General features: G+C 49.5%; 3 protein-coding genes across 6 annotated transcripts in view; all 3 read right to left on the bottom strand.

Annotated features, from left to right (window-relative positions):
* Positions 1 to 13,289, bottom strand: part of ZNF783 (zinc finger protein 783) — a 16,282-nt gene extending 2,993 nt beyond the window's left edge. Inside the window, exons 1-5 of one of the 2 annotated variants that reach the window (XM_075558784.1) lie at positions 13,147 to 13,289; positions 11,102 to 11,500; positions 10,886 to 11,012; positions 10,605 to 10,727; positions 2,054 to 2,146 (exon numbers count right to left, since the gene is read on the bottom strand). In XM_075558784.1, the coding sequence (XP_075414899.1) occupies positions 2,054 to 2,146; positions 10,605 to 10,727; positions 10,886 to 11,012; positions 11,102 to 11,500; positions 13,147 to 13,170 (766 nt within the window). In that variant the 5' untranslated portion in view covers positions 13,171 to 13,289. The remainder of the gene's footprint in view (positions 1 to 2,053; positions 2,147 to 10,604; positions 10,728 to 10,885; positions 11,013 to 11,101; positions 11,501 to 13,146) is intronic. The other variant, XM_075558785.1, reaches the window with a different exon arrangement.
* Positions 13,290 to 18,223: 4,934 nt separating this feature from the next.
* ZNF212 (zinc finger protein 212) lies at positions 18,224 to 34,323 on the bottom strand. 3 transcript variants are annotated; one of them, XM_075558781.1, is made up of 5 exons: positions 34,223 to 34,323; positions 21,702 to 22,091; positions 21,496 to 21,622; positions 19,797 to 19,886; positions 18,224 to 19,375 (listed from the first exon to the last, which is right to left on the bottom strand). In XM_075558781.1, the coding sequence occupies exons 1-5, from the start codon at positions 34,244 to 34,246 to the stop codon at positions 18,525 to 18,527; spliced, it is 1,482 nt and encodes a 493-aa protein (XP_075414896.1). In that variant the 5' UTR covers positions 34,247 to 34,323; the 3' UTR covers positions 18,224 to 18,524. The 3 variants fall into 3 exon arrangements, with proteins under 3 accessions (XP_075414896.1, XP_075414897.1, XP_075414898.1); XM_075558782.1 differs by having other exon boundaries at positions 18,224 to 19,372; XM_075558783.1 differs by having other exon boundaries at positions 21,496 to 21,577.
* A 2,223-nt stretch (positions 34,324 to 36,546) lies between these two features.
* Positions 36,547 to 65,512, bottom strand: ZNF282 (zinc finger protein 282). The gene is made up of 8 exons (XM_075558776.1): positions 65,292 to 65,512; positions 62,827 to 63,246; positions 55,541 to 55,667; positions 54,985 to 55,104; positions 45,629 to 45,748; positions 43,475 to 43,588; positions 41,768 to 41,881; positions 36,547 to 38,353 (listed from the first exon to the last, which is right to left on the bottom strand). Exons 1-8 carry the CDS (start codon positions 65,454 to 65,456, stop codon positions 37,581 to 37,583), a joined length of 1,953 nt encoding a protein of 650 aa, XP_075414891.1. The 5' UTR covers positions 65,457 to 65,512; the 3' UTR covers positions 36,547 to 37,580.
* Between the last annotated feature and the right edge of the window lie 5,159 nt (positions 65,513 to 70,671).

Below are 70,671 nucleotides of genomic sequence, written 5' to 3'. Positions count from 1 at the left end.
CCCACTACTCCTACTCCTGAGCCACTGACACAGTCAGTGTCCAGCCGTCTCGTCCAGGACCTTCCTCGTTCATCGCCCCTCCACTGTACCAAATGCAACGTGTTTCTCCAGGGTCAGTCCCTTATGACATATCCAATGTATGTAAGACAAAGTCTTGCCATCTTTGCCCCTAACGAGCATCTGGCCTTGCTTTGTCCAATCCATACTGGGTCCTGTCAGCAGTCCAGGATACTGTCAACATCCTTCTCCAGCACAATTCAAATGCACGGATTCTTCCACACTCTTAATATTCTATGTCATACTTTCACATACATAATGCAATGGAGAAAATCATGGCTTGGGTCAGGTGACTTAGTCCTCAAAGTAACATCCTTGCTCTTCTAATGTGCAACAGACTTACCTAATAATGCAATGTGTTTTGATCTCTTGGCTGCTGCTTCCATAAACATTGATTGTGGATACAAATTACGACTAAATTCTTGACAATTTCAACCTTTTTTCCCCCATTTAACATGATGTTACCTATTGGTCCAGTTGTGAGGATTTTGGTCTTCCTGACACTGAGTTGTAACTCATGCCGAAGCCTGCTGTCCTTGATCTTCATCAGCAAGCAAGGTTGTGTTATCTGCAGATTGCAGGTTAATAAGGCCCCTGATACTGAAGCCCCATTCTTATAATCCAGCTTCTCTGACGATTTGCTCAGCATGCAGCTTGGACAAGTCTGGTAAGAGGGTACAACCCTGACACACACCTTCCCTCAGTTTAAACCATATATTTACTCCCTAATTCTGTTCACATAACTGCCTTCTAATCCATACACAAGTTCCAAATGAACACAATGAAGTGTTCTGGAATTCCCATTCTTCTCAAGGTTATCCACGATGTACTACATCCACACAGTCGAATGCCTTTGCATAGTCAATGAAACATAAACAAATTATGTTTCTGGTGTTCTCTGCTTAGAGCCAAGATCCACCTGACATCAGCAAAGACATTCCTTGTTCCACATCCTCTTCTGAATTCGGCCTGAACTTTTGGCAGCTCCCTGTCGATGTGCTGCTGCAACTGCTGGGGGATGACCTTCAGCAACACTGTACCTGCATGTGATATAACCAGGACTGTTATACAGTTCCACCATTCTGCTGGGTCACCGTTCTCTGGGATGGTCAGTTGGCCAATTCGTTGTCTTCCAAATTTCCTGGCATAGACCAGTGAGTGCTTCCAGTACTTCATTAGCTTGTTGAAACATTTCACTGGTGTTCCATCAATCCCTGCAGCCTAGTTTCTGACTAATGCTTTTAGTGCAGCTTAAACTTCTTGCGTCAGCACCATTGGTTCTTGCTCTTCTTACGCTAACCCCTGAAAGGGTGGCATGTCGACTAAACCCTTCTGTGTAGTCTGCCCATCTTCTTGATGCTTCTGCGTCAAGATTCTAACTTACGGCTTGAGTTTTTTGAGTTGTTTCAGATATGCTGCAAGCTCTTCCCATCAGTGTCCTTACATATTTACTTATACTAGTTGGCTTTGTCTCCCGAGCTGCTGAAAGATTCTCTATTCAGCTCCTTAATGGCATTCTTTCTGCCCTTTGCTTTAGCCACCCTCTGGGTAGGTGCACTTTTTGTGAAAGGGTGGAGAAGAACTGCCTTCAAGTTACAGAGTCAGCCTTCAGAAAGAGGACATTTCCCAAGGAACCACATCGCAGGACCCTGCCAAGCGTGTTACCATGGAGGGCGTGACCCAGGCTAGCCCTGTGAGCTGTGGTACAATGCTGGGGTGTGACCCATGCCAGGAGTGTCAATGTGCCATGCGGGGGACTTTTGCAAAGCCTGTGAGCCGTGCCAGATGTGTGACCCATGTTGCCTTCATGTATTGTGGCAATCCTCCCAGCTGAGGTCAGCATGAGGCCCTGGGTGGGCCTGAGGAGCACAGGGTGCAAGAGCCCTACCCTCCCATGGAGCCAGCAGACACTGAGCCCCAGCTCTCACTGGCCCCTTGCTATCTCAGACCGGATGACCTGCACCTCCAACTGCAACCGCCGGCAGCCCTCACTCACCGATACCAGGTTCAGGTGGTGCGTCTCGAGCTTCCAAGGCCTCTGATGCTCCCGTCTCTTCCTGGGCAGGATTGGTGGGGCCAGGAAGGAGTCCTGGGGAGATAGACCGGGGACACTGAGGACCACCTGGAGGGATGCCTGGGATTCCCACCAGGCAATCCTCTGGGGTCATGGAGTCTGGGGCCCTGGCCCAAGCACAAGGTGACAGGTTCATTAGACCACAGTGATGGGGTCCTGGCCTGAAGCCTTGTACCTTAGGAGTTCCAGCAGGCAGGGTCTCCTGGCTCAGAACTGCAGGGCCCTTGTCCGACCCAGCGGGCAGGTCGTGACCAGCAGTTCTGAGCGGGCCCCAGGATGTCCATGTCCTAAAAAAGCACCCTGGGTCAAAAGAAGAACAATCGTCCAGAGAGTCAGATGTGCCAACAGCTCTTTCACACGTGAAAAGAGTCAGCCACACTCAGAGTAGAAGGGTACTGGCGACACATCCCTGCTGCAGTTCTACATGACCTGGGCCAACAGAGGCCCCACTCGCCCACAGCAGTGGCGGAAGCAAGGCTGTGACTGTGCTCATGACCACCGCATAGCCCTCTGCACAGGATGCTGTAATCTCCTGCAAGATTTCAGCCTCCTGCCTACTTACCTGCCGACTACACAGGCTGGCACAACATACAGTGACTTGTGTGCAACCTGCCAGTGCAGTGCTGGAGCAGCAGCAACAGCCTGGGAGGAACGCCAATGGCCAGCAGTAGGGACTGGCTAGATGTCTGGCACCCCATGCCCTGGAACACTCAGCGCGAAGTAGGCCTTCTTCCCAACTCAGCACACCACCCCACACTGGGTCAGGTGGGACAAGGGTGTGTGTGCAAACAGACCCAGTGTTTACTTAGGTTGAAAACAAACCCACCACCTCAGAAAGAACAACAAAAATTCATAAAAATGGCTGTCTGAAGCGGGCAAGCCCTGGTGCGTCATGGTTACACACCGGGCTGCTCACCACCTGGCAGTTTGAACCAGCAGCCGCTCTACAGAAGAAAGACAGGCTTTCCACTCCATCGGGGTACTGTCCCGGACACTCAAAGGGGCAGCTCTACCCTGTCCTACAGGATGGCTGTGGTCCACGCTGACTCGACAGCAGTTGAGTTTTGAGAGGAAAAAGAGTCAAGGATGGAAATGAAACACCTGACAAAATATGTGAACATATTCAACCATTCAAATCAGAAAAAGAGTTTTTTTAAAGATTTAAAAATACACTGAAGCAAACCAACTTCCTCACACCAGGTTGGTGGTGATGGTCCCCTCTGTGACTTTACCAGGCATCACTCTGGGCAGGTACTGAGCAAAGTAATAGCTCAGGGGAGTCACACACAGGAAGACATGTGCCTAACGTCAGTCTCCGGCAGAAGGCAGGCGCAGAACCACAGAGAGATTTCAGGACCATGGTGGCACTGGCCGTCCAAAACCCCAATCCTCCCACGCGAGCAACAAAGAAAGCAGCCAGGAGAGCGAGCCAACGCTGCCAAGAGCCCCAAGAAAGTTGGTGAAGGTCGGGAGCAGTCAGATCACATCCTCAACAGTTGTCTTAGAACTTTCTAATCTGTTTATGTTATGGGCTCCTGCAGGGACTTTTCCCTCTTTTTGTCTTATTCTTTTGAATGGCCTATCATTGCTAGTCTTTTAAAAAATTTTCTTTCTTAAATTTTAAAATCATTTTATTGGGGCTATTACAGTTCTTATCACAATCCATCCATCCATCCATTGTGTCAAACACATTTATACATTTGTTGCCATCATCATCCTCAAAACATTTGCCTTCTACTTGAGCCCTTGATATCAGTGTGTTACCAGTCCTTTTCATCCCGTGTTATTTTCGATCAGTCCTGGACTTCAGAAAACCATAACCACGTGTTAGCTTTCTCAGTTTCAAAAGCATTTGTTCCTGCAAGAAACTCATACGTGGGGACATCCCTTGCCCACTGCTTCCTCCTCGCCCTGTGAGTGCTCCCAGTCAGGACAGACCCAGGCTCCAGCCCTTCCTGCCTCCTGCTCTCGCCAGCACTCATGCACCGGTCAGTCCAGGGCAAGGGCAGTCCCCTGGCGCCTGGGAGCAGAACTCTGCGTTAACCACCTGATTGCCAGGAGGGAGTAAAGTAGGACACCGGATAGAGCGATTTTCTGAAGCTGGAAGATTTGGTAACTAAAATGAAAAATTCATCTAAAGAACAGATTTGAGCTGGCAGATGACAGAACCGGTGAACTAGAAGACACCGTTATCAGAAGTACTGAGTCTGAAGGGCTGCGGGAGCGAGGTCAACACTATGCAGAGTGGTGAAGAAACAAGATGATGCCCTGCTGTCGTAACCAACAGCCACCTGAGGTCTTAAAGGCTTGTCTCAAAGCAAGCAGCCATCAAAGTGAGGTATCAGCGGAACTCATGTGCCTGTGTGACACAGGGGTCCTTAGCACTAAACCAAGGATGGAGAGGGGAATTGTACTCAGAGTTTAAATTCTGAGCACTTGTTTTGCAAAATCATATTCCATTTGCAGAATCCTCATGGGGATGCAGCCTCCATTGAAATCTTTGAATCATTAACCAGGGAAGTGAGCAGCCTTGCCTTCAGACAGAGTGCATCAGAAGTTAATTAATGTATCTATGGGTAGGTTAAATGTTAACATCTTGTCATTTAAAATGTTTTCCCTCTGGGTTCTTAAAGGCTTGAAGGTGAACAAGCGGCCATCTAGCTCAGAAGCAACAAAGCCCACATGGAAGAAGCACACCAGCCTGTGCGATCACGAGGTGCCAAAGGGATCAGGCATAAAGCATCATCCAAAAAAAAAAAAATACCATAGTGAATGAAAGGGGAAGTGCAGAGTGGAGACCCAAAGCCCATTTGTCGGCTACTGGAGATCCCCTCACAGAGGGGTCTAGGGGAGGAGATGAGTCAGTCAGGGTGCGACGTAGCACCGATGAACAATACAGCTTTCCCCCAGATCCTGGATGCTTCCTCCCCCCAACTATCATGATCCGAATTCTACCTTGCAGGACTGGATAGAGCAGAGGTTGTACACTGGTGCATATAGAAGCTGGAGGCACAGGGAATCCAGGGTGGATGATACCTTCAGGACCAGGGATGTGAGGGGCGATATTGGGAGAGTAGAGGGTGAGTGGGTTGGAAAGAGGGAACTGATTACAAGGATCTACATGTGACCTCCTCCCTGGGGGACGGCCAACAGAGAAGGGGGTGAAGGGAGATGCCGGATAGGACAAGATATGACCAAATAATAATCTATAAATTAAAAAGGGCTCATGAGGGAGGGGGGAGCAGGGAGGGAGAGGGAAAAAAAGAGGACCTGATGTAAAGGGCTTAAGTGGAAAGCAAATGCTTTGAAAATGATGAGGGCAAAGAATGTTCAGATGTGCTTTATACAATTGATGTATGTATATGTATGGATTGTGATAAGAATTGTATGAGCCCCTAATAAAATGTTTTTTTAAAAATTAAAACAAAAAATAAATAAATAAAATGCTTTCCCATTTTAAATCTATTCTAGTTTTATGTGTTTCTTTTGGATTGAGGCTTTTTTTGTGTTTGGTTATTGTTAGTCTGGAGTTTTTTGTTTTTGGTTTTTAATGATCTTCTTTATATGAAACCCAGGATAGGTAAATCTCTAGAGATAGCAACTACATTAGGTTTCTTAGGGTTCTAGCAGGGGGTGCTGGAGGGAACTAACAAGCATGAGCGTATGAAAGTGAAGACAATGTTTTCAGATCGACTGTGCACTGCTCTCCTTAGCACCCACCAAGCACTGCATTGTGCGGCCAGTGAATTCAATGTCCATACAACTGCTTAAGAAACACCCGCAAGCAAACTAGCAAATGTGTCTTAGGAATTTGAGAAGAACAGAAAAAAATATTTGAAAAACTAATGGCAGAAAACTTTCTACAGCTGACAAAGGACATAAACCTAAAAATCCAAGCAGCTTAATAATCTCCAGTAGGAAAAACCCCAAATGATCCACACCAGCACACAGTAAAACCAAGTTTCTGAAAACCAGACAGGAAATCTTGAAAGGCGCAGAGAAGCACACTGTCACACACAGATGATCTTCGCTAAGATCAGGGCCAATTCCCGCTCAAGACCTTGGAATCCAACAGGCAGTGGAACCAATGTGTCAAAAGGGCTCAAAATAAGAACTATTATGTGCTTGATGCAATTGATGTATGGATTGTTATAAGAACTATAAGAGCCCCCAATACAATTTTTTTTAATTTTTGGAAAAAAGAAAAAAATATCAACCAAAATACTACATCTGATAACAAAACTGCTTCCATGTTTCTTATGACCCCACAAGGAGCCAGGCGTTCTTACACGTTAGTTAGTTACCTAGCAGTTAGCTCTTATAAGAGCTAACGCTGCTTATTGCACATGGGTGAACTCCATTGGACAGCCTGAGCAAGCTGTCACCAAATCCAACCCCGTCCCAATCGGGGATGTGATCTGCTTGGCTGGCTCCTTGCCAGGGCAGGGTCGTGGGTGTATTCTTTCATCCACACAGGAATTGTAACATAATCAAGCCATAGAGCCGTGTCCTGACTGTCCTGGCTGACGTTTCTCAAACACACTGTTACTGCACCATCTGTCAGTCACCTTGTCTGCCTCTGGTAACACTGCCTGGAATCTTAGCTTCACATGGTGAAGACTCAAAAATGCCACAGACAACAAGCCAGAAAAGTCAAACTAGGATGGAACATGATCAAAAACTTCCGTTGAGATAAAAAAGCGGCCACCTAGCTCAGAAGCAACAAAGCCCACATGGAAGAAGCATACCAGCCTGTGTGACCACGAGGTGTCGAAGGGATCAGGTATCAGGCACCAAAGGGGGGAAAATCATTATCATTGTAAATGAGGGTGAGTGAAGAGTGCAGACCCAAAGCCCATCTGTAGGCAACGGGGCACCCCCTTACTGAAGGAGGAGACGAGCCAGTCAGGTTGCAGGGTAGCAACGATGAAACATACAACTTTCCTCTAGTTCTTAAAATTCTTCCTCCTCCCCCACTATCATGACCCCAATGCTACCTTACAAATCTGGCTAGACCAGAGGATGTACACTGGTACAGATAGAAACACACGGAATTCCCAGGACAGATGATCCCTTCAGGACTGGCGCTGAGAGTGGCAATACCGGGAGGGTGGAGTGAAGGTGGGTTCAAAAGGGGGAACCAATTACAAGGATCTACATATAACCTCCTCCCTGGAGGATGGACAACAGAAAAGTGGGTGAAAGGGGACGTTGGATAGTCTAAGATATGACAAAATAATAATTTATAAGTTATCAAGGGTTCATGAGGGAGGTGGGAGTGGGGAGAGAGGGGAAAAATAAGGAGCTGATATTAAGGGCTCAAGTAGAAAATAAATGGTTTGAGAATGATGAGGGAAACAATTGTACAAATGTGCTCGACACAATGGAGGGATGTATGGATTGTGTTAAGAATTGTATGAGCCCCCAATAAAATGATTTTTAAAAATAATAAAATGCACTTCAACACCCCCCAAAAAAAGCCTCCTTTGAAGATCTTGATCAAAAAGGGTTAAGGGAAACACAAATGAAGTCGTACGGTTGACAAGATGGCAGCTGCTGTAGACTGTGCCCCTAGCTGAGTTTCCCAGGGAATCGAGCCGCCCTTGCCGTCCACCGAGTCCACCGAGACTCAGAGCGCTCCCACTCTCCCTGACCGATGAAATCCTTCCAGCACCTCCATAGCAAACTGTACAATCGAATCACACACCTGCTGCTTTCACGTCCACATTTTGTCAATGAGAAGCCATTCACTGCTGATACCTGGTGGGGTACCTATCCACTCTCCATTGGGCTAACCCAATTTGCAACTCTTCTGCCAGAATAAATTCATCGAATACATTAAAGAACACTATCTAGCAGATTTCCCTCAAGGATGACAATCTTCCCAGATAGGCAAATGCGGAATGTGGGTTCCAACTAGACCTGCCTATTAAATCAATGCGATAGGGAGCCCTGTGGACAGAAAGCTCTGCACAGAAAGCAGTGCTTCCACCAAAGGCCCTTTCAGAGGAGGCACAAGGAAGAGTTCCAAGGTCTCTTGGTTTGCAGTTCCCATTGTGATGTCCAACAGGCTTTCTAAGGGCAAATGCTTGGTTACTGAGCAAGACACAGGCACTTGTAGAATAATGTAACAGGAGATAACCACATAAATGAGAGAAGGAAGGAGCGGGATAGGAAGCTTTCGTCTTTGTTGTTACCTACTCACTGCCACTATGTCCAATTAACTCATAATTAGAATTTTGAGAGGATATTATATGGTGAAATAATTGCAGTGTGTATGATTCTTATAATTAGTGTAATAATAAAATGCGTTATAGAGAGGAACAGTATATAATGGAAGGGTCAATTAATCAAGACCCAGCCATTTGTGCATTCATCGCTGTGGGAACACAAAATGAGGCTGCAGCTGTGAAAGGGGTGGTGGTGCCTCGGCCCTGGCGTCCCACTCCTGGACACCAGCCGGAAGGACGGGGTGGCTGAGAGTCGGACACCAGCCAAGGTCAGAAACCAGCTCAATGCCCAGCAGTGGGCCAAAGGATAAACAAAACGTGGCCTACACGAACAGGGGACCCACACAAAGCCCTGCTGCAAGCTACGCTGTGGGTGAAGTTTGAAGACGTTACGCTGAGGGAAACGTCCGTCAGAACAGGACAAGTGCTGGATGACCCCGCTGAAGTGTTGAAAACAAGAAAAGGCAAAGGCATTTGTGGATACCAGGGGTGGGAGGGAAACGAAAGGGAGGGCCAAAGCAGCACACTAGGGAGAGGGTTGCATAGCGGACTGTTCTAACTGCTGTCAGCATGCTGTGCATCTGTGAAAGGCTGGACTGGCAAGTCGGATGGACTGAACACAGCAACACAAAGAGCAGCTGCTGCGGTTGCTATGTCCAAGCAAACACCTCACAGAATTTGGTTCCTTGGTTTGGAGGCTCAAGGGCATGGCTGCATGGGGCAACCTCTGAAAAGGTTATTTGATTGGTCCACACAGAATACACAGCCACAGGTCCACGCTAGGGCACAGATGAACCTTTAAGTCAGACACAGCATACGATGGGGTGTCTAGCAGACAGGTGTACTCAGACACAGTGTGTCAGCGGCTACCTGGGTGGGGCAAAGGGTAATAGGCATGGGGTTCAAAGATGAAAACATTTAGAAACAGACAGTTGTGCTGGTTGTACAACATGGTGAATACAATGAATGCCACTGAATTCTATACTTAAAACTGGTTAAAATGACAAACGTTATACATATTTTGCTCCATTATATATTTTTAACATCTTTAAATGACCTTTGGACAACTTGAAGGGGCTCCCTAAAGCTAAAGCTAAATATGCTTCAGCTAAAGATGGAACAACCTTGGGATGGAAGGCAAGCACCCCAGGGGAGTAACCCACAGAAAATACCCAACAGCTTGTGTGAGCTCAAAATGACACTCAAAAACAAAACCAAACCCCATGTTCCTGGTCACCTCTGTGGCTGTTAAAGCACCAACTCATCATTCTGAAACTGACACAGGGAAAGGATGAGGCATCCACCTGCCTTTTCTGTAGCCTGTGCTTCTGGGTAACAAAAGAATTGGTCGGAGACATTACTGCTTCTATAATAATCCCAGCTACTGAGATGGAAAGAGTGAAGGAATCTACAACCCATAACAAAACAACGAATCTAGGCAACAACCACAACAGCAGTTAAATATCATGCTGTTGGAAGAAGCAGGTAGGAACGTTTAAATATGAGGATGTGGCCTACAAGACGTGGGCCCACCACATACGCCCAGGGTCACAAGGAAGACAGCCAGGCTCTTGCTTGGAGCCTCCCTCAGTGACAGGGCAAGGGGGCACCTAAGAGATAACTAAACCTGCACCCAAATAAGCCTACAGAGCTACCTGCCAGTATAGAGGGCACAGACAAATGCAGCACCGACACCCCATGCAGAAAGTGGGTCACTGGTGCATTGTGGGAAAATCGCAGTAGCTTCCATTCCATTTTTCCAAGAACTTTTTGAAGCCCCTCTTACACCATCAATGGGTTATTTGCACGGCGAGCTGTTAAAGAGAGGTGGGACTTGGTAAAGAGACTTACGGGAGGTACAAATAACTACTGGGCATCAGTTTGTCAGAACCAGGATCCTCAGAGAGAATACTTCTGAGACGTGTGAGAAGTGAGATGGTCACAGTCGAATCTGGTGGTGGGTCCGTGGAAGAGTTCACTGCGGTATGCTCTCAATTTCATGGATTTTCTACTATGATGGCCTTACTAACCCACAGCCACCACGTGAGGTCAGGCCACTGGAAGGTGTAGGACCATAACCACCCTGACTGGGGTGGCCTTGGTCAGGGCTGGGCCCACTGCTGACTAAGGGCCAGGCTCCCTCCCTCCCTGCCAGGATGGTCAGAGGAACACAAGGAAACCCAGGGGGGCTGGGCCCCCACCCCGTGAGCTCCTGCTCTCTGCCCACCTGCTGCCACACTCACCTGCTCCCGGCGTCCGTGGGCAGATCACTGCCTTCTCCTTCTCCCAGCCCTGCTGGTCCTCCGCACAGGGCTCCTCTCCCCTCTCTATCCGGGTGAGGATGTCAGGCTTGGAGAGCGCATAGTCTGCACAGGACGAGGGACAAGCAGGGTCAGGACCTGACAGACACCTGCCCCCTGCTGCCCACAGAGATGCAGAGAGCCCGAGTCACCAAAGTCAGGGAAAGAAGAGGCTGCCGAGGACAAGCTGTGGACAGGGGCCTGAGGCCCAGAGCCCATCTCACCCAGGGAGACCAGGGTCTCGTAGTTGCCCCTCATCACGTGCTTGTAGAGCTCCTTCTGCCACTCGTCCAGTTTGCCCCACTCCTGCTCAGAGAAATACACGGCCACGTCATCGAAGGTCACGGGCACCTGGAACCACAAGTGCCACCGTGCTCACACACACACTTAAGAGCTCACCGCCCAGCCCCTGCCCTGCCCGGGATGCCCCCCGAGCTGACCTTAGGCACCTCTCCCTTGCTGCCCGGGGGCAGCCGCAGGATCCAGAAGTTCCTGTTCTTGAGCAGGTTCTCCATGTTCTCCAGCCGCCGCTGCAGTAGCCCGTACTCCTGCTGCAGCGTGCCCAGCAGGGCCCACTTGCCCTCCAGCTGGTTCCCGAGCTCCATGGCCGTCTTCTCGCATTCGGCCAGCTTTTTCTCGGCCGTCCCCATGCGGCCCTCCAGGGTCAGCAAGCGGGCCAGGCAGGAATCCACCTTCTTCTCCACAGCCTGGATGGCAGCCACCACGGTCCACAGTGTGATCTCAGTGGAATACAGGTAGGACTCTTTTTCAGCAGCCGGCGGGGGCCTCAGAGGTGACGAGGGTCTGAGTGCCCCTGTCTGCTTGTCCCTGTCTGGAGCCTGTTCACAAAAACAGATTAAATTCTATTACAACTAAACAACTGAAAAGTCACCTCTCCTAAAGGAACATCAGAAGGCACCTTGGGGGTCTGGGGCCCGCAAGCAGAGCGGGGGTGGAAGGGAAGGGTGGGCACCTGCCAGGAGACCAGCCTCAGAGAGAGGACCCACAGGAACATACGGTCCAAGAGTCTCAGACCAGAACCTTGCCTCCTGTTCGTCTGTCTTGGGCATGAGACAGGGTGGGCGCAGTGCACAGCTGGTGGGCTTTCCCTCCTCCTCCACCCTCACTCGCACCCTAGTCATCGGGGTGCCTGCATGGCAGGGTAGGGGCAGCGGCAGACCTTTGTTGGAATTCTTGCTTTCTGTGGGGAGACCCAGGTCTGAGTCCTGGCCAATGCCCCTCCCAGGGCAGAGATGTGTGAGTTGTTACTGCGCAGCTGAACAGGTTTCAATGGAGCCACCACCTAAGTTGGCCTAGAAGGGTAAACCTTGCCATCTCCATCCCAAAGCTGGCCAGGCTTGGCGGTCAGGCAGCATTGCATTCGGCCAGCGTGGGCCGTTGTGTAAGTGGTAGGCTGGCAGCAGCTAGCGGCACCCAGCAGGCCGGCAGGGATGAAGTGAGTGGACCCTCAAAGGCACGGGGAGCAGTGGCTGGGGCAGCTACGGTGACAGTGACGATGGTGCTGGCGGCATTAAGCAAAGACGCAGCAGGGGACAGGGTGGGTGCCCTGGTAGAGCAGTGGGGTTATTGCTGGGCTGCAACAGGCAGATCGTGCTTTGAACCCACTTGCTGCTCTCAAGGGGCGAGATGGTACAGTCCTTGAAGCAGAGTTGTTCTCTACCCTACAGGGTGGCTGTGGGCCTAGATCCAGGGCAGTGGGTGGGTCTGGGGTCTCCTCCTCTTTCATTCCAGAGGCCCAGGGCCTTGGAACAGAGTAAACCCAAACTTCTCCTCACAGAGGAAATCCCCCCCACCTTTACCACACGGCCCCCAGGGGTTTCCGGGCTGCCCCTCCATGCCGCCCCAGAGGCCTGTCCATCCACATCTCACACAGCCCCGCCAGCTTCTGTTCACTCTGTGCGCAGGCGGGGCTGTCTGTCTGTCTGCGGGTCCGTGTTTCCCTGTCCCCATATCGTCCACAGGTGTCCTCCGCTTCTAAAGGTCAGGGGCACAAGTATTTGCCTCACAAATGAACGAGTAGGAACCCATCATAGCCCCCACCTATTCGGAGAGCAAAAAGCCTAGAACAAGTCCGGCGTGAGGAGACAGACAGACAGGACAGGCGGCCAGACGGCTCACGGAGTGGAGGGCAAGTCTGTGCCGTTTGGGGGCTCCCCACCTCCTCTCCCCGACACCCCGACCCAGGAGGAGGCTCCCGAGAGGCTGGGGCCGATGGCGCCTGACGGGGGCCGGTCTGTGAACCCCCCCGAGCCCGTGCAGACCGTACACCTCCCCTCGCCAGGTGTTTTCCGGGGCTCGGATGGCCGGGGAGCCCTCGAGGCCGCCTGCAGGCCGTCCCGTCCGCCCTCGGCGCCGCGCCGCTGGACCGCCAGCCCGGGCTGGAGCTGGAGGGTCGGGGCTGGGGTCTGGCCGGGCGGACGGGCAAGAGGACGGCCCGACGGGGGCGGCACAGGCCGGCGCTTACCGGCACAGGCGCGGCGTCGGCCATAGCTGAGCGACCGGAGCGCGGGGACCGGCGACTCGGCGAGCGGGCGGGCAAACAAGCAGCAGGATCAGCCGGCCGGCGCAAACTGCGTCCGGGCCACGTGCCCCGGCCTTTTAACAGGAGCCGCGCCTGCGCACAGCGCCCCCTGCAGTCCGAGAGCCCGCGCCTAGGCCCACCGCGGGCCTAGCTCCCCGGGCGCCGACGGGGCCGGGGCCGGGGCCGGGGCCGGGGCCGGGGCCGCGCCGCCCGCCTCCCCGCCGGACTCAGCCCCCGGCCCTGCTCCCCGGCGCCGACTCGGGCCGCGGCCGTGCCCGCGCCGCCCGCCCACCGGACTCAGCCCCCGGCCCTGCTCCCCGGGCGCCGACTCGGGCCGCGGCCGTGCCCGCGCCGCCCGCCTCCCCACCGGACTCAGCCCCCGGCCCTGCTCCCCGAGCGCCCACGGGGCCCGTGCCCGCGCCGCCCGCCCACCGGACTCAGTCCCGGGCCCTGCTCCCCGGGCGCCGACTCGGGCCGCGGCCGTGCCCGCGCCGCCCGCCCACCGGACTCAGTCCCGGGCCCTGCTCCCCGAGCGCCCACGGGGCCCGTGCCCGCGCCGCCCGCCCACCGGACTCAGCCCCCGGCCCTGCTCCCCGGGCGCCGACTCGGGCCGCGGCCGTGCTGCTCGCCCGCAGGGCCCAGCCGGCCCAGGCCAACCTCCGGGCCGCGCTCCCCGGACTCGGGCCGCGCCGCCTGCCCGCCTAGGCCAGCCCGGGGACGCGCTACCCAGACTCCGGCCTGCGCCGCCCGCCCGGCCCCGGCCTAGACCCGCGGCCGCGCCCTTCAGACTCAGTGCGGCGTGGACCTGCGGCCCCTGCCCCGAAGCCCTCGTCCCTCCTAGCCCGCACCACGGCGCGGCCCAGACCCGGAACCGCACCCCCTACCCTGTCCCGGGACCCTTGGTGGGCCCACCCTTCCCGGCCTCCGTGCGGCCCGGGGAGTCACCGGAGCCCAGCACCTGCCCTTTGCCGCGGTTATTCCGCGGAGCCCGGCCTGGCCGCGACCTCCCGGGGGGCTGGGACCGAGGGAAGGAAGGAGGCCGCGGACAAGGGCCTTTGTGGGGATCCAGCGCCCAACTCGCTGTGGAGGCGCCTCTGACGACCCCACAGGGGCTGCTGGTCTGGGGCGAGATGACTGATACCCTGTGCCCAATAACCTAAACGTTCCCAAACTTCCAGTTTTCCAGAAATTGAAAGACCTCAAGAAAAATTGTTTTCAAACATCCAATTCGGGTTGGGGAGGGGGTGGTTGTCTCTTAGCCCTGGCCACACCCAGGCTCCTCACCTGCTCCTCCCCCAGTGCAGACCCTGAGGACCCAGGGGAGCCAAGGCCTGAAGCACAAGAGTTCATTTTGTCCCTCTGCCTTTCCATTTGCCAAAATAGTGAGTTCTAGCAAGTGTGCCGCAAACAGGGTAAGAAGTGGACACTCCAAACGGTGCCCTGCGAGGCTTGGGGGCCGGGTTAGGGAGTGTTACTTCAGGTAGTAAGTCGGTTCCCCATGTGGCACTGTTTACTGTGGAAGTCTTTGAAGTGGCCCAACTTAGACACTATTTGCAGATGTGTACTGTGCCCCTGGCGGCTGAGGGGCTGTAGGCGGTACTGCCAGGTACAGGCCAGCAGGAGAGCAATGCAGGCAGAATAGCTCCCCAGTTTCAGCTCCCAGACTCCCACGACTTCCCATTCTGACTATAAACAAAAACCTTCATGACATGGTGCTGAGGCCTGAGCATACCTGGTGGCACAACAGTCTTGTGACAGGCTCATTTGGGGATCAGAGCTCCAAGACCTGAATGCCCCCAGGTAAGCTGGGGGTCCAGACCCTGCTGAATCAGGGCTCCTGGGACTCTGCTGCAGCAGGTGAGGTGCTCGGAGGCAGAAGGCCACAAAATGTTACCCTTGGGGGTCCAGGTATTGGGGTGCTCTTGTCCTCTGTCACATGGTTCTCACAGGAGACAGAAGCAACCCAGCATTTGTGCTGGCCATACCTCCCATCCAGGGGAGGGATCCTGATGAGGTGGTGGGTGGGCACCAAACTGCAGGGGCAGTAGGAGCCCAACCTGGCCTTTCTACCTGGAGCCACTCCATCTCATAAAACATAGAGCCCCCACCCTGTGAATGTCCAGTGCACTTGTCTATTTGACAGATGGCAGGTGAGTCTGTGGCTAGGGTGAGCAAGGTGGGCTACCCTCCTGTGGCCCGGACTTGGGAGCCCAGCTGGCTGCCCTGCAGCTAAACCCTGTTTCTTTGGTTCCCTCAGAAACATAACCCATCTCCCCAGCCCACTTCCACAAATCAGGCCTTATTTCACTCCTACTAGGTGAATATTCCCCGAACACAGCTGGAACCAGGTCACTCTATGCTTAGGACCCTTCAACCAGCCATCCTCCTTCACCTGACCTCGTCCTCCTTGCTGTCCCTGCTTGTCCCTTTTCAGAACCGCCCTCTGGCATACTAAATGTCCTTCCTGTGCTTAACTTCTCCCACTTTGGCCGGCTCCCTCATTTAGGATGTCCTTGCCCTCGTTAAGGTCATCCAGTTCAGAAGGCCCCTCTCACACATCTCCCCTGAAGTCGTCCTAACAGCCTGCATTGTAAACCACCCTCGGAATTCCTACCACCTTAGCCTTACTAGGCATGGAGCCTTCAAGTGTCAGCTTCTCAGGATGGGTCCTCTCTGTCCACGAATTCCTCCTTGGGGCTTGTGCACAATGGGTCCTGGGCACTGGACAGACCAGGCAGGGAGCACTGCTCCGTCATGGGGAGATGCTGAAGAATGGAACCAACCTGGGCAAAGACCTGGTTTGTCCGCTGATGTGACTCAGGTATATGAGTCTGCAGAAGGCTCTCAATGACCGTGGAAGCCCAAAATACATTTTCTGGGTCCCCACATGGATTAAGCCTCCAGAGAATCCCCTCTGACCATAGTCCAATTATGTTGAATAGCCTTGTTCTCGGAGAGCATTGTAAGGTTGATTATGGCAGATGTAGTTAGATTAAAATGCAGTGTCTCATCATTTGATCTTCCTTTAGTTGTTTAGAGGAAACACAGGTAGATGAAACTTCTGGTGGATCCCCTGACAGAGACCAGGGATGTGAAGGGCCTTGCTTTCATGCAAAGAGCATTGTAAGTGGATTGTTGCAGATGCCGTTAGGTTAAAATATAACACCTTATAATTTGACCTTTTTAGCCCACCCATTTTCCGTGGGGTTTTTCCCCCCGCCCTTTTTCCCTATTAAGGCTTTTCTCTGCTTTGTTATTGGTGTTAGTTTGTTCTTTGAGGCTTTTAATTTTGTTTTTTGAATGTTTTTCTGTATATGAAATCCAGAATAGATAAATCTATATAGACAGTAATTGAATTAATGGTTCCTTGGGAGTATGGTAGAGGAGGTTGGGGTGAATGGGGAACATTTCATAACAAAGAGGACAAGAAAGAGGAAAATGCTCTAAAATTAATTGTGGTGATGACTATACATCTCTTCTTGACTCGACTGAACTATTGAATTGTATCAATGTGGATTATATGCCAACACAACTTTCAAAAATAGAAGACAAAGAATAAAAAAGGGTGGGCACCCAACAAGTGCCAATGTCTTTGTTGAAATTCCGAGTCACTGCGGGGAGATGAGGCACACGAGGCTGGTACACTGGGCCTGGGCCCTGAGCAGCAGGTAGAGGAAGATGTCTGGCTGAGGGCCACAACTGTGGAGAGGGCAGTCAGGTGGCACTGAACGTCTGAGGGCACTGCCCCATCTCTGCTTGAAGACAGTCACTGGCAACAAAAGGCGAGTAGTTACAATGGGGGCGCCTAGGGCTGGCTGGAATGAGTGAGAATGACTGCACTGTGGACCAGGAGGGAGAGCAGGGCAAGGCAAATGGAGTCAGGTGAGCTTGCCATTTAACCCCTCCCTCCCTTCACAGCAGCTTCCCATGCACAGGGCACCCGCAGCCCCCTCTGTGGCAAGGCGCCCAGAGATCCTGCTGAGGGGCAGGCTGGGCTGGAGCCAAGGTGGCCCCACTAGCAGTCTTGGGAGCTCCAGGTGGGGAAAGGACTTGGACCTGAGCTAGATCTTGAGTGCTCTGCATGGCCGTCCCTCCATCAAGCCGAGTGCCTGTGGTCAGGAGTGCAGACTCCAGGTCCAACTCACTGCTCCCTCCAGCACCTCATGTGAACCTAACACCGACCTGCTCCCTGCAGGTGACCCCTCAGGACAGTGGACCTGCCCCTTTACAGTGCCGATTCCCATAGAGCCCCTACCACCCCCAGCACACACACCAGTGTATTCTGATCCCGTGACCTCTAGGGCAGAGCTTCCCCCTGGGTTTCTGGGACCCTGAGAGGTCAGCCCCACATCCCAATGGGCTTGGTGGCTTCAAACCACTGACCTTGCTGTTTGCAGCTCACTCGCAGTGTCACCTCGCATGCAAACACTTCACAGCAGTCCAGCTGTTCCCCCAAAATCCTGTCCTGCCACCAGGGCCGTTCAGTGTGGCTGGTGACTCCGGACCATGCTCCACTGCTTGCTTCCCACGAGGCCGACCAGGGTCATCACCAAGCGAGCCAATCCTTTTCATCCTGCAGCCTGGCCTGCTCTCCCACCACAATCAATATCTCACCTCAGTATTGCCTCCCCACCCCACCCCACCCGAGCAGCTTCTGGCACCTCAGCCTGTGGTTGGTGCATGCCCCCATGTGCTGGAGCTGCCTGCTGGGTGTGTGTAAAGCTGTTCTGTCCCTGTGCTTCTTTGCACCTCACCAGCTTCTCAGGTCCCCGCCAACAAAGCAGGCATGTGCCTGCAGGCTGCTGGGCCCTTCACAAAACATGGCGGGTGGGGTTTTCCATCTTGGAGCAGACTCTCAGCAGCAGGGGCAGGCACACCAGCTGCCTCCTCTCGACCACAGGAAGCGTGCCACGTGCCTCCAAGACTGAGGGCTCCAGGAGTGCCCTGTCCCCACCTGGAAGGGAGGCCCAGGGCCCAGCCCCGCATGCCCACAAGAACACTCAACAACTCACCACTTAAACACAGTGTGAGCTGATGATTTTTAATAACAAACTGGTTCCAAGAAGGGTGCGTGTTCGCCGAGTCCTTTGCAAATGGCAGAGTCGGCCAGAGAGAGGCACCGAGGAGCTGTGTGGCTAGGCCTCCAGCTCAGGCCCACTCTGTGCCCGGCGTGGCCTCAGGAGCCGCTGGGTGGCCTGGGCATGGTTAGGAGTCAGAAAGTCCCTGGAGACCCCACCTGGCTGTCCAGCCATGAGCAGCGGCTATGCGGGGCACCGTCCCTCACCCGCCCCCGCCTCGCCCCACAGGCGGGGGGCGGCCCCCTATGGCAGGCCTTTAGGCCTGCTGGGTTCCATGGCAGGCGCAGCCTGCTTGCGCAGGTGGGTCTTCTGGTGCTGCAGGAGGTGCTGCTTCTGCACGAAGCTCTTGTCACACTCGGGGCAGCTGTAGGGCCGCTCACCCGTGTGGATGCGCTGGTGACGCACCAGGTCCGACGGGTGGCTGAAGCTCTTGCCGCAGTAACCGCAGAGGAGGGCGCTCCGACTCTTCCTCCACGGGATGTGGCCGGGCAGGGCAACCAGGCTGTTGGGCGAGAACCTCTCCCGGGTGGGGTGGGCAGCCCCAGGCCCCTCCTGCCGGTGGCAGCGCTGGTGGGTGGCCAGGCTCACCTTGCAACTGAAGCTCTGCAGGCACAGGCTACACTGGTGCCGCCGGGCCTTTGTGGCCTGCGGCTTGAGTCGAGGCCTGGGCCGCTGGCTCTCCTCGGGCTCCTGAGTGGGGGGAGACGCCCGGACTGGGTGGGTCCGCTGGTGCGAGGCCAGCTGCTTCCTGCTGCGGAAGCTGAGCCCACACTCAGAACACCAGTAGGGACTGGCAGGGTCCTTCTGCAGCTGCACATCCTGATCCAATGGTGCCTGCCGACGGGACGCCGACTTGCGACGACCACCCAGAGTCCTGCCGCTGCTGGCATCTCCCCTGCCCTGGGAGGGGTCCTCTGGGTCCAGGCCCCCAGGGTACGATTCCACAAAGGCAGAGCTGCCTTGGCCATCCCAGAGGGCTGCCTGCCCGGGGCTCAGGGGGGCCTGCTCTTCATCAGCACCTAGGAACTCGCCAGGAAGATCCTCCAAGCCCTGATGCTGGTACTGGACCTCCTGTTTGATCATGATCCCATCTGCTGCCAGGGAGAGACCAGAAGAGACTGTCAAAGTGCACCCCCGTGGCAGCAAAGATGAGCAGATACCTGGGCCCTGCTGGGTTGAGGCCATCCATCTGGCTCAGGCACAGCCGGTGAACACATAGTCCTTGCAGGACACCACACACCCGACAGCACTGACTGCTCCAGAAGAACCACTGCACCAAGGACCATGGTGGAACGCTTGCAAGGAACGGAGCTTTGGTCTCGATGCAGTTTCCCATCTGCCACCCAGGCCACATCACCCTGGGGACCCAACCTGACAGCCCTGCTCCCCAGGCCCCAGGAGGTGGTGAAGCATCCAGAACAAGGAAATGCCAGGGAAGGGGCCCAACAGTGCCTCCAAGCATAGCAGGTGGAGCGTGGAGGGCAGGGGCGAGCCCCACAGTCTGGAGCCACTCACCTGGAAGGGCGCCAACAGGCCCTTCCTCCTCCAAGCCAGCCAGCATCTCTGCACCCAGCTCTGCCTCTCCCTCAGGTGGGCCTAGCACCTCTGGGTGGAAACAGCAGAACTAGGGTCAGTGCCAGAGAGCAAGGATCAAAACACACACACACACACGAGCAGCTGGTGCTTCACCCTTGGTTCCCTGGAGTTTGTCACAATTAGACAAGAATGGTCAGTTCCAATGACCTGGACAGTCAGCACCCTCTGCCTCTGCATTCATGGTTGCCTGCCCACCTGCCCAGCCCCTGACCCTCTGCCAGTACCGCTGTGCGCATGCCCAGCACTCCCCCTACCTACCACACAGGTGCCCAGCTGCATCCAAGCACATGGGCACCTTCACTCCAGAGAGCAGACCCTGAGAAGCCCAGTGCATGTAGCCGCCAGGCACTGGCCTTCGAGTTCTCCTTCCACACACCTCGGTGTTTATTAAAGATGTTGTCTCCAAGTACCACACACTCACAGGGTGACAGTTACTACCTTACTATTCCAGCTAAATGCAGAGAAATGACTGCTTAGCCTGTCTGCCTCATGCCAGGCTCACACACAGTTCCTGGCCAAGAGCAGGTCAGAGGCCTGCGCCCATACATGTGACAGCTTATGCCTGTGAGCCATGCTGAGGGCTCTGCGGTCCAGAGGAGAGCGCCCTGCTGACCTCCTGCTGTGGTAGTCAGTAATGATGCCTGGGGGTGTTCCCCTTAAGCACCCGAATCACTGCTTTGGCCTGGTTCTTTGGAGAAAAACACCCCAGGTTGTTTTTGCTTGTGTCTAAGCAGGGAGGTGACTGACATCTCTCTAAATGGCTGGCTGACTCACATCACACTGCAACAGCTTGGCCAATGCACTCAACAGATTATGACTTGAAAACCTACCCAACAGGAATGAAAGATGTGTGGCCCACCCAGGGGATTGATTGGTTCATGGTCCTGTTGGGAGAGCAGTGCCTTGAATTGATCATGGGTGTGCTGAAGAAAGCAGCCACACCAGAGGTGTTTAGAGGCAACAAGAGTGAAGCGAGGAGAGACCCCGAGATGGAGACCCGGAAGAACTTGGAGTAGAGTGGTCTGAAGCCAGGGCTCCCTGGAGGGAACCTCTTAAGACAGATGTAACAAGGACAAAGTCAAAGTGAGGACCTGGAAGCAGCCCAGTGACAGAGAACTGATGGCAAGAGTCCCAGAAGGGGGCCTAGCTATGCACCGATCCTGACAGCATAGCGGTCACTAGGGCCAATGGGACAGCACCATGAGCGCTGGCCTGGCTGGAAGGTGCCCTGCATTACAGAAGGAAGGACAGTCTCATCACTTCAGAGAGGTCTGCCAGACCCTGTCCATGTGCTTCTGGATCTGGAACCTGGTACTTTCAAGTCGATCCTGATCTCAAGTTGTAGCCTGTCTGTGGATTCTGTGTGGTCATCGCAACAAACTAGTGAACACAACAGAAAAGCAGAGTGTCCTGGAGCGGTAGCGCCTTGTCTGGACTGCACCTGCACCTCCAACTCAGAGAAACCAGCTTTGGGCTGACCCGATTCTTGCCACTCAAGAATCTAGACGCTTCGTTACACTAATACAAGACATAACCACCATGGACACTACCCTGGAGATGCAGGAGATTGCTCTTAGCCGCGCGTGGCAGGCTGCGTGAGGGAGGAAGTCACACTTACTCAAAGAGACCAGAGTCTCGTAGTTGCTCTTCATCACATTTCTGTAAAGCTCCCTCTGCCAGTCCTCCAGGTTCTCCCACTCCTGCTCGGACAGACAGACGCTGTCATCCTCAAACGATCTGGATGCCTGAAACCATAGCCTTTGAGAGAAAGGACAGGAAGAGCGGGTCTCCCTACTGGCCTCCCTTTCACCCCCCCGCGCTGACCTTGGGCACCTCGCCCTTGCTGCCCGGGGGCAGCCGTAGGATCCAGAAGTTCCTGTTACGCAGCAGGTTCTCCATGTTCTCCAGCCGCCGCTGCAGTAGCCCGTACTCCTGCAGCAGCGTGCCCAGCACGGCCCACTTGCCCTCCAGCTGGTTCCCGAGCTCCACGGCTGTCTTCTCACAGTCGGCCAGCTTCCTCTCAGCCGTCCCTGTGCGCCCCTCCAGGCTCTGCAGCCGGGCATCTTGGGATTCCATTTTCTTCTCCACGGCCTGGATGGCAGCCACCAGGGTCCAGAGCGAGATCTCCGTGGTCTGCAGAAAGGAGCCTTTGTCTGCCGCTGGTGGGGGGAGTTCGGAAGAGCTTAAAGGTATGGAGCGACGCTTTCTCTTGTGCTGTGAAGACAGTTAGCATTAGCCTGACAAGGTCATTTCCAAACGCCAAATGACACCGTATGTCAGCAGTGCTCAAAGCTACAAACCCCTAGTTGTGGGTTTTTGGGTCCTTTTTGATAAGGACTACCTTTAAATACCTTCTTTTACTCCATTTTATCATTCTGCTGAAACTAAATGCCTTCTCTGTGCAGGCTCTGGAGAACAGACAGCTGTCAAACAGTGCCATCCAGAGATACTCACAAATCAAACTCATTGTCATCCAGTGGATGCCGACGTGGCCCTACATTAAAGAGCAGAACTACCTCTATGGGTCTCCGAGGCTGTACATCTTCATGAGAGCAGATAGTCTCAGCTTTCTCCCAAGAGCAGATGGTGGTTTTCAACTGCTGACCTTGTGATTAGCAGCCCACCATGCAGCCACACCACAGGGCGCTTAACCCACATAAGAACTAAGTCCATAAGTCTGGGCTCCCACTTAATTCTCTCCCCAATCCAAGAACAGGTAGTTCTTCAAACATGGCCCTACAATAACCCACCCAAGGGGAGGGTATTGTTTATATCTCCACAGGAGAGGGTGAAAGAGACCAGGCTTCAACCCAATGCGCCAAGATGTGAATACAACATACTGGCATGTACCAGGGAACCAAGAGGGAGGTCTGCGGGGATGGCCGAAATCCCAGGTATGTGGACACCACCTCCCCTTCAGAAGAATGTACTTCAGAGGCAGCACTGGGGCTACAGCTTGGGGAAAGGGGCTTGTCTGATTACAGCACACGGGAGAAACGAAAAGTGATGATGGAAAGGGAGGGGAGGGCATCCTGGCCCACCAAGCCCCAAGGACGAAATTCCTGCTCGGAGCAGACAACGCACAGAGAGGACCATAGGGCCAGCCCCACTACGAGACACAACGTCCCACACTAAACCATAGCAATGTGGGGACAACAATGGAAACACAGGGTGGGAAATGTACAGTCTGACTCCCTCGTGCTGGGGCAAAACACTAAGGGCATGCAACAGTAGCAGCAAGGGGAGCAAAGTGAAATCCCTGGGAGAATACCAAAAATGGACTTCAGAGGCAGAGTGTGTCACCCCATCAGACTCAATTGGAAAACACTTGTAAAGGCCAACAAACAGACCTTCAACTATTTATAGGCTTTTCCATTTTTGTCAGTGGCTTTCTGTTTCTGTTGATGTTTTGTTGGTCTTGACTTCCTTTGTTGTTTAATTTGGCTTTGCCTGGTTTTTGCACTTATTAATGTATCTGCAAGTTTATTAAATAAGATAGCCGAGATAAATGATTTGGAGATGAAAAGAACGGATAATGGTTCCGGGGAGATACGGGAGAAGGGGAGATGGGAGAAAGGAAAGGAAAAGGGGGTAGGGGAGTGGAACCAACCCAGGGACAGGGGAACAACAAGTGAGCTAAAATCAATGGGAGAGAAGGGTGTAGGATGCCTAGCGAGGCTTAATCAAGAGCAATGTAGCAGCGAGGAATTACTAAACCCGAATGAAGGCCAAACGTGATGGTGGGGCAAGAGGAAAGTAAAAAGAAATAGAAGAAATAACCAAGAGACAAAGGACATTTATAGAGGCCTAAATACAGGCATGTAAAAATGTATACATATATATAAAATGAGGGGAACAGAACTACATACTCATATCTATATATTAAGAATTAAGGTTGCAGATGGACATTGGGTCTTGACTCAAATACTCCCTTAACACAAGAACACTTATTCTAAAAATTCAGCATTCTGTGATGCTCGCCTTCCCGACACAATCGCTGAAGATAAAATGGGTACATCAGCAAATGTGAAGAAAGCTGACAGTGCCCGGCTATCAAAAGAGATAGCATCTGAGGTCTTAAAGGCTTGAAGATAAACAAGCGGCCATCTAGCTGAGAAGCAACAAAGTCCACATGGAAGAAGCACACCAGCCTGTGTGATCATGAGGTATGTGTGATCATGAGGTATCGATGGGATCAGGATCAGGCATCTAAGACCCAGAACAAAATCATACCCAAGTGAATGGGCGTGGTGGTGGCATGGATGGACACCCAATGCCCATCTGTAGACAATTGGACATCCCCTCACAGAGGAGTCACAGGGAAGAGATGAACCAGTCAGGGTGTATGTAGTATAACACCAATGAAAACACACAACTTTCCTCTAGTTCTTTGGTGCTTCCTTCACCCCACTATCATGACCTCAATTCTACCTTACAAATTGGATTAGACCCAAGCATGCACACCGCTACAGGTAAGAGCCCACAACACAGGGAATCTAGGATAGATAAACTGCTCAGGGCTAACAATGAGAGTAGAGACACCAGGAGGATTAGAGGAGGGTGAGAGGACAAAGGGGGAATCGATCGCAAGGACCAACTTATAACCCCCACCCAGAGGGACGAACAACGGATAAGTGGATGAGGGGTGGCAGAGGGCTATGTAAGATATGGCAATAATAATCTATAACTTATCAAGGGTTTGGGAGGAAGGGTGGGTAAGGGAGGGAAGGGGAAGAAATGGGGAGCTGATATCATGGGCTCAAATGGGAAGAGAATGCTTTGAAAATGATGATGGCAACATATGTGCAGATTTGCTTGACACACTGGATGAATGTATGGATTGTGGTAAGAGATGTAAGAGCCCCCAATAAAAGTATTTAATTAAAAAAAAAAGTACTTGGCTCTGCTCCATACTCACCTACATGAAGAGATCACTGAAGATAAGGGTGCAACAGCAATGCATGGTGAATAAAGCAGATGGTGCACGGCTATCAAGTGGAATAGTGTCTGGAGTCTTAAAACCTTGTATTCAAACAAGCAGCCATTGAGTGAGGTGTCAACTAAGTCCATCACAAAATCCAAATATGATGAAGAGGAACATTTCAGAGCTTAAATTATGAACACCCAAGAGGGCAGTGAAAGCCAAAAACCCATCTGCAGATTAAGCCTCTAACATATCTCCTCTGGCCACAGGCAAGGGACTCAAACAACTTTACAATCAGACAGATTGTTGTAAACTTAGTTAAGGTGGATCAAACTACAGTGTAATATAGTTGTATCAATTGACCGTCCTCTTGACCCAATCTGAATTTACTATAGGCTTAAATATTTCTCACTTGCTCCACAATAAAAATTTCTTCTCTGGCTTTTTAATATTACTGGTGGTCTTTTCTCTTTATTTTTTATCTTCATATTATTATTTTTTCTTCTTTCTGTCTTTTGATGTTTCTGTGAGGTTTCTCAGTTTATGAAGCTCAGAACAAGTGGGCGTAGTTGTACAGATAGAGACAATAACTGATGCAATGGTTTGCCAGAAATGGGGTGTGGTGAGGATGAAGAGGATCAGGGAGTAAATAATGAAGGTGGATGGGATAAGGAGCACTAGAACTAACTGGGATGATGTACATACAACTCTTTTTAAAAGCTACTTAACCATGGGAGTGTATGCTATGTGAATTTTACATCAATGGAGCTATTTTTAAAAATATCTCATTCATAAAAAATACTTTAGTCCATAAACCTATGTTCTTCACCTTTAGAATTCTGACAAAAATGATGTATATAATGTTCTATTATGCTTTTCACAGCATCATTTTATGAATACTTTGCCAGTAATGTTTGCTATTAGGACTATTTCTAATTTTGTACTGTGATAATGTAACCTGCGTCCACAGTCATACCAGACTTGAAAACTGATGTCCCCCTGCTGTAAGCCTTTCTTTCCATGGCACCCCACAGTGAAGACAACATGCCCTGGCAGGGCCCCAGGGCCACACAATTGGTGGTGGATGGCTGAAAACCATGGTCATCAGAGCTGCTGCAGCTCCTCCTCCCACCATGGAAGTTAGATGAGGCCGTCTGATGCTGCCTCGGCACATTCATACAGTCTGCGTTGTGAGTGGGATTTGTTGCAATGACTCCAGACACACAGAAGCATGGACTTCACAAAAGAATGAAGGGGCATGGGCAGGGAAGATGATGCACCTGTGAGGAAGGTGAGATGGTATGCTGCAGCTGCAGGGAGAACAGCCACATCTGGGGTGGCTTCAAGCAAACAAGACAAGTGACTGACAGACTGACTTTCTCTTCCAGGATCCACCTAGCCAGAGGCCTGAGGCCACATGGAGTAAAGTTGTGGAGAAATGACATTAGAATGTTTTAAAAGGGTTATTAAAATGTACGGTGAATATTAAATGGTTCTCCTGGTGATAAACAACTGAATGTATTATTATAAAAAACCCAGAAGTATGCTGGAAATGAACACTGGTAATTAAAGATAGCAAAAAACATACCTCTGCCTTCAGCCAATACATTAATGGCTAAATGGGGAAAGGGAAACACAGGTTGCAGGTGTGAATGAAACAGTTCTATGTATCTTCCCCAGAATCTTTCCAGTTAGGAAATTCTAATTTGAAAGAACCTACTCAAAACTGCTGAGAAAACAAGAGATTTGCATTTGATGGAAGGACTTGCATGATTTTGTTTGTTTTGTTTTAATTTCAAGCCAGTGGTTGACCTCTGAGTGCACTGAGACAGGAAAAGTCAGTGGCCTCAAAAGAACTTCCATCTAGGACTGGAAGTTAAAGACGGCCACCAAGTAGAAAGCCTGGTAAGCTAACTTATGGTGACCACTTGGGTCCATTTGATGTGTTCAAGTGGGAGAGATGGCTATATTGTTTGCCACTGATACCCACTGGGCTAGTCCACTGAGGCTACAGATGAAAAGGACTGGCTCGTCTGAAAGGCAGGGGTAACACCTAGTTGACAATAACCCTACCAAAGAAAAGAAACAAGTTTGGTACCTGCTGTAGATTGCTGACATCTGATGGCCGGCTCTGGACTGGACTTTGCTTATCTTTGCAGATGCTCAGAGTTCTAACTAGAAGAAAAGATTATGCTCTTCTCAAGAGCCCTTCTTTGACAGAGATGGACAATTTAGACACTGGCTACCTAAAATGGCATGAGATACAGTCAAGAAGTGTCTGGCTTACACACTGCATGGTGTGTTTACACTCAAAATGAGAGCGGTCAAGGGAGGATCTGCACTGAGTACTCTGCTCTCTTCCTGTGGAAGAGAAGGTGGGAGAAGGTGTTGATAGGACTGTATGATTCCACTGTAAGGGTGATTGTGAACAGAGCTAACAAAGACAGTACTTTGTGATTAGTAAAACTCAGTCATTGTAAAAGCTGCAACTGTGAAAGTAGAGAGTATAGAGTCCGAACAAGATCCTTCAAAGGTTTTGCTATGCTGATGCCTAGGGAAGCTCAAAGAAAGAGAAAATCTTCTCTCAGGTAAAGTTTACTACCTTTCTACTGAAGTTCCTTATCTGTAATCCTTACCCTCATCTGAAGCTGAGATGATGTTTGGAGAACCTGATCCGATCAGATGGATTCCTGCAGCAGACCTGAACGGCTGGTACCTGAGCAACCTCACCCCTAGAACTTTGTCCTACTGAAGGACTAGTTGTTCATGATTGTTTTACTGGTTAAGTGATAGGGAGGGAAATTTTATATTCTAGGTATAAAACAGAAATACAGGTATAATACATTCTCAGAAACTCACAAGGCAATTCCAACCTGTCCTATAGGGCCACTATGAATTGGCTTCGACTCTATGACAGGGAGAAAAAAAGCAGGGGCGGCTTGCAATGAGTGGATCACATCACCATTGTAGAGTAACTTGCACAAAATGATTTGGTAGGTCTATGAAAATGAGGTGATTATGGACCACCAAAGGAACTGAATGGCTTGCTAATAATGTAAATAAGGTGAAGGGCAGCATTGAAGCAACGTGGCAATAAAAATAGGGTGTCTGGAATTCTAATTAGGGACTGGCCACTTTTGTCAAGTACTAGGCTTAGACTGAGACATCCTGGAGGCAGGCAGAGAAGACCTGATCACTACCAAGATGAGACAGGAACAGAACGTGTCCTTTGGTCCCTGTCGTGAGAATTCCTTGGACCCAGGAGACAGAGCAAACTAACACTGGAGACAGTGGGAGATGTACAGAAGCAGCAGCAGAAAAATGGTGGCAGTAAAACCAAAAGACTGAGGCAAGACAGTGCAGTAGACTTCCTGGGCCAAAGAACAAGGCAGTTACAGTGGGTATGTTGATCCAGGAAGGGAGGTGAGCATCTCCAGGGAGAAGACTGTTCACTGGCAGAATAGGGTGCCCCCCGGCACTAATTGGCAGAGCTAAAAGAGCTTTTCAACATTTGTCCAAGCAGGGCAGAAGCTGAACCAAAGGCCAAGAGAAAAAAGAGAGGCTTGCCTGTGGACACAAAGGAGACTTTGTCCTGACCAAAGAAGTGTAACCTGTGACATTCCCAATCCTGAATTGTAAGCTGTTAATTACTAGTAAGCCACATGAGTATAGGTATGATCTGTGAACTCTATGTGACCACTGCAACACATTATCAAGCCCAGCAGAGAAGTAGAGTGTGCCACTAAGTCAATACGACAGTACAGCAACTCTGTGGGGGCAGATCAGAACTCTCCTACACAGCAGCTGATGGGTTCAAACCACTTAACAGGCAAGCACCTAACAAATGTGTCACCAGACTGCTGGAAAGGGGACCATGGATGAATCCCTAAAGCATGACACCAAATCACCCACCGCCATCAAGCCGATTCCAACCCACAGCGATGCTACATAGGTATTCTGAGACTGCAAACAGGGGACAGTAGCCACATCTTTCTCGTCCAGCAGAGTGGCTGGTGCATTTGAATTACAGACCTCGGTGCTGGCAGCCCAATGCCTGCCCTAACCCACAGTGCCACCAGCATTATGCCACGTGAAGAAACAGGCGCAAAAAGCTACTTACTGTTCCATTTACATAATATTTTGGAGAAGGCAAAACTCTGAGGTCGGTTGTTGCATGAGGAGACAGATTACAAGAGGACACTAGGATCATAGAAATATTCTACCTCTTGGCAATGTTGGCAGCGGCACCTCTGTCAAAACTCACTGAACTATTTTGTGAAGAGCAAATTTTCCTCTGTGTACATTGTATCTTAACACATCTGATTTAGGCTGAATGTCTAATCTTCAATAGAGGAATAGTTTAAATATTAGCTATCATGAAATATGCCTATGTGCAAAAACTAATGGAAAGTATTTGTAAACAAGATACGAAATAGCAAAATAACCCCCAAATAAACCAGGTTCTGAATAACGAATAACATATGGAAGTAAAAATGCTGATGGTGAATAAATAAATGAGGAGACAACCACAGTAGCAGTCACGAGTGCTAGTGCAACCACGCCCCACACGAGTTCAGAAATGCCACTCAGTCTGCCGCCGCTCTACTCATCATGGAAAGCCCACTCACTTCTGAGCTCATAGTCTTTCGGAAACCACCTTTACTCCATCTGTATCTTGTAATTTATTCATTTATTCTTATAAACCACACAGCTATGTTTCCTCCATTCTGATAATTTTTGCCTTTCAACTTGAATATATAGACATTTAATTTATTGTAATTAATCTATATTGATATGTTTTGCTATGTATCCTATCCTTTTAATCTTTTGTATGACTTTTTTTTCTTACTCTAGTTTCTTCCCATCTGATTTGAAGTTTTGTTTTGTTTTTAATTTGGAAGTTATTATACAGCTGAATTCTCAATTTTCAGCAATTATTCTAGAAATTATAGCACACTTATTAACTCTAATGTTCCTATTTTTTCTCAAACATGAGGACCTTAGAAACACTTTCTGATCATCTCCTCCTGACATTTATATCAGTGGTATCACATATTTCAATTATGCCTTGCCTTTCATCCCATATTACTATTTCATTCAGTCCGTGTGTGTTGAAATTTACCCATTATCATGTATCATCTTATTTTCTTACATTTTCAGGCCTTTCATTTGAGACGGTGTTCCTTTTACCTTAAGTAGTTTCTTTAAAAGATTCTCTAGAGAGTATGTTAGTAGCAAACTGTGTTCATTCATCTAAAATGTCTTCATCTTACCTTGTAGGAAAGCACTGCATTTGTCTTTATAAAGGTTTATACTACAGTGTAGGATTCCATCGACCATTTCTGGAGCAACCATTTCAGTGGCGTTGGTTACATCGTTAAAGCATGAACATGCTCATGTTTTCCCCATGGTTTTCCATTTTCATTAACCTTGTCTCCTTGCCCCTTACATGCTCACCTTTGTTTCAATTAATTGTTGACCATTTGATCTCATATGGATGATTTTTTTTAAAGCAGCTTGGTGCTTACAGGTAGTGTTTTTTTGTTTTTTTTTTGGTTTCTTTTCAATGTGCTACTTAGCTGCAAGGTGACCAGAAGGGTTGGTCATTATCAACCAGGTCAGTAAGTAGGTCTGGGGTTAGGAATCTGAGGTTCTAGGCCATACTTTTCTCTCATTCAATGTGTCTATTGTGGGCTAGATTATAAATGGTGACTAGTGGAAGCCCTGGACAAGATGGACTGGCATCGTGGACTCAAGCTTAACACCTGTGAGATGGTGCAGGACTGAGCAGTGGTTCCTTCTGTTGTACTTAGGGCCACTACGGATTTGGAACCAACTGAAGAGCACCTAACAGTGGTAGCCAGGCACTACCTAGCTCTTCTGGTCTCAGGATAGATACAGTGGCTTGTGTAGATGATTGATTTGTCCTGGAAACTCCTTTTTGGGGTTTCTTTCCCTATTGCGCTGGACAAGTAGAGACTAAGAATTGTATCTTAGATAGCTGTTCACAAAACTTAAGATCTCAGATGAGACTCCTCACCATACTACAATATGTAACTTTATGAACTATATTATGTCTAATGACTGCAATGTCCCACAAGATGATGGCCCTGATCCTTTAAATCCAGAAATTAAATTCCACAAGGCATTTAGTTATACCTAAAAAGTATACCACACCAGTCTGTGTGATCATGAGGTGGTCCATGGGATCAGGTATCAGGCTTCAAAGACCCAGAACAAAAAAATCATACCAATGAGGGGAGAGGGGCACAGAATGGAGATCCAAAGCCCCTCTGTAGACAGTTGGACATCCCCTTACAGAAGAGTCACAGAGAAGAGTCAGTCAAGGTGCAGTATAGCACCCATGAAACATACAACTTTCCTCTAGTTCTAATTCTTCCTTGTCTGCCCCCGACTCTCATGACCCCAATTCTACCTTACAAATCTGGCTAGACCAGAGCATGTACACCGGTACACATAAGAGCTGGAAACACAGGGAATCCAGGACAGATAAACTCCTCAGAACCAATAATGAGAGTACCAATACCAGGAGGGTAAAGCAGGAGGGTAAAGGGAAGGTGGGGCGGGGGAAATGGGGGAACTGATCACAATGATGTACATATAAACCCCTCCCAGGGGGACGGACAACAGAATAGTGGGTGAAGGGAGACATGGGTCAGTGTAAGACAATGAAAAAATAATTTATAAATTATCAAGGGTTCATGAGGAAAGGTGGGGGAGGGAAAAAAAGGAGGAGCTGATACCAAGGGCTCAAGTAGAAAGAAAATATTTTTTAAATGATGGCAACATTATGTAAAAATGTGCTTAACACAATGGTTGTTATGTATGGATTTTTATAAGAGCTGTATGAGCCCCCAATAAAATGATTTAAAAAATAAAAAGCATACCAGTCGTTTTAAAAAGCATTTTGATGTGGATAAAATCTGGGATTACAAAAATTACCCTTCAGTTTACTGCTGATACTATTGCTGTCTTGTCTTCCACCATGACTGATAGTCTGCCCCTTAGTTGTACATGTTGTGGTTCATGTGAAGGTTATAGTGTTGATCTAGTTGCTTTTGAATGATTTCTGCATTCCATTTTGTACATTCAATATTATGCATCTAAGTGATTTATTTTTATATAATCTGACTGCGATCCACTAGCCTTCATTCTTCGTACTGATATTTTGACTTTATAGTTTCTCAAATATGGCTCCCAGTGCATTCTGCACGTGTTCATGTGTGTACACACAAGTATGTGAATTCTGATTAAAGTGTTAAGACTTTCTCATTCTACCTTCTCTCTCTTTCCATGTTTTCCATCTTTTTTCCTTTTCACTCTGTGCTGGGCAATTTCTTCCACTCCCACCATCAAGCTATCTCTACAGCATTCTACTGTGTTAAACAGAGCTTTCTATTGGTTAATTAATGATGCTTTTCAACCTAAGAAGTTCTAGATTGTTGTTCTAATATGTAACTATGTTAAATTGCATAGTCTCTTGGTCTTTATTCATATTTCCTATGCTTTCTTTTAACCTTTAAATGTACTAAACATACTTATTTCAGAGTCTGACTGGTAATTCTAATACTTGGCATTTTTGAGGGTGTAAGTTTATCAACCATTCTTTTCCTTGCTTCTTTAGTAACTTTTAATTGTGGACTCAATGTGCATCAGAACGTTCCAAGAATTATTTGAATGTTGTTAAATGTTGATTCCTCTGGAAAAACTCCATGTTCCTTTCTACTAGACTGTTGGGAATACCTTCAATTCTTGGCTTGAGGTTTCTTGACTTAAGGTTACAAAACTGTATGCGTCACCATGAATTATCAAATGGCCTTGAGTTGTCAAAGGGGGGCCCACCATCTGCCCTGTGTCTCTCAACCCCAGTCTGGCACTACTCTCTCAGCAGTCACCTCAGTCGAGCTTTTCATTTCACCCGGACATAGAAGGCTTTCCCCTAAAGTCTCAATTTGATGGTGTTGAGGTAGGGCCTCTACATCTTTGAATCTGAGTTTTGGCTACTATGTTCCAGGTTCCTTGAGGGCATAAACCAGGGGGCCAGTTCACTGTCCCTCAGACCCGTTGGAGAGCTGGACTATAGTTTAAAAAAAAAAAAACTATGAACAAATTCCTATGCACACTGAACATATCTATTTTGAAAGAAAAAAAAACAAATGAGGCAAAAACACCTGGCGGGCTGGATAAATGTCCTCAGCGGGCTGTAGTTTGAAGACACCTGGTAAGCAATGCTCCACCAAATGCCCTCAAATCTGGCTGCAGAAAGCTGCTTCTCTCTTAAGTGTTCCCTCTTCATTTTTGGATTCCAAGTATTTTTTTACTCATGTACATTCTTAAGTACTTTATTTATTTGTGTTAGAACCAGCATTTTTAGTTGGGCTAAGGCACCCAGTTGTCCACACTATCAAACGATAGCTAAAGAATCTTCAACTTACAAGAGGGACAATAAAGTAGTGAAAGCAAGGTTTGGGATGTGGGGTGGGTCTTTATGGCTTCCCCTCGACAAAGGCAGTGTAAGATATGTTACATGTTGGTGACTGTAATAATCAGTCATGAGCAATCTATGTACGCTGTAACTTGTCTTCCTATCCTCTCTTTAGCACTAATTTGTGAGTAAAAGCCAGGTCTATGAACCAGGTGAGCTTAACGGGTTCACATGAGGTCAATGCTGCAAACACTCTCGTCCTGTCTTCCTAACTCAACCTCCCTAAAATCACGGTGTTCTATAAACGCTGATCCTTGCCCTCCTACTTCTCACCCATTTCCTACAAGAATCAAAAACTGCACTCTCTTCTAGTCAAATGACACGCCAAGATTACCTCGGCTCTGAATTCTCACAAAGTTCTGACATGAGTTTTAAAGTGTTCCTGAAAGGAAAAAGTGTTGCATTTAAAACCCACTAAATTGTATCTGCCTTTCCCAGAGAAAAATCACGGTGTCTAAGTAAGTTAACGGTTACTTAGGAAGGATATGAGTACGTCGAGGCTAGAAGCGCCTCAGAGATCATCTAGAGACTAGCTGAACTCGGTCAGTTGGGGCCGAGGGGGGGGGGGGACGGCAAAAGCCACCGGACCTGGGCGTGGCCAGCTGAGAGTCGTAAACCCGGCAGCTTTACAAACAACCGGCGAGTTCACGCAAAGGGACACCTGTGGCTCTGCCCAAGTGCCGACACAAGTTGGCCGTCGAGAGAAGCGGACGTCCGTCTGCGGTCCCCCGGCTCTCCAACCGGAGCAACGACGGGCTAGGGGCCGAGCGACCTCGGAGACGCTCCTCCGCAGCACGCGGATGAAGCAGGAGGTCGTCGGATGGCGGGAGCCTGAGACCAGGACCCCAGAGTGCGGGGCGCGGAGCCGGACCCCGGGCCGGGCGCGCCCTCGGCCGGCCCGAAGGTGCCTCTTACCCGCGCCGGCGCCGCCTCCGCCATGGTGACTCCCGGGACCCCGCTGGAAGCCGCCGCCGCCGCCGCCGCCTCCGCTGTGTTGACGCAGGTGCATGCTGGGAGACGCGCGGGACGTGCTGGGAACGGGCGGGGGCTCGGGCCAAGATGGGCTCCGGCCGCCCGGCTCCGCCGCGCGCGCCCCCTGTGGCCGGAGGGTGCACTGCACTCAGGGACTCCCTAGGCTGAGGATGAGGAGAGGGACCACAGGTCTTTGATGGCTACGCGTCCAAGTGTCCGCAAGGTGCGCCAAGGGACTGAAAGTTGTACAAACTCTGTTCTAGGGAAGAACATACAATCTAGTTGCGGAAAAGAGATGTGTTCTCAAATGGCAAGTAGTCAGATTTTTCCAAAAGTGCACGTTTTCTGACTTTTTCAAGAAATGAGAAACCACTTTCCCATAGGAGCATTGTGGATCTGGCGGAGGCGTGACTGTGAAAATGGCGCTGATGGCGATTAGTTTTGGGTTTTAAGTCATATTTTATTGGCGTTTTGGTGAAAGTGTATAGAACTAATTGGGTTCCCGTCAATTCGAAGCTTGCTTAGTGATCTCACACATCTGGTGTCCTTCCCCACCCCCACCCCCAGGGCCACCCAGGGCCCATGCCATACCTGGCACACCTTTTGTAGACCTTTGGGGCCAGGGGCCCAGGCTAACGCACTGTAGCCTGCTGCTGAAGGTATTCCTGTGCCCTGGTTGCAGACAATTAACCCAGTCCAGGTGTTCTAAACAGTTGGGTAACTGTTTAGAAAATGTGGCTGCATAAGCACACATGTCTGCTGGAAAGCAGTTTCTCCATGAAAATGGGCGGTGGGCTTCCACTCAGTAGCCAGCAGGATAAGGAAGCATAGTTGCCCATGAATGGTTGCTTCTAGACATGTGAGGCTCAGTTCAAATTTTACCTCCCCAGAGCCAACTTTCCTGTCCACCCCTTGAGTGGACAGAGCATGGCCCTGCCAACATTCTGAATTGTGACTGACGCAAATGCTGTGCTTATGGTGTCATGGTGTGGCAGCCCTAACGATGGCATCCCTCAGCTCCGATCTCTTGGACCCTTACAGTGCCTATCCTGTCTAGACGGGGTAAATGCCAAGCTGATTTATGTCACAAAATGGGCCCAGACACAGCGTTTCCCAAGCGTGTCCAGTCTGCTATGCTGGTGGGGCCCCCTAGGGAGACCGAGTGTACACTCACTCAGCCATTTGGTTTCAAGAGGACGGTTTGTTCTCAAGATTTCCCCTCTTGTACCTCAGCCTCCCAGAGAACTAGGACTTGGACCAGTCCTTCTTTGCTGGACAAAAGCAGGAACTTGCTGTGGGATGGCTTCGTCTCCACCATTCCTCACCTTTTCTGTACACATACAGATGCCCAACAGTCAAGGATGGGGCTGAAGCCCTGTGGTCCCATGGGGCTGCCAGAAGGGTTACACTCAAGTTCCCCTCTTCCTTTAAACACCAGTCTCACAGAACCCACCTCACTTCTAGGAATCAGGCCACAGTGTGGGTGCAGTGAACGTGGACCATGAGAAGCAACCAGCTGGGAAGCTGAACATCATAGTTCTGGGAGAATTTAGTGGCTGCTTTTCAGCAGAGTCTGGTAGGAAAGGCTTTGATTTACTATGTGAATTTTTACCACCTGCATGTATGAAACTTCTGGATAAGCTGTATTTCCAGAAGGAAAATGAGATTCCTGGTTCTACCTTAGTAGTTGGTCTTCAGGGTTTATCCCAAAGTTCCTACTGCCTGGGAGTGGGTAGAGGTTGGCATTCTGAAGGTCCCCACCTCAGGCCAGCTCTGTGGTCACAGTAAATGCTAGACTCTCTGGAATGTGGGAGGCTGAGGGGTACTCGGTGCAGTGGGAGCTGAGACCAAGATCACATTATCTCAGTCACAAAACCCCTTGGGGAATCAGCAACTTGAGGGTAAAATACAGGGACCAGGTTGGATCTATGCACTTTAAAGCCAGGCCTCGATGGCAGCTTCCCCTTTTTCATCAAGCTCTCGGCAGCCAGCAAAATTTACTGACTTATTTTCCAGATCTAGATGATGAGTCAGTATTGATTTGAGGGCAGCAAGTGTGAGATTATGAAAATACTAACTTTGTGTAAATGCTTGAAAAAGGTCCCTCTTCCTCTCTCTTGTCTGGTTATGTGCTCAACTTGTCTTAAGATTTGCCTCCTTTTAGACACAGAATGGAGTTGCCACCCCACCCTCACCCCCCAAAAAAAATCCCAGTTCATGAAGAGTCACCCCTGCAGGGCCAAGTTGGAGCCGCCGAACCCATGCTCTGCGATCTGGATACCGTTTATTGAGTCTGGGGGATTCCCTTGGCATGGCAGGAAGGCATAGGACCAAGCAGTGCAGCAAGAGGGGGTGTGGGGGGGCCAGGGGAGGGCCCAGGCAGAGTCAAGAGCTGCCGCCAACCCGGCCCCTGGCCTGGAAAGAAGCAGGATTTGGGGGAGGCGCAGGGAAAGTCATTCTGGACACAAACGGGGTTCTGGGGCATGCCCCCCCACCCCACCGCAGGGCCTGGCCATGCAGGACACAGAGACAGAGACTATGGACCGTGAGAGCCAACACACCCCATGGGAGTCCTTGGGGCACTTCCCAAAGCACCTACAGGGTCTGGTGTGGGGCATGGGGCATAGTAGGGTCTGTGTCCAAGTCCACCAGCTCAACTAGCAGATAGCACCAATGGGCAGTCCTCTAGCACCCCTGACCTGGCTCTCCAGGCCGAACCCACCCTCGATGGCCACTCGCCCTCCCTACTGCAGCCCTGGGGAGCCCGATGACCATCGGGACGAGGTCTGGCCAGGGCATGGCTGCTGCCGGGCCAGGCCCCCATTGCAGTTGAGCACAGACGAAGGCTGGCGGCAACTTGTTTGGAAAAGTGTCTCCAAGCCTCCGAGCATCATCGAGTGCCCCCAGCCCTGCGGGCTAGCCCGTTGCTCTGGAGGAGCTAGGCCAGCAAGGTCCCAGACACCGAGGTAGGCAGTGTGGGCGCAGCACTGCGCAGGGACCTTAAGTGGCTGTGAAACTTCGGTGGCACCGAGTCAGGGGCGCCCCACCAGCCCGCCTGTCTCAACCAACAGGCGGCGAGGGGCGTGGGTAACGGATAGAAAACACGTTTAAAAAAGTATAAAGCGCTGTTCAAACGCGAGGCAGTGTTGTCACGGGAAGGCTGGCTCGCTCCCTCGCTCCGCAGGCCGCGTTTCTTCCCTGCTTAAGGTTCGGACGCCTGGCTGGGGCCACACCGGGGGCGCTGCGGCGCGGCTGTGGGGGGCGTGGAGGGCGGGGGCGCCGGCCCGCCCCCCGGCCCGGCCTAGTCCTGCTCCGGGGGTGCGTGCGGGGGCCTGTGCGCAGCGGGGCCGGGCCCCGCGGCCCCCCCGGCGCCCCCGCCCCCGTGCACGCGCAGGTGGTCCTTGAGCGACTCCTTGTAGCGGAAGCGCTTGCCGCACTCGGCGCACGGGTAGGGCCGCTCGCCCGTGTGGATGCGCTGGTGCTTGAGCAGGTTCTGCTTGCGGATGAAGCTCTTGCCGCAGAGCGCGCACTGGAAGGGCCGCTCGCCCGTGTGCAGCCGCTGGTGGTTCTGCAGGTGCTCCTTGCGGCTGTAGGTCTTGTCGCAGTCGGCGCAGCGGAAGGGCCGCTCGCCGCGGTGCGTCATCTGGTGGCGGATGAGGCCCGAGTGGCAGTTGAAGCTCTTCTCGCACTCGGCGCAGGCGAAGGGACGCTCCTTGGTGTGGCTGCGGTGGTGGATGACCAGGCTCTTGCGCACGCCGAAGCTCTTGCCGCACTCGGGGCACGCGTAGGGCTTGCCGCGGCCGCTGTGCGCCGGGAGGGCCCGCCGGGGCGCGCCGGGCCCGGGGCAGCAGCCCCCACAGCCGCCGGGCCCGCCGCTGCCCGCGCCCCCAGACCCGGCCCCCGCACCGCGCTCCGCGGGCAGCGCGGGGAAGCCGCCCTCGGGCCCCGAGCCCCGGCTCGTGGGGCCGCCGGCGCCCTCGGCCACGGGGGCGGGGGGCAGACTGGGCTGCGGTGGAGGCAGCTGGGGCTGCGGCGGGGCGGGGCCGGGGTTCTTCACCAGCAGCAGGCTGTCACCTGGAGAAGAAGACGCGGGGAGGAGAGGGAGAGAGGCTGGGATCCCTTCCCAGTTTGGGAGTCTCAGTGTCTCCACAAAACACTAGGGAGAACAGCAGCATGATTCGCCCTGTTCCTCGTGGCCCTCGGGCTCCCTGACCCTCGATGGAAGCTGGCCATGTGGAAGGCACAAAGGATCTAGGAGTGGGGACGGGACTACTCCACGAGAGTGACCTCTTAGGGAGAGGGCTCCCGAGCCTTGGGCAGGAATAGCAATGTTCCACGCTAGTCCGATGGGCGAGCCATGCTGTCTGATCTAAAGAGACTGCCACTGGGGAGGGAAATTGCCAGAATGTCTGTCCATTTTCCTATGGGAATGGGGTCCTGAGGTAGACAACACACACACACACACACACACACAAACACGCGCGCGCGCGCGCTGCCACCCCCTTTGCCCTCCACAGATTTGCACTGCTGCAAATGGCATCTGATGGGGGAGTTAGGAAGTCTAGGCCTGGGAGTCTGACCCCAGTACCCCACCCAGAGCCCTACTGCTCTGGCCTCAGAGGGCATGGTGACATGTGTCCTGTGTGGACATGGATGGCCAATGTGACTCCTTAAACAACCAATCCTCTCCCTGTCCCTGGGTCTTAGTCGGTTCGGTTAGCATCCTGGCTCAGGATAGGAGAGAACAGTGGTCTCAGGCCCAGAAATTGGACCTCTGACCCAGGAACCCTTGGGTTTCCTGGACGTCTCGAGAAGTCTTCTTAATCTCCCAGCAGTCCCTCTGGGTTTTCTTCACCCTCATCCCATCTCCAGGTCAAACAACCCACCTTTCTTCCGGGAGGAGCCATGGTCCCACTGAGGGGCTGATGCTAGACCCCTACCCCTTATCGTGAGCCTGCCTGAGCCCCTTCCTCTCCCGACATTCCTTCTCAGCCAACTCCAGCATACTTCTACTAAGAATGTCTTCTCCTAAGGGCTTGCCTGTTATTCTCTATGCGTCAAAACTGACCATGCAGCAGTGAGGTCAGCTCTATGCTCCTGTTTTTCACAGAAATCATGGAAACAACAACAAAGCACAAATGTGACCAGAGCTCTGGGAACCAGCCAAAGGTCTGGGACCACCTAGTTAATGCTGGCTCAAGGAAAATGCAAGTAGGAAAGAGCAAAGTTGGTGACTTTTTTGTTTGCCTATGCCTCACCCCCTCCCTGGTGCAGAGGTCAGCTTGAAGGCTGGGGCTCAGTCCCAGTGCAGGGCCTGGTCCCTGGTTTCAGAGGGAGCAGAACAGAGCCTCTCACAGGTCACTCTCCCCAGCCGCACCTGTCAGGTGACTAGCTAAAGACCCAAAGCAAGGAGCTTCGCCTGCCTCAGACATACCCAGAACACTGTAAGGTCAACAGTCTACCAGAAGCTTCCTGGCACAAAGGAGTGTATTGTTTAAAAAGGCCAAAGATGGCCTAAGGACTGGATGGAAAAGCCAGGGAGAGAGCTTCTTTGAAAATTAGGGTATTCAAAAGCATTGGGTCCACAGGGAACATTGGGAACCACACTTAGGCACTAAGCAAGATGCTGGCTCAGAAAGAGGTGGAGGAAGACCTAAGCATTCGCCACAGGCTGGTCCTCAGGTTCTGTTTGAGCCTAGTTAAATAGTAGATGTCCCCCAGCAGAGTCAAGCTGGAAACAAAGTGGGGTAAGTGCTGCAAATGGAGTTGCTAGGTAGTGCAGAGGTTACCATGCCAGTAAAGTCAGAGGCAGGAGGCTGTGGTTGTAGGTTACACACTACAGACCACTGTTACCCAGAGCAGGCAATACCGCCCCCTTAGGTGCTGGAATGATCCAGTGGGTTGCAAAAGCAGACCCCTGAGAGTGGTGATACCAGAAGGTGTTTTTGTCATTTCTGGCTTCAGGAAAAGTTCTATCAAAGAACACTAAATGAACACAAGCTAAAGGAAATGAACATACACAACAAGGAACAAAAAAAGTTTGGAAAAGTCACTAGTCCACTATCACTGAGTCCATTTTGATTCATAGTGACTCTATATGGAACAGAGTTCAAAGACCATCCACCGAGACTGGAGCAGATGGCCTCGTTGCTGAGCCGCATGTTTATGGGACAAGAGCATGAGAGCTCCTTAATGGACTACTGCAGCCGTCACCAATTAAAAACAACAGCAAGCAGGGAGGAGGGAGAGACTGATTGCAAGCATTAACCTAAATTCAAATATCCTGCTTTCAAGGAGAAAGTTACGTCACTAGACATGAAGGACCAGCGAAACAGGAAAGAAGGACTATTCAAAGGAGCGGAATAAAGTGGCAAAGACCACCCTGTGGAACCTCACACAGAACTAACTAGAGAAAAACTTTTAAAGTCCTTAAGTGTTCTATCTTTAAAAAGACAAACTACATACACATAAATAAGTGAAAAAATTAGAAGAAAACAATGCATGAAACAAAATGAGAGGATTGGTAAAGAGATTATAAAAAGGATCCAAACAGAAATGCTGGAGCTGAAAAGCAACCACGCAAATGAGAAATTCACTGGCAGGTTCCATGTCAAATTTGAGCGGAGGAAATAAACACTTCCTGAACACGAAGAAAGGACAACTGAAATTACCACGTCTGAAAGAGAAAAGTGAACATAGCCTACAGCCAAGTGGACCAATAGACATGACGTGAGAATCCAAGAAGGACGAACAGCGAAAAGAGCAGGAAGAGTATTTGATGATATAAATGCTGAAAACTCCCGCATTTCGGGAGGATGGAGAGAAGGTGAGGGAGAAAGGGGGAACCGATTACAAGGATCTACATATAACCTCCTTCCTGGGGGATGGAAACAGAAAAGCGGGTGAAGGGAGATGTTGGATAGTGTAAGATATGACAAAATAATAATAATTTCTAAATTATCAAGGGTTAATGGGGGAATGAGCTGATAACCAAGGACTCAAGTAGAAAGCAAATGTTTTGAGAATGATGAGGGAAACAAATGTACAAAAGTGTTTGACACGATGGATGGGTGGATTGTGATGAGTTGTATGAGCCCCCAATAAAATGATTTTTTTTAAAAACTCCCAAATTTGACAAAATATATGAATCTACATATCCAAAGACTCAATGAACTCCAAATAGGGCAAAATCAAATATAGCTACCCTGACATGCACTATAACCAAACTGTCAATCAGAGGGACAAGCTTTAAAGTGCAAGAGAAAAGTGACTCCTCTCCTAAGATCAACAGCTGCGTTCTCATCGGAAACCATGAAGGCAAGAGAATACAGGTAGACAGGTAGTCCCTGTCTTATGATAGAATCAAATTAACAAGAAACCACACTTAGCTCAATCATTAGCAACCGGATTCTGCAACATGTAATTGGCTGATCTTACTCTCCGATGTTCATTCTCTAACACCCAGGACCCCCAGGGGGCTTCACTCACCAGGACCAGCGTCTAAGCCCAGCTCCCCGTCCACAGAGTCTCGTGGGCCCCAGGGGAATGGCTGCTCCTCCTGCTTGATCCATGATAGGATGTCGTGTGCTGACAAGAGGGACTCTGTTGTCACAAACAAAGGTAGTCTCGGGTGGGGCTCTGCTGAAGACTGTCAGAGTCTCAAGACCTGCTCACACCAAGGCCATCATGTTCAGTGGGCAGAGTGGAACCAGTTGTGGGATCTGGGATCATGGGGCCTTGCTTCAGCCATTTCAGCCAGGCCGAGAGGGTGTAGTAGAACTGGGGTTAGAACTCAGTCCCCAACCCTGACCCGCAAAAGGTCTGAGCTGAGAAAGGTCAGAGGAGCCTGGACTGGGAAGGCTTGGTGTTTAGAAAGGAGCCTGGGCAGAGGCAATGGCTGCCAGGAAGATACCCAGCTGTTCGCCAGGAAGCCCATGTCTGCCCGGGAAGCCACTAGCCCGAGGTCCCCTCGGCTTCCTCATTGAAAGGTCTGTCACAAAGTTGATGACTTACAAGGAATCCAGACTTCATCCTGCCACACGCTGTCCTCACCTGTGCACACACAGGCTCTGGGGGTGGGTTCCTATTCCGCTCGGTTAGCACCCCGACACCCTGGACCCTCCCCATTTACCTAGTATTCACTCAGGAGAAATTCCAGCCCATGTTCCTTTCTCTGACACAGACATACACAACTTCCAGAAGCTTCGTGAGTTGATGTTCTTATCCACAACTCTGTGCTGGAGTAATCAGTAATTGTGACCCTGACACAGTAAATAATCTAACTGTGGGAAACAGAAAGATTTCTCCGAAGTCCTCTCCCCCAAATATGTTAGACTTAGGACACAGCTTGCAGCTAATGGTAAAAGTTACTTCCCTTGAGGCAATCAGCTGCCAGACTGCTGTCTCACCCCACCACAGGGTGGGCCTGCTCCCTGCTGCTGGGGACAATGGACTACTTCTCCCTGAGGCTGTGACCATTAGCTTGGTTCCTGTAGGTGGGGCCTACACCCTACTGATAATGGTTCCTCTGGAGATCCAGAGAACAGATCAAACCAGCTCAGTGACATCCAAAGTTAAGCTGTCATCCTGAATCTAGACTCCGCCCATCTGGTCACATGTATACCCCTAATCTCTCCTCTTCCTGTTGCGTGTGTATCCCTAGATTGTCCCCCTCTCATTGCTGTATAACCCATAGTGCAACCCCTTCCTGTGATGTATGTCTTTACCTGTAATTAGTGGGCTTGCACTCCCCGCCAAGCATAGATAGGCCTGGGTTCACAATAAAGGCCTCTCTCCTCTCCTGTCCTCACTCCCACTCCCTTTTCTCCTTCCCCTCCCCCTCTCTCCACATGGACCACCAAGCGGGGCTGAGTTGAGCATTGCTACCATGAAATGTGTCTGACTCCACTATTTCTCTCTCTCATGCTCTTGATGACTTTAATATATTTATATATCTCAACCATCCAATTGTGACTATCGAACCCCTGATTAGTGGTGGGGGGCTTGCACCCCTCCCCCAAGCACATCTAACGATCCCTTTGAAAGGCCCTCTCCATTTCACTAGTCAACACATTGCAAAGTCTGCTTCTCCAGCTGAGGGCCCTGCCGCACGCGAGCCCCTCTTGGCCTTTGATCCCCAACAATTTGACCAGGTGGGTTTCCAGCAGTGGAATCAACTTGGGCTGGTTCTCTCACCCGAGTTGGGGTCCGTCGGGATATCTCTCTCCACCAAATCCTGCTGGTCCCACACACACTGGTGTTCTTCCTGCTTGATCCTTGACAGCAGTTCCTGGGCGGAGATCGGGGAGTCTGCACGGAGATAGTGCAGCAGCGGCCTCAGGGATAGTGACTTGAACTGGTGTTTTAAATAAATCTCCAATTTCATGCAATTAGTTCTTTCCCCTAAAAAATCACTCACTCACTGCCATCCAGCTGATTCTGGATCAATAGAGCTGGATAGACCTGTTTCCAGCTTGTGGTTTTGAACTGCTGGCCTTAGGGTTACCAGCCCAATGCATACCCCACTACACCACTGGAGCAACTCCTACAAGTGAGGCAAAGTTAATTTGTCCTAAATAAGAGTTTGGGGCACCTTGGTTCTAGTTAATAGTGCTTTTGCTGCAAATGGAGTTGCTGGGTGGTGCAGAGGTTACCATGCCAGTAAAGTCAGAGGCAGGAGGCTGTGGTTGTAGGTTACACACTACAGACCACTGTTACCCAGAGCAGGCAATACCACCCCCTGAGCTGCTGGAATGATCCAGTGGGTTGCAAAAGCAGATCCCTGAGAGTGGTGATACCAGAAGGGTAGAGAGAAGGTGGGGTAGAAAGGGGGAACCGATTACAGGGATCTACATATAACCTCCTGCCTGGGGGATGGACAACAGAAAAGTGGGTGAAGGGAGATGGCGGGCAGTGTAAAATACAAAATAATAATTATGAGGGAGGGGGGAGCAGGGAGGGAGGGAGAACACTGAGGAGCTGATTCCAGGAGCCCAAGTGGAAAGCAAATATTTTGAGAATGATGAGGCCAACGAATGTACAAGTGTGCTTTACACAGTTGATGTATGTATGGATTGTGATAAGAGTTGTATGAGCCCCCAATAAAATGATTTTTTTTAAAAAAAAGCAGACACCTACTGAGATGGTTAGGGATTGTGTCTACTAGACATTCCTGGGAAAGGGCAGCGTGATGACTAAGCCTTTTGGTATAAGAGATCAAGCTGACTCAAATCCTTTTTTTTTTTTTTTTTTGGCTCCTTGCCTTCTGGTAGAGTTAAATCTTGCATCTGGTTCCCTGATCTCCTGTTGCTATCAGCAGGTTACTGATGGTGGATCTGTTTAGCCAACTTCACATCCACCTCTGCATCCACCCACGTGTGCACCCTGCTGTCTCTGCTTTGCCATCCTGCTTCGTTTTCATCAGTTCCCATGATTCATGAGAAGCCTGGCTTGAACCAGACTGGACTTACCTATTTCCACAACGGTGTCAGCCATTTCCTGATATTAACCTCTTGCTATGTACAACACATACAAGTGTTTCCCTACACAGTCCAGTGGAACACACCTACACTTTATCTTGAATGGTGGTACAAACTTCTCAATTGCCAGGGGCCCACTGTCTCTTTCCCCCTCCCCAAAGGGTAGTAGGCCAAATAAATTTGGGAAGCTATGGTCTAGATCAGGGGATCAGCAAACTGCAACTTGAAAGTCATATGCAGCTCTTTCAGTATGTACATGTAGCTCTGAAGTAAAATTGAAAAGGAAAATTAAAATGTTATTCAGATAATGGTGACTTCATTCATTTATAAAAATCATTTATGGCTCTCAAATAACTTTTAAATGGTTGTGAGGGATAGGATTGGCTCTTCCATGTGAAGTCCTTGTGGGCCCCTGTTCCAGCCTAACATACCTGTACTTCATCCTGGATGATGGCCTCTAGCACAACGTTGTTCATTGCCAGGAGGCGCTGCTGCGTTGTCTATTCAGGGTAAGTAAGTTTGGGAACCCACGGACTAGATGGGCCACATTTTGCTCTCTATTCATCTGTCAGTGGACACTTGGGAAGTTCCCAGCTCCGGGCTGCTGTGGAAAGTCTGCACAGCTCTCTCCCACATCCCTGCTTCCATGACAGCTCTCTCCCACGCCCCTGCTTCCACGACCCTCGGATTGTCACACCTTGAGAGCAGGTGTTTTAAACATTTAAATAGTTAAACGCAGGTGATACTGAGAGGAGCCAGCACAAGCCAAGTCTCTTTCTACCTGTCCCGTGGAAGATTCTGGTCTCCATCCACGCCGTCCATTGACACCCCTAGCCTGGGTACCCAGGAAGGCACGAGTGGCCTCACTCACCGGTGATGGGCTCCGTGGGGAGCTCCCTCTCCTCCACACCTCGGTGGCCCCGGACACCCAGGGCTTCTTCACGCTTCACCTGAGAGGATGCATCCTGTGTGGGCAGCAGGGGCTCTGCTCCTGGGGACCAAGAGTCACACCACTCAGCCCCTTTTTTCTGAATGATCTTCACCAGGAAGTCTTTGGGGTTGAGGCTGAATAAATGCCAGTCACTGAGCAGTCACAGCAGCGGCCAGGACTGAAGTGTCTGGTTTGGTCAGGGGAGAGATCAGAGGTCCTAGGGCTGACCCAGCCTACCAAGCCCTATGGGGGTATATCTAAGAGGCACCTGGAGCAGGCATAAGCAGTAAACACAAACCCAGGGAATACCACTCCACTCGGCAAAACTAATACCCCTTTCCTGAGGGATAGCTTGGTATAGCCCCCATCTCAAGACACACAAAAGGAACGCTCCACCCTCCTCCCAGTCAGTTTTAGAACCCTTGCTGTTCCCCTGTCCCTGTTGTCATTGGCTCACCACTCACCTCCCCCTGCCTCCTTCCTGGTCTTGTTTGATCAACTGAAATGTATCTGAGAGGAATTACTGAGAGTCAAATGATGGGTAAACATGATAGTGGGGCAGGAGGAAAGAAAAAACGTAACAAGAAAGTAAAAATTAAACATAGGTATAAATATAGATGTGGGCATATGTAAATATATAAAGACTTTTTTTAAAGACACGCAAAAGAACCCAAAATGCTTTAAAAACACAGATATTCAAAGGCATTTTTAAGAAATCATCTTTTTAAACTTACCTGGGCGGCGGTACCCAGCATACCTGATCCATTGGCAGATAATTAACATAACAATACACATAGAAATGGCAACAGCAAACTGCCCTTTAAATAGGCTTTTCTCCTCTCCCCCATACCTCCACCCCTATTTGGACACCCCATCATCTGAAAGAACGGGTGTAAATAGTAAATAGACACAAGTCAGGGGGCTCCAGCCCAATCTGTAAAGCTAAGCACATAAGCCACAAGCCCTCTGAGTAGGGTATTGCTTTGTTCTGCCACCTAGCTAGGTGGGAAGTAGAGACCCCATTACCCCACCCCAAGTGGGTCACCATCGGAAAGAGCAAATCCCACTCCCTCCGACCTGATTAACCCGAGTCCTATTCTCTCAAGACAATTAACTTAAACCATAAGGATAGAAGACCCACAGCCATACCACACACCAAAATAATCCCCTGAGCCATAATCTCAACACTACTCCAACACCCTACCGGATCACAACATACCCTACCAGATCATGTCATACTACCAGACACTGGCCCCAACTGCTTAAAAAACCTCTGCTACACATAGTAGTCCTGGCTCCCTCCAGGGACACAGAGTGGGACACAGCTATTCTTGCTGGTTCTCTTGTTGCTCTGTGTTCCACCACTCCTATTCCCTCCTCATTTTTAAAAAAAAGTTGAGATCTATTCTTATAATTCATACTCAATTGAGACTTCCTCATTTGTAGTACATAAGAACAGGGGAGAAATAGATATAAATAAAAATATACTACTTTGCTGTTTTACTCTCAATTTCATTTGTTTATTTTCTAGTCCCTAAAGACACCATCAATCCAGAAGTTAGCACTCACAACAGAGACAAAGCTCCAGGGCACAGTTTGAAGTGCAAACAGACATCCGTTAACAGCTGTCTTGCAGCTTACTCCAGTATTATTTTGAAAACTTTTGCCTCTAGCCCTTCCTTTAATTGCCCCCTCTCTAAATATCTAAAGTTTATTTCATGCCCTATCTTTTTGTTTCTCATTTCTTCATGTCCAACCTTTTCTTTCCTTCTCATCCTCATAAAACCAATAGCTGACACTATTCTTACATTTTAAGAATAATTTTTCTATCAAATAATAGTACGCCTTCCCCCATCATTGAAAAAAGGCATTTTTTTAATCGAACTTTCCTTCTTTTAGCCTACCAAACAACACTACTTGATCATCCCCTTTTTTTGCTCCTCTTCTTTTGCCTATTGCTCCTTCCCTTCTCCCACAGCTAACATTTCCTCTCCCACTCTCTGGTCATGCCCCTCACACATAATCGAACACTCCCCCCCACACACACCAGATGCTTAATACAAACTGTCCACCACCCTCTACTGCACCACCTAACAGAGTTAACCACTCTGACATAACACCACTTCCCTAACACCCCTAATAGATACTCCAAGATGTCAAGGGAACAACAGAAGATACTACTGCACACAAAAAGACAAGAGACACAGAATGCCTGAAATGGAACAGGCTATGGATTTGCCAGAAAAAAGAATTTAAAAGAATGATGATCACACTCATGAAACATCTGAAGAAAGAGTCTGAAAGAAAAAGTGAAATATTAGAAAAGCTAGTAACCTCACTACATGCTTTAGAAGAAAAACTCCACACAGAAACACAGAAATCAAACACCACAGCAGCAGAATTAAGCAATACTTTAACCTCCCTGGTGGTCTAATTATGTCAGTAATTTTGTACCCAGAGTGGTACATTGTTTTGCATAAAATTTATTGTTTTATATTGTAGGCCTATAACTCTTAAGAAATTACTCATTTTAATCTCTCTAGTAGACATTCCAGGTATGATAAACTTCTTCTGACAGTTAACATTTACCCAAGCCACACTGGGGATTACCGCCAGGGAGGATAGAGGAATAGCATGATGCTATAAAATAACAGAAACAGAATCGAAGAGATGGACAAATTAGCGAGCTATAAGACAAATATGTGGACTCCAGCCTAAAAGAAGATGAACAAAGAATGCAAGAGAGACAGAAAAGCTTGAGAACAATGTGAGACACAATCAAGAGAAACAACTTGTTAATTACAGGCTTCCCAGAAGAAGAAAAAGCAACAAAAAAAATTTTTTTTAATCTACACACTGAAGAGTCCAAGAGCTCCTGTAAGAAAACTTTCCTCAAAGTCTAAAGGATGAAGAGATAATTATTCAGGAAGCTGAAAGAATCCTAGTCAGGAGAGATTCCAAAGGAATACTCCCAGCATATTGTAGTCAAGATGTTGAATATCAATGACAAGGAAAAAATTATAAGAGCAGCCAAAGGAAAAAAGATCATTTACATCAAAGGGTCGCATAACCTCAGATTTCTCAGCAGAAACCACGCAGGCAAGAAGGCAATGGGGGTGTGATAAAATAAGGAACTGATGCCAGGGGCTTGCATGGAGAGCAAATGTTTTGAGAATGATAAGGGTAAGGAATGTACAAATGTGCTTTATACAATTGATATATGTATGGATTGTGATAAGAGTTGTATGAGCCCCCAAGAAAATGATTTTTAAAAAAGAAGAAGGCAATGGAGTGATGTACACAGCATACTGGAGGGAAAAAAACTGTCAACCTAGAATCCTGTAGCCAGCAAAATTATCACTCAAATATGATGGAGAAACAAAAGTTTTCTTTTTTTTTAAACCTTATCATTTTTATTATATATGTTTCAGTAACTTGTATTTTTTTTAAGGATCAAGCTTATTGAATTCAAATTTTTTGGCATATCATTATTTTTTTTAATGAAAAATCATTTTATTGGGGGCTCGTACAATTCAAAAGTTTTCTAAGACAAGGAGAAACTAAAAGAATTCACAAAAACAAGACTACAATTACAAAAAAATACTCGATTGAGAACTATGACTAAAAAACCCAACACACAGCCCGAAACCAACATACAAGGCAATTCTTCACAAAAACCAACACACACAGATCAACACCCAAAGTAAACAAATAGCAAAGGATGAACAAAGAAACTAAATTCAATACTCATGCAAACATAGAACACACACATATAAAACAAAATGACAGTTACAAATATTTATCAATAATCTCACTATTAATGGACTAAATGCACCAGTAAAGAGACAGGGAGTAGCAGACAGGATAAGACACCTTACAAAGACATGAGCAAACTAAAAATCAGGCTAGACAAAATTAATCTGGGAAGATAACTTCAAGGCAAACAATGTAATAAGAGATAAGAATAAGCACTACATAATGATCAAGGGAACAATAGCTCAGGAAGCCATGATAACTATAATAAACATAATATGCACCCAAACTCATTCTATGAAGCCATTGTAACACTGACACCCAAACCAAGAAAAGACCCCACAAAGATTGAAAATAATAGACCAAATATCCCTCATGAACATAGATGCTAAAACCCTCAACAAAATCCTGGCCAATAGAATACAGCAGCAGATCAAAAATATAATTCACCCATGACCGTGTGGGATTTATTCCAGGTATGTAGGGATGGTTCAACATTAAAAAAAAAAAAACGATCAATGTAATTCACAAAAAAAGGCAAGAAATCAAAACTACATGATCATATCAATAGATGCAGAAAAGGCTTCAAACAATATTCAATATCCATTTATGTTCAAAATACTCAACAAAATAGGGATAGGAGGAAAGTTCCTCAACATGATAATAGCCATATATGAGACTATACAGCTACCATCATGCTCAATGGGGAAAAAAAACTAGAAACATTCCCACTGGAAACATGGACCAAGCAAGGATGTCCCCTCTTACTACTCTTAATCAATATCATGCTGGAAGTTTTAACTAGAGCCATCAGAAAACAAGAAAAAAATCTAGGGAATACAAATAGGCAACGAAGAAAAGCCACCAATTGCAGATAATATGATCCTACATAAAGCCCATTAGTCTGCACAAAAAACCTGCTGGAAGCAATAGAGGAATTCAGCAAGCTTAACAAGATACAAAGTTAATAACCAGAAAACAGATTAAATGTATGCCAGCAAAGAGAGCCACAAAAAAGACACTCAGAAATCAATACCATTCACAATAACCACCCCAAACATGAAATACTTAGGAATAAATGAGAGAAACAAAAGAACTATACAGAGAAAACCACAAAATACTACTACAAGAAACTAAAAAGGACCTACATAAATGTAAGTATCCCATGCTCACGGATATGCAGACTAGATATTATGAAAATGACAATACTACCTAAAACAATCTACAGATACAATGCAATACCAATTCAAATCCCAAATAAATTCTCTACAGAAATGAAAAAAACTACTAATTTCATATGGATAGGTAAAAGACCCAGGATAAGCAAAGAACTTCTTAAAAAGAACCAAGTAGGAGGCCTGGCACTGCCTGACCTGAAAACCTACTACACAGCCACAGTAGTCAAAACAGCCTGGTACTGATACAATGAGAGGTACATAGATCAATGGATCAAAACAGAAAACCCAGACATGAATGCATCAGCCTATAGACAACTGATCTTTCACAAGGGACCTAGAAATATCCAATGGGACAAGGACAGCCCCTTCGACAAATGGCACTGGCCACATTGGATTGCCATCTGCAGAAAAATGAAACAAGACCCATACCTTTCCCCACGCAAAAAAAGAACTCAGAATGGATTCAAGCCCTGAAGCTAGACCCCAAAGCTCTCAACATCATCAAGAAGGCTGGAGCAAACTGAAGGGCCCTGTTGCAGAGCCTACATAGACTACCAAGTATAATAGAGTAGCCACCACGCAGACGACAAAACAGACCACTGGGACATGCCGACGATACATCACTTATGCATCTCAAAGACTTCACCCAGAGAGTGCTACGAGAGCCCACAGATTGGGAATTTTTATTTTTATTTTTTTACCAATGACACATTGGCCAAAAGGATAATTGCCAAAATATATAAAACTCTACAAAAGATCAATAAGAAAATTACAAGAAATGGAAAAAAGACAGGAACAGACTTGAAGTACAAATGGCTAACAAACACATGAAAAAGCTACGATCACTAGCCATCAGGGAGATGCAAATTAAAACCACAATGAGATACCACTTCATACCCACAATGCTAGTCAAAAAAAACCACCAGAAAACAAATGCTGGCGAGGATGTGGACAGATCAGAACTGGCATACACTGTTGGTGGATTTGTAAATACACACAGCCACTGTGGAAAACGATACAGTGATACTTAAAGCAATTGGGAGTTGAAATCCCATCTGCTCCAGCAACACCACTATTAGGCATTTACCCTGAAGGAATAAGAGCTACAGCACGAGTGGAGGTACACTCCCACGTTCATAGCAGCACAGGTCACAAGAGCAAGAAACTGGAAGCAGCCTAAACGTCCAACGGAAAAATGAATAAAGAAACTATAGTGCATCAACAATGGAGTACTGTGCATCCCTAAAACACGGATGAAAGCATGCAGCACCGCATGACATGGAAGGACCTGGAAACCATGATGCTGTGTTAGGAATTTAATTACAAAAAGACAAGTATTGTGTGAGTCCACTCGTATGAGAAGAAACACCAACAAATCTTGGGACCAATGCCTGAACAAAAGGCTACTTACCGGCCATAAACCACACAGCACCTCCCTTTTGCGCACTCCACAAGAGCCAACTTGGAGGAGACCTCACATTGTCTGTGGAGTGACGCCCTCAAGAAGGGGAAATGGGAGATGACCATCCACTTGAGGCTATACAACACTGAGACAAAGCTGGGGCAAATCAGGGTGGCCCCACCATAGCACTGAAAGGAAATCCTTGCTGGAAAACCAAGCTAAGAGCAGGGGAGGGGAACTTGTACATTTTGAAGGAGACACCGAGTTTTGTTGGTGAGTATGGTGGGTGATAGGGAGAAAAAGTAACATCTCATATCGGGAAGAGGTGCTAAACAATGACTGTAGGGAACCTGGGGGGGCCAACGGACCAGAGTTTATGTTCCTGGGTCGACTCTATGAGTACAAGCCTCGGTGAAGCATGCCATGGACTAGACAGCATGATGACCTTGGACGCTGACCATACAGGCAGCATGGCATTATGCAGGGCCTGCACCAGAAGGACTTAACATAGAGGTCTGGCTGAATGAATTGAGCCCTGTCCCAAAGTTGCCTACACCCCAGGACTGAAGACAGGTATTTGGGAGAAGAAGCAGAGAGGGACCACCCCAGGACTGTGGAAGTGGCAGTCACTGGACCTTGGGGGTAACCCTCGGCTTAGAGATGTTCAGTGGAAACAGACCCAGAATCACCTTGAGACCGCCCTCACAGTGACATGACAGGTTGTGATCTGTTGGTTAAGGAACTGCTCAAGGAAGAACTGACCCAGGAAGTTTTCCTCTGGCACCAAGCCTCATACTCAGCAGAAGCAGAGCTCAATAGAACAGGAGATCCAACTGCGCAGGGAAACAATCCTGGGCCACGCGCCCGAGGTGGGTCTGCGCACGCATAGATTCCTCACGCCAATACTGTCCAGTGCTCTGTCCTTTGGAAAACTGAAGTCATCAATGCAATCACCTTATACCCCAGGGGTGACTGACAATGTTGTACCTCTGTTTATATGGGTTTTTGTTTTCCTGCATTTTATTGTTGTTTATTGTTTTTTTTCCTCTTTGGTTGATTTGCTGGTTGGTTTGCTGCTGGTGCTAATGCAGTGGGGTCATGTGGGGTTTTGAGTGTGTCATGAGTCAACCACCAAAGCAAACCTCAGTCGTGCATATTCCATGGGCAGTCAAATGGATTCTGGGCACCTACTTAACCCTAGTCCCAATACAAGAAAAGTTAGTTCTGAGAACGGCCCGCTCGACACTTCCCTTCCTGAAATGATCACTGAAGATAAGGGAGCTACAGCAAAGTGTGGTGAAGAGAGCAGGCGATGCTATTAATCGGAATAGTGTCTGGGGTCTTAAAGGCTATATTCAAACAATCAGCCATAAGTGGAGGAGTCATCTAAGTCCACATGGAAGAAGCAAGCAGCTTGTGCGATCCAAAGATGACCATAACAAAGTTCAAATATGACGAAGGTAAGTATGAGAGCTTAAATTGTGAACACCCAATTTGTGGAAGGCTGTGGAGGGCAGTGGGAGCCCAAAACGCAACTACAGAGTGTCTAGTCAGGTTAAGCTCTCCGCAGACCCCCTCTGGCCACAGGCAAAGGTCTGAACAACCTTACACTCGTAGATCATTGTAATCCTGACTAGGCTGGATAAAATGTGATAGTGGGCCAGTGGACCTCCTTCTAGACCCAACCTGAAGTTCTTCTAGGTGCAAAGACCTCTTGCTTGTTCCTGGCTTCTTAAATATTGATGGAGGTCTTTTCTTTCCTGCTCATTGTAGCATTTTTCTTTATGTTACTTTTGTTTTATCCTTACCACTTCAATTCATCTTTGTTCTTTGTTTCTGTTGGGCTTAACAGTTTATAAGCACAGAAGGGGTGGATGCACAGAAAAAATAACCGATGCAAGAGTTTGTAGGGGATATAGGGTGGGTACGGGGAGATGTAATAAACAGTGAAGGTGGGAGGGGGAGGGAACACTAGAAAATGTGAATACACAGCTCATTTTAAAGGTGATTTAGTCAAGAGAGAAAGAAAAAGTGTTCTGGAAATTGATTGTGGTGATGATTATACAGTTCTTCATAACACGACTGAACGATTGAATCGAATTTTGTGCCAATAAAAGGGAAAAGAAGCAGCAGCAGCTACTGGGTAATCCAGGCCTAACACCCGACGCACAGAGCCTGGCGCAGACGGAAGGAGCGGTTGTCGACCAGAGGAAGGGATGGGGACAACCGTCACGGACACAGCAACTGTAGTTGTAGTGACCATGGAAGTGTTCTGAAACGAGGTGGCTGCAGTGGTGAGTCACTCAACTGTCCCCTTACAAAGGTGGTCACAGTATGTGCATTCCATCTCAATTAAGTCTGAAGGCTGGTAGGGGGGAAGGCTCCTCCCCAGGACTGCATCATCGGCAGAGGGCACCGAGAAAGAAAGCCCAGCACTTCACCAAGACCAAGATAGCTCAGGGGATGTTGGCCCAAGAGCTGAAAGGACTTCAAGACTCCTTGGGGAGTTAAAGCAGAGCCCAGGGTAATGTTCTCAGAGAACTGGGTTTCTTCAAGGTCTGGACTCCTTCGTGAACAAAGGCTCAGTACAGGTGGGTCCACAGCATGACTGCGCGTGTCTGAAGGAAGGCATTGGAGGTACAGTGCATCACCGCCACACCAGAGGGCCGGGCTGAGACAAACTCCCATCACAGACTTCCTATCACCTTCCTGAGCCTGAGCCTGCGCACCTTAGGCTGCCACCTGAGTCTGGGGTCTCTCACTGTAGGTCCACCCAGGAAGCCTGGGACCTACTCCACCCAGCTTACCTGTGCTTCAACCCAACTCAAAGGGCCACCATGGGGCCCCAGGCCCTAAAATCTCTTCCCAGAAGACTAGCCCCCAAGAGTGGTTCGAGAGGGCAATGGTAGCTGGCCTTTCCTCTCCTGCCCTCCCTCAACCAGGGCCATCCTGGCCACCATCACCTGAGTCCGGGCCCATTGGGATGTCTCTCTCTTCGGGGTTACGCTGCTCCCACACGCACGGCTCTTCCCTTGGCTCCACCTGGGGCGGCGCATCTGGCTTGGCTGTTGGGTTCTCTGCATCTGAAACAAGTCGAGGGAGAAGAAAGTGTTCGGGGAGGAGGGGGTTACCAAAGAGTCCAGATGGAGAGTGATGGCCCAGCTCCCCCTCTGAGACCTCCCAGCTCCCCAGGGCCCTCAGGTGGTCACACTTAGGAGAGTCAGTCAGTCAACAGAGACCCCCAGATCGCTCTGGTAGACAGGGCTGTGTCTGGAAACCATAAGCAGACCATGGCTGTGGAGACACCCAAGGCGGGAGGGACCCGAGGGACCTGGCTGAAAGTAGTTACTGAGTGCTCTGTTAACAGCTGCGTTACTAGGCTGTTCATTGTAAAACCCGTCTTCCTGGCCTGCAAACTAATACTCTTGAAGCTCCTTTGGTAATAAGGATGAAGCTATTCGCCCCAGTGGGGTGAGCACTGGCTGATAAGTATCCCGGCCTCAGAGAGGGCATCCTTACCCAGGGACATCAGGGTTCTGTAGTTCTCCTTGACCAGGTTGTTGTATAGTTCCTTCTGCCATCCATCCAGGCCCTTCCACTCGTCCTCCGAGAAGTAGACAGCGATGTCCACGAAGGTCACAGGCACCTGGGGCATCAGGTGTCCCTTGCCTCAGGCTCCTTCACGCCACACCCCCACCCTGCACTTGGGCTCTGCCCCTGCAGAGGTTGGCCTGGTTCATCCATTTCAGTGGAAGCTGTCTCCTGCCTCTCCCACCCCACCCCTACCATACCCCCAACAACCCTCATGGCCACTGCAGTCGCCCGTAGGTGCAGGCAGCATTTCACCAAACAGCCTGGCTTGTCAGCTCACATTCATGACTGGGCATCTAGAGCTGAAGTGTGTATGACAACCCAATGACAAGAAGACCAAATTCCTCACAATTGGACAGGAGGTAACGTCGTGGTAAACGAAGAGAAGACTGAAATTGCCAAGGATTTCGTCTTGCTGGATCCACAATCAGTGTTCATGGAAGCAGCAGTCAGGAGATCAACACACACGTTACAATGGGTCAATCTGCTGCACAAGACCTCTATAGTGTTGACAAGCAAGGATGTTACTTTGAGGACTAAAGTACACTTGACCCAAACCATGGTATTTTCAATTGCCTCATCTGGAATAAGAAAGACTGATGAAGAATTGATGCATTTGAATTGTGGTGCTGGTGAAGAATACTGAAAGACAGGCCTTCTTCCAAGACAGCTGGCCATTACTGGGAGGCGATAAATCGCCCTCATCCCATTGGGAGGATTCAGGGAAGTGGTGAAGGCTGCCCCTCCTCAGGGAGCCCTGTAGATCAGCCAATATAAGATGACTGGCAGCCCCCGGGGGAGGAAGCAGAGAAGTGAGCCGTGTCAGTGGGGCTTTGAACAGCGGAGGAACGGCAGTCACCCGCAAGATGTTATACCTCGCTGGGGTACCACTGACCCACATATAAGCCAAACCCCAGTTTTTCAGCATATTTTGGGGGCTGAAAAACTTGCCTTATACACGAGTATATACGGTAATCAGTATCTTGAGAAAGAAGTGTAAGATTGGAACTCTCACTTCTTGGTTTCAAAATCTACTTCAAAACTACAATGATCAAAGCTGAGCGGTACTGGCATGAGGATAAATAAATAGATTTAACAGAATAGAACTGAGAGTCTACATATGAACCCTGATATTTTGGTTGATTGAATTTCGTGACAGAGGGTGCCAGAATGATTCAACGGGGAAAGACGAGTCTTTTCAACAAGCGTTGCTGGAACAACTAGATCTTCACATGTACGAGAATGAACTGATAGCTGTAAATCATAGTGTACACACACACACACACACACACACCAACTCCAAACATAATGTAAGAACTAAAACGGTAAAAATATTTGAAGAAGACTTGAGTAAATATTTGTGATTTGGGTTTAGGCAACACCTTCTTAGATATGACACCCAAAGCACACACAACAAAAATATAGGAAAATAAACTGGACTTCTCCATATATATATATAGAGAGAGAGAAACATAGAGCCTATTGACTTGGTTCTTTGAAAAAAAAAAAAGAAAAATCAGCTTGAGAGGTTTTCCCCCATAAGCCTTAAGGAGTAACCCTTTCCCTAGTTTTTCACCCCAGAGGTATCCATACTTCTGTCCAGGCTGATATTTTATGGGTAAAGCTATAAACAACTGCTGGTCTGATATGTTTTGTCTGGCCTTGGGCTGCACCCTGCCCTCTAATTGATCTGTTTAATGCACATTCGCACGTTACAGGAATTGGCCAATGTTCTTAAACAAAGGATTACATGGCCTAGCAGGGACGGCACTGTAACACGAAGAACAAAGAACCAAAAATGGTCACATTGGACCTATCAGCAACATCAGGATAAAGAGAAAAACTAAAATGGCCAAAGATTTCAGTTTACATGACGCTCATGCAAGCAGCAGTGAAGAATGAAACGGCACATTGCAAGGGCACGTATAAGCACAAGACCTCTTTGAAGTGTAAAAGAGCATCGCTGTCACTTGGAAGGCCACTGAGGAACTTCATATGTGGAGAAAGTAAAAGGTCCTTAAAACCAAAGTGGATGTCAGAAGAGACCCTGAAACCTGCACTTGAACATCGAGAAGCTAAAGCTCATGGAAGAAGAAATAATGAAATAAAAGTTTGAACAGAAAAAAAATTTTTGAATAGAAATTTTCAAAGGCAGTTTGAGAAGACATCACAATGAGATGTGCAAAGCCGAGGGTGAGGAAAACAGAAGGAAGAACATGCTCAGCATGTCTCAAGCTCAAAGACCAAAAGAAAGAATTCAAGCTGAAGGCCGTCATATTGAAGGGTGCTATGGACAAAACACTGAGCTCCGTAGAAATCATCCACAGAAGACAGAAGGGATGCAGAGTCACCGCACCAAAGAACTAGCTGACAGTCAACCATTTCAAGAGGAAGCCTATGACTGAGAGCCAGTAGTAATGAGGGAAAAAATCCAAGCTACTCGGAAGATAGTATGGACAAAACAAAACTCCAGGAATTAATGGAATACCAAATGAAATATACCAACAAACGGCGCACTAAAAAGACTCACTGGTGTATGCCAAGAACTTCGGCAGGCAGCTACCTAGCCAGCCAAGTGGAAGAATCCATATTTGTGCCCATTCCAAAGAAGTGAAAAAGAATGTGAAAAAATGATCAAATAATATTACTATCACATGCAAGTAATTTTACTGAAGATAATTTAAACATCAGTGGGAGCTGCCAGAAATTCAAGCCAGATTCACAAGAGGATTCAACGCGAGGGATATCACTGCTGATGTCAGATGGATCTTGGCTGAAAGCGGAGAATCCCAGAAAGATGTTTACTTGTGTTTTATTGACTATGCAAAGACGTTCGACTGTGTGGATCCTACCAAACTATAGATAACGTGCTGAGTAAATAATCTGAGAAGCTGGGCTATGTCAACAAAAATGTGACACCAGACTAAATAAAGGCTTATGAAGAACCTGTGATATGCTGATGACACAACCTTGCTTGCTGCAAGTGAGGATGACTTAGAGCACCTGCTGATGAAAACGAAGGACTGTCCCCTTCAGTGTGGATTACAACTCAATGTAATGAAAACAAAAACTCTTCACAATGGAACCCACAAATAACATCATGGAGAAAAGAGTGAAGTTGCAAGAATTTCATGTTGCCTGGATTCACAGTGGATGCTCATGGAGGCGGCAGTCAAGTGATCAAACATGTTGCATAGGGTAAATCTGTATCGAAAAGCAAGGTCATCACTTTGAGGACTAAGGTGCACTTGAGTGAAGTCCTGGTGTTTCCATCCCCTCACGTGTAGGAATGAACACAGTGCACTGGAGGGCTGATGCATTGCAACGATGGCGCTGGCAAGGAGGACTGACTGCCAGAAGAACAAGCAAGTCTGTCTTGGGAGAAGTAGAGCCAGACTGCACCTTAGAAGTGAGAATGAAAAAAAGAAGGGAGAATGGTGTGACTTCAGCTAACATATTTTGGACTCTGTGATAGGTTCTGTATCAACTTGGTGGGGTCAGGATTCTCTGTGGTTTGGCAATTACTGCCTAGTAATCACCATGATCTGACCGAACATCATGTAATCACAGCCAATCAGTTGTAAGTCTCCATGATGAGTAAGACAGAGTGGAATGCCACACTCTTACTCAGATCACAGTCCATTTCATTCAATCAATGGAAAGGACTCTTCCTCAGGGATGTGGCCTGCTTCCAATATAAGTGGATGCTGTAGAAAAGGTTGTTTGCCTTATGTTAAATCTGGATCTTATCAGGCTCAACCTCTGGTTCTTGGGAATTGAGCCAATGGCCTGTCATATTGCCTGCCAATCCGGAGTTGTCAGTGGTCTGCCATCTGACCTGCTGACCTTGGATTCATTCACATGAAGCCACCACTGTGTGGTATCCTGTTCATCTTAGGTTCATTAAGCCCCTGCAGCTACTCATGTCAGAAGAAATCTCAACCTAACATCTGACCACAGGCTTGGTACCTGCTTGGGCTTTGACTTGCCCTCTTATATAACTATGTGAGTAATTTTTTATACATCTCCCTTTCTCTATGGCATATGTGTGTGTTATTCTGCTGCACAGATATATATATATGTATATGTCCTTTTCCTATATATATGTACACACACATACACTTAACTGGTTTACAGACATGTTATCAGTAAAGACAATCCTTGGAAAAGGACATCTTGCTTGGCAAAGCAGAAGGTGCATGGAAAAGAAGAACTTCATAAGATGGATGATTGACACAGTGGCTGTCACAATGGTCTAGAGCAGCGGTCTCCACCTTCCTGAAGCTGTGACCCTTTCATACAATTCCTCATGTTGTGGTGACATCCCAACCATAACATTATTTCCGTTGCTACTTCATCACTGTAATTTTGCTACTGTTAGGAATTGGGCAATCCCTGTGAAAGGGTTGTTCGACCCCCAAAGGGGTCTCAACCCACAGGTTGAGAACTGCTGGGCTAAAGCCTAACAATTCTGAGGACGGCTCAGAACTGGGCACTGCTTTATTCTGCTGTACACAGGGTTTATCCGTCAAGACCACTCAACAGCACCTAACCAGCACAAGGTGCACCTGACTCAGCACCTCAGACTACTGTGAAAGTTGTCACTGCAGAAGGAAGAATAAAGAAAATCGGTGTATTTGAATGATGGTGTTGGTGCAAAGTATCCACTACATCGTGGACCTCCAGAAGAACACACAGATCTGTCTTAGAGTAAGTACAAGATAGTGGGACTTGAGTCACATTTGGACATGTCAGGAGAGACAAAAGCATCATGCTTTGTAAAGTGGAGGGTCAGTGAACAAGAGGAAGACCCTCGGTAAGGACTGACACCGAGGCAGTAAGAATGGGTTCAAGGAGCATCAATTATGAGGCTGGAACGTGATCAGGCAATGCAGTGTTCTGTTGCACACGGCTCACCATGAGTTAGAACTGACTCAGTGGCACCTCGGGGACAGACAATGTGCAAACAAAGTGAAAGTGGCCGTGGCAAAGGGAAGGGTCCATTTGTATCCCTGGTGGGAAGGCCGTGCCTTGAAGGTAACAAGCAGTTGGATATATATGTACCTCACCAAAGTTTGTGGGCAGGAGAAAGAAGGAAGCAAAGGGGCACCAGAACAAGAAAGAGAAGAGCAGGGGGTGGGGTGGCAGCGATGGGCCTCCTGAGGGCTCTGCCATGATGCCTAGAGCGGGCAGCTGAGAGAACTGGACAAAACTGCTACACAGGCAAAAGCCAAACGAAGCTCTTAGCTTCTGCATGCTAGGATGGGAGGAAGCCTGTGTAAGGATGGTGTATGTTTTCCTGCAAGATTTAATTTCTTATCACGTAAATATTCCAAAGCAGGCTGCCTCGAGGTTTTGGCCAGCCTTGTTAATAAATCAATGTTAATAAGATTGATTTACTGCTTACAATCACTTTATTCAAGTTTTACTGAACTTTTTATGTAAAAACTAAAATCAATTGAAAAAAACAACTGCTAAACTGCCAACGAGCCAGTCAGCTCGCCCTGGAGAAGCTGAAGGCAGGGAGGCCTGACAGGACTGAGAGGGAGTTCTGATGCGCTTGAATAGAGGCATGTGTGGCAGAGAGCAGCGCTCGTTTGTAGGACCGTGAGGAGCTGAGAGCGCTGGCCGGTGAGAGTGCTCCTGCACAGCAGGGGCTGGAGTGGGAGTGGCAGCCAGGGGCCACGATTCTTTGGGGAGCCTTCCAGGCTCTGCCTATGTGCTTCTTGTTCCCAAGTTACAATAAGCCACGTAACAGGGAAGCTGATCTGTGAGTTGAGTTCGGTACAACCATTACATCACATGACGGGGCCTCAACAGAGAGGGGAGTGTTGTGGGCTGGCAGCTAGTGTCAGAATTGGTCGAGGTTGGCAAAAGAGTTGTGTGACCCACCTCATAGGAATCAGCCCTCAGCTGGCCTTGGTTATTACCTATCCCCCACGTAGTTAGATGGATTCTGACAGTACTACTGTCACTGTTACCCACTGATCAGGGAGCTATGTCCTCAGCGCCATGAAATCACGCCTATTTCACAGACAAGAACGCTGAACTGCAGACCTGTGGGGATGGACTGATTCACTTCTTTCTAGAGGAGTTAGTTAAGTACAAGGACAAGAGCTTGCTCGACCAGTAATGTAAAAACCAGCGTAACTCCCAACCACCACTTTACCCCTTCATCTTTTGAGAGCTCAACTAAAGACTACCCTGTCCAGTGCAGGCCACAGAGTGCCACAGAGACTGCTGTGAGCTGAAGCGTACACTGCACAGGTTTCTGCCACCGCTTTCAAAAGACGTCAGAAATCTACCCACAGCAATGTGTGGCCCAGATATAAGTCCAGACCCAGAAAATATTAAAACCAGCATTTTTGAAAGAAATGGAAGTGTGAGCCATGACTGGATCTTTGAGTAGATTGATGCTCTGTTGTTGCGTGGTGATGTGTTTGATTTTTCCAGGGGTTGGGCTAAGGCTTTAGATGGAACAAACGACCAAGGCTTTAGATGGAACAAAATGAGTGACAGACAGACGTATGTGTTCCTTAAGCTAGTTTCTCTACGACTGTATATATCTTAATTTCTGTGAAGACAAAAGGAGAGGGGAGATTTGGAGACCATTCTCTCGAGGACTGTTGCTGTACAGAGAAGCAAAGGCTTCCAGGTGGTCAAGCAGGAAGGTCTTATATCAGAGGCAGGCAACACTAGGACTCTGTCCCACCCGGGGGCAGGAGCCAGAGGGAAGGACTGAGGGCACAGAGCGGGAGGGCCAGGACAACTTCCCGGAGCAGGGGAAAAGATGAGCGAGGTGTGTGTGTGTGGGGGGGGGGGGGTGTACTGGAGAGCCCAGATGGGTGGAGCCTTGAGCACAGTCACAGGTAGGAAAGGTCACAGCCGCTTGTGGAGGTGCCCGGTAGAGTGGACAGTGAGGCTGCTAAGTGTAAGGAGGTGTGATGGACCAAGGAAGAAGGGAGGTGTTGGTTGTCGTAGGGGAGTAAATGCACTGGGAGCTGAGATATTATGCTAAGGGCCCCACTGGTGAGAATACAAATGGTGCAGGATCATATCTAAGAGCTGCAGGACATCATAACACAGGGCAGGAGCAGGTGGTAGAAGGGTGACCACTTAGGGGCCACAGCATATACAGCAGAGAAGGGCTGAATGGGATCAGGGTTGTGCTGATCTCTGCTGGCCCCACTCCACCCTGCCTTGGGGACACATACCTTGGGCACCTCGCCCTTGCTGCCCGGGGGCAGCCGCAGTACCCAGAAGTTCCTGTTACGCAGCAGGTTCTCCATGTTCTCCAGTCGCCGCTGCAGTAGCCCGTACTCCTGCAGCAGCGTGCCCAGCACGGCCCACTTGCTCTCCATGTGGTTCCCGAACTCCACGGCCGTCTTCTCGCAGTCGGCCAGCTTCTTCTCGGCCGTCCCTGTGCGCCCCTCCAGATTCAGCAGCTGGCTGGCTTGGGCGTCCACCTTTCTCTCCACAGCCTGGATGGCAGCCACCACGGTCCAGAGGGAAATCTCAGCCGTGGGCAGCTGGGGCTCTCGCATCATGCGGTCAGGGAAGACAGGGGCCCGGTCTGGGAAGGGTGGGAACTGGAAAGGCACCGGCCGCCTCGTGTCCATGTCCCACTCCTGAGCCTGTGGGCAGAGTGGGGCAGGGGAAGGGGCACTGTCTGCATCTCAGTTGAGCAGGGGTGACATTGGCCCCACTTAGCAAACGGGGCTTAGAAAAAGAAGGCACACTGTGGTGTCTGGCTACGTTTCCCTGTCCCCTGGCTACGGCCAGAGCGGCCACCTCCCTCCTCCCAGCACTGCCTGGGGGCCAGCTTGGCCACAGTAACAGCGCCTGGACCCATGCCTGAGATTCCTGCCCAGAATGTCACAGGGCACTTTCTGTGAGCACAACAGCTGCCTTCCTCAAGGGCCGGACTTTAGGATAAACGCCTGACAATAGGATCAGGGCTGTTCCGCTCGCTGCGCCCGGCAGGTTTAGACAGGACTGAGCTGCTTCCAAAGCCTGGAGCCCAGGGGAGTGGCGGTCCTCTGCAGTGCCCACACTCTGCTGCGGAGCTGCTTGCGCTGCTGCCTGGAGCCCATCTCAGGGGGGCCAGAAGAGAAGAGATCCAGACCCCAGAGAAGGACAGGGAGCAACTTAGTTCCCCACATAACGCAGAATGCCATCTATTCTAAAAAAAATATTTCCCCAAATAAAAATACTTTACCAAAGCCTGTCCCTCACGGGGATGGGGTGCAGCGTACCCCAGCTCCTGAGTGGGCTGAGAAAGCAGAGCTCCCAGGCTGACCTGCTTCCTGGGAGGGTGGGGGGGCTACCCATGGTGGGCATTAAGTTAACTCCGACTGTGTCAACCCCATTGAAGAGTGGCTCCAGGGCCACACCGGGTGGCTGGAACTTCCCACAGCTGGGGCAGGCCGGTGCTGGCCAAGATCGTGGGTGGCATTAGCTAGGCACCAGCACACTCAACTGTCCAGAAGCCTGCTTGGGGTGGTGTGGGCACATCCACACCCTCACATTTGGCGCACTGTGACAGTGTACTGGGCACCCTGCAGCTTTCCGGGGGTGACTGTGCGGAGAAGAAACGGCCCTGGAGACACAGGTCTGTCACAAGCCAGCGCTGGCCGACGGGCTCCATCCAAGCCCCTCGCTGGGCCTGGGGAAGGCGACACTGAGGCCGAGGCCAGCCTGGCTTTCACAGGTGTGAAGCCTAACGGGGGAGTGGCCACAATGTGCGGGGGCGCTGTGCAAAGAGACTTCCGGAAGCTCTGCGACCTTCCTCAGCACCTGCCTCCTCCGGGCCCACACGTGGCGCTGCCCAGGGCGTGAAGAGCAGGGGAGGGTGGGAGGGGGCTTTGTGGGTGCACCAGGCAGGAGAGCACAGGCCGTATGCACAAAGCCGCCAAGCTGAAGCGGCGGTTCCGGGCCGGTCCACAAGGGCCTAGTCTCAGCCCAAGCCTGCGACGTGGCTGGTTTGGGCCGAGGGGCGGCCCTGGCGTTCGCACTGCGGCTCAGGATGTTCAAGTGCAGCGCGGCTCAAGTGCCCCGCTGGGATGCTGGTGCCCGGGGGTAGCACCACTCTGCGACGCGGCGCCGATGGCACCGTGCACACGCACAACCATGTGCACACCCACCCACACCGACACTGGTGCTTGCGCGTGTACATCTGCGCGCTTCCACGTGCAACGCAGGCACACTCAAACCTGTGTGCACACTTTCACCGGGCACACGCGCGGACCAGCACTCGGGCCCCGCGGAAGCTCGGCCACAAGCCTCTCCCGCAGGCTCAGCGCGACGAGCCAGGCCTGGTTCCTGTGAGAGCCCGGCCGGTGTCACCGCCCCGAGTGGCCGCCCCGTAGGCGCAGGCCGGACTGGAGTGGGGCGCAGGGCCACCCATGGCTCCACGCGGGGGGCGCACTGCCGGCGAGACCCCTGGGCCCCTCAGCGTTGGCCCGCCTGGACCTGGGGCCCACGTCCGCGCGGGCCAGGTTCTCGAGTGCCTAGCGCCCGGCCGCACCCCAGTCTGCGCGCGCCCCGCGTCCCCAGCGCCTTGGAGCCCCGCGGCCCACCGTCCGGGCCCGCGCGCGCCCCCTCCCCACCACCCGGGTGCCCCGGGCCAGCCACCCCGCGCCCTGGCCCGGCCCAGTGGCGGGAGGCGGCCGCGGCCCACCTGCATGGGGGGCATCCCCTCGGCCATGTCCGCGCGCAGCGCCGGCTCCGGCGGGCACACCTCCTCAGGGGGCAGCGCCTGCGCCCAGCTCCAGCCGCCGCCGTCCAGCCCCAGGCCCTGGATGCCCAGCTGCTGCGGCTGCGGCCGTGTTGACACAAACTGCATCCTGGGAGCGCGGTTCCCCTCGCGGCCGGCCGAGAAGGAGGAGGCTCCCCGACGCCGTCCCCGCGCCGGGCCGGACAGCTCCATCTACAGCCCGAAGGAGCAAACTGCCCTTGGCGCCCGCCCCGCCCCCGCCGCGCCGCCTCCCCGCCTCCCCTTCCGCCCCCGAAGCGCCCCGGTGGCCAAGGAGGGCCCGCCACCCGGAGCCACAGGGCCAAGGTGGCCCGGGAGGCCTTTCCCTGCAGATCGCCTTGAACTTCAGGCCTAGTCGGTGGCAGGGCGGGGAGCGGCCCTTCCTTCCCCCACCCCAACCCTGCAGGTATACTTGAATGTCCCCTGTGCGCCAAGTTGGCTTGCCATAGGGTGACCGGGGCTTCAACTGCAGCAATAGCACCCACCAGAGTTAGCCCTTAGCCTACATAAACACTGAATACCCTGGTCTCCCAATAAAGACGTAGTCCAGATTGGACAGACCCTGGGGCCTGGCCCCAGGGAGCACACATGTAGTTACATGAGGAGTTACAGCCCCTTAAACTGTCAGGGGCAGTTCTGCCCTGTCCCATTGGATCGCTATGAGTCTGCATCCACTTGAGGCAGTGAAAGTGAGAGGGGGACCAGGTCTGCCCTGTCTTGGGGTCAGCACAGGGAAAGAGGCAGCTGCAGATCCTGGAGCTTCCCCACCCCTGGCAGGCACATCTGTGGTCCTGACTCCCAACATCCACTCCTTACTCCACCACCTGCAAGGGCAGGCAGCAACTGCAGGAGACTGAAAACCAGAGCACAAGGTACAAATGTGGGGTCACAAAGCTTTTAAGGACAGCCTTTCTTTTTCAGACCCAAACTTGCACTCAGCACAAATACACTCACACTGCTCACCTCTTCTGAAGATTCTGCTTTATACCTATTTAAAGTTTGGAGAAAACACCAATTTTCCTCTCCAGTGTTACTTTCTTGCCCACTGCCGTCCTGTGGGTTTCGACTCAGTGATACTGGCAGGACAGGGGGGAGCTGCCACACAGGGCTCCAAGGACTGAAAAATCTTGATGAAAACAAATAGTCAAGTCTTTCACCCACAGAGCAGCTAGTGGGTTTGAAGTACCAGCTCTTGAGTGTGCAAATCACTGTGCAACCTCTGTTCCCAAGTTCATCCTTAGCCTATTTCAGCTGGATGGCTCAGGACCAGGCGTGTCTGCTTCCATGGTGCAGGGCTAGGGTTACCATGAGTCGAGTCGACTTCACGACAATTCACACCACCTTCCATTTGGCATCTCTTCATCTCTGTGTGAGCTTGGACACACCATTGAGTGAAGCTCACAGGCTCCTTTACTTCATTCATCCTCCAGTAAATGGGTGATTGCTTCCGTAGCCCAGTGACACGGCAGAAACCACATATAGAAGACAGGTTGGAGGTGGTGGCAGGGGATGAAACTGTTGAGTGCTTTGAACTGCTGAACGCAGAGCTGATGGTCTGAAAGATAAACCCCTTCTACCTAGCTCATAATAAAAAAGTTTTCCAAAAATAAATTTTAAAATAGAGTAAGACAGGTTTTCTGTTGATAATAATTGCAATATAGGCTCTTGAATCTTAGATTTTAATGACTACAAATGGTCAAAACTCATTCAGCATCAAGCCAAATGCTCTTGCAAACTAATAGTGATTTCTTTTTTGCAAGTGCAAAATAAGGCATGAAAGCTGTATTATTGTTCAACCTGAGTTGGCAGTAACATCACCAAGATCCCCTTTTGTTCTCCAGCAAACACACGAGGCACTGGCACAGGCACCAAGCACCACTGCCATTCTGCTCACCAAAGCCCTGCCCATATTTGGCCCCCAGATCACTGGACACAGCCTGCAGTGTGCACAGCTGCTCCTCCTGCTGCCTCGCAGGAACTGTCGACATTCCATCAGAACTTTGACAACCCATCCAGGGCCTTCTTTTCCAGTCCCACCTCTAGGATTGAACTGTGAAATCCCACGAGCCTTTGTCATCTCCAGCCACACCCCACTATTCAAATACAGCCACCAGCCAGTTTTGGTCCAAGACTTCACACTTTGATGCTCTTTTAAGCCTTGTAGGCACACTAGAATTACTCAGGGGGGAACTTAAAAAAAATCCAGTCCAATTTTGAATCCAGCCTCAGCTCCCCTTGCTGCTCTTCACGTCCAGTCAAGGTTATGAGGGCGGGAGGAACAGCGCAGTAGGCCTTCCCATTTTTCAGACCCCCAAGATCATCCTGAGGGAATGAAAATCCTAAATGACAACTTCTTGCCTAATAACATAAACACGAGTGGTTTAACATTCTCAGTGTTATTATCCAGCTGCTTACTCACTGATGTAGATGCTTTAATGCAATTAAAAACCCATAACCTTAAAGCTAAGAACTGACTTGATGTATGTAGCTTTATGTACACACTGTTGATTCTGAATTCTGCTTGTTTAACCCAACCTCTCCAGTAAGGTGCCTGCCTGCCTGGCCCTGTTATCATTCTCCACATACATAAAGGTTGTTGTTGTTGTTAGGTACCATCGAGTCGGTTCCAACGCGTAGCAATCCTATGTGTAACAGAAAGAAACTGCCTGGTCCCGCACCATCCTCACAATTACGTTTGAACCCATTGTTGAAACCGCTGTGTCATCCATCTTCTTGAGGGTGTTCCTGCTTTTTGATGGCCCTCTCCTGACAACACGCCCAAAGTCCAAGAGATGAAGTCTTGTCATTCTTGCTTATAAGGAGCACTATCGCTGGACGTCACCCACTACAGATTTGTTCTTTCAGCAGCCCGGGATACTTTCAATATTCTTAGCTAGAACTGTAAGCCAAAAGCATCAATTCTCCTTCCCTCTTTCTTATTCAATGTCTAACTTGCACATGCATATGAGGCAATGGAAAATAGCATGGGTACAGGCACACTTGTGGTTGTTACATAATCTGGTGTCAATTTGGGACTTGAGAGGATTAAGAGTGAAGGGGTGGAGTGTAGTCTGACAATCGGGACATAGCCAATGAGGCCTCTGTGTGGGCATGGCCTTCCCCTGAGGATTCTGGGAATTCCTGGATTTCCTCCTTAGAGGTGGGAGAGACTCTCTCTCCACTCACTCCCTGAGAGACACTCTACTGACAAGACACATTGCACTATGCTGATAGACCCCTACCCCCTGGGAACTGGAGGAGCCACCATGATGAGATGCTTCTACCCCGCCAGCACTGAGATGCTTCTACCACCACTGGATCCACAAGACTTTGCACCCACTGGCCTGTGATCGTTCTGTATTAGGTGTCATTGCATGTGTTTCGTGAGTCTGAAGAGGACTTTATAGACTGGTATTGGACATATGGGCTAATATCGGATTTATTGACTTGGTCTGGATTGGGCTGGAATGTTTTCTCAATATTCAACTGCTCTTATATATAAAGCTCTTTCTTATACACATATGCATGTTTATGAATTTGTTTCTCTAGTCTACCCAGACTAACACAACTCTTTAGTCCTCAAAGTAAACCCCTTGCTGGTCAACACTGTAAAATGGTCTTGTGGAGCAGATTTTCCCAACGTAGCCCATTGTTTGTTCCTTTTCTCCATTTAGCATGTTGTTACCCATTGGTCCAGTGGTGAAGATTTTGGTTTTCTTTACACTGAGTTGTAATCCATACTGAAGGCTGCAGTCCTTGAGCTGATTCATCAGCAAGGATTTCAAGTCCTTCTCACTTTCAGCCAGCAAGATTGTGTCATCTTCATATCGCAGTTTGTTAATAAGCCTTCCTCCAATCCTGATGCCACATTCTGCTTCATATAAGCCAGCTTCTCTAATTATTTGTTCCACATACAGATAGAATAGGCATGGTGAGAGGATACAACGCTGATACACACCTGATTTTAAACCATCCAGTTTTCCCTTGTTCTGCTCACACAACTGCCTTTTGATCCATGTACACATTCAGCATGAGTAAAGTATTCTGGAATTTCCATTCTTCTCAAGGCTATCCATAATTGGTTATGATCCACACAAATGCCTTGGCATAGTCAATAAAACATAAGTAAACATCTTTTTGGTATTCTCTCCTTTCAGTGAAGATCCATCAGACATCAGCAATGCTGTCCCTTGTTCCACGTTCTCTTGTGAATCCAGCCTGAATTTCTGACTGCTCCTTGTCAATGTCCTACTGCAACCATTTTTGGTTTTCAGCAACATTTTCTTGCATGTGCTATCAATGATATCATTCTATAATTTCTGAATTATAGTGGAACACACATTCTGTTGAGCCCTGGTAACGAAGTGGTTATAAATTGGGCTGCTAACCACAAGGTCAGCAGTTTAAACCACCAGTCAGCTCCTCGGAAGAAAGACAAGGGCTTTCTACTCCTATAAAGAGCTACAGCCTCAGAAATTGTCTTGACAGCAATGAATTTTTTAGTGAATTGGATCATTTTCTTTAGAATGGGTACAAAAATGAATCTCTGAAAGAACAAAAAACATTCAAGCAATATTGAAAGATTCTATGGCAGCGGTTCTCAACCTGTGGGTCACAACCCCTTTGGGGGTCAAACAACCCTTTCACAGGGGTCGCTCGATTCATAACAGTAGCAAAATTACAGTTATGAAGTAGCAATGAAAATAATTTTATGGTTGAGGGGTCATCACCACAACATAAGGAACTGTATTAAAGGGTTTTGGCATTAGGAAGGTTGAGAACCACTGTTTTATGGGCAAATACTGGATGATGCAGGAAACATCAAATAAAAATACTTTTTTAAAACAATTTATTAGGGGCTCATACAACTCTTATCACAGTCCATACATATACATACTTCAATTGTATAAAGCACATCTGTACATTCTTTGTCCTAATCATTTTTTTTTCTCCTCTTTTCTTTCTTTACATTTTATTAGGGACTCATACAACTCTTACCACAATCCATACATATACATACATCAACTGTATAAAGCACATCCATACATTCCCTGCCCCAATCATTCTCAAAGCATTTGCTCTCCACTTAAGCCCTTTGCATCAGGTCCTCTTTTTTTTCCCCCTCCCTCCCCTGTCCCCCCTCCCTCATGTGCCCTTGGTAATTTATACATCGTTATTTTGTCATATCTTGCCCTATCCGGAGTCTCCCCTCCCCACTAAAAATACTTTTTTAAGGGGGAAAGAATACAGAGTCACTCTACCACAAAGAACTAGTTGACATGTAATGATTTCAAGAGGTAGCATG

This window comes from Tenrec ecaudatus, chromosome 9 (assembly GCF_050624435.1).
Source record: "Tenrec ecaudatus isolate mTenEca1 chromosome 9, mTenEca1.hap1, whole genome shotgun sequence".
Lineage (NCBI taxonomy): Eukaryota > Metazoa > Chordata > Mammalia > Afrosoricida > Tenrecidae > Tenrec > Tenrec ecaudatus.
The sequence above is the reverse complement of the archived record's forward strand: the minus strand, read 5'-3'. Positions and strand labels throughout refer to the sequence as shown.

Bases quoted from the DNA above. Each gene is read 5' to 3' on its own strand.
- ZNF212 (XM_075558781.1), bottom strand. From the start codon at position 34,246: ATGGCGGAGGCGGCGCCGGCGCGG. The intron at 22,092-34,222 runs GTAAGAGGCACC...CTGTCTTCACAG, and splicing joins CGGAGGCGGCGCCGGCGCGG to CACAAGAGAAAGCGTCGCTC. The intron at 19,376-19,796 runs GTGAGTGGCTCC...TCTCCCTGGCAG, and splicing joins GCCTGTTGGCGCCCTTCCAG to CAGATGGGATCATGATCAAA.
- ZNF282 (XM_075558776.1), bottom strand. From the start codon at position 65,456: ATGCAGTTTGTGTCAACACGGCCGCAGCCGCAGCAGCTGGGCATCCAG. The intron at 55,105-55,540 runs GTAAGGATGCCC...GACTTGTTTCAG, and splicing joins CAGAACCCTGATGTCCCTGG to ATGCAGAGAACCCAACAGCC. The intron at 43,589-45,628 runs GTGAGTGAGGCC...ATCTCCGTGCAG, and splicing joins CCCCACGGAGCCCATCACCG to ACTCCCCGATCTCCGCCCAG.